Genomic DNA, 72089 nt, shown 5'->3' with positions numbered 1-72089 from the left:
AGAAAAACAAAACCGACAGTATACATCTGATTTCACTTTTTCCAACCGACATTAAAGTCCAAAATTCTTGTAGTGACCATCCGTTAACTGCCAGGCATTCCACTAAAGATCAACAGTTGCACTCTTCTTACCACAGATATATATTTCTGTGTCCATCGGATATAACCAATCAACACTACGATAACCCTTCACAGATGCTCGTAAGTACAACTGGGCCAATTCATCCTTTTGTTCTTGTAGTTACATTTAACTTCTTAAGTACCACTGATCCCTCTAATGAACAATACAACATAGTCCTACTATTTGTGGACACCTTTCGGGCCATGAGAAGGTATGTGGCACCACATCGTTTAAGCCCCAAAATCAGTCCTTAAGGGAGCAATCTATCTACTTACCCCTGCTTCGGGGAAGGAGTGAATTCCATCTTGTGTAACTGAGTTCCCAACTCTTAAATCAGATGAATCCCCAAAGTGGTAGGTTTGAGTCGACAATTTGGCCACTCGCACCCATGCAAATCAAATGACCGCCCTCAAAGGTAAGAGTTCCCAACTCACTAAGAATTGAGGTCATGTTACCTATGGTCATCCTAGTGAAGTAAAGTCTCTGTCATGAACGACGTTATATAACGAGACTATAACACTTCGTAGTCAGGTCTTATACAAACTCTTTTATATAGGATGCATCCCCTCGCATGTCTCCACATGAATGATCAGGATCAGACTATTTGTAGCAAGTCACAACACTTGTAACTGTTCTACAAAGCGAGCGCATCTATAGCGTCACAAGGATAAGGTTTCCCTCCTATATCCATATACTGCAGACCATTTTGGTTATCATTTAAGACATGATCCACCTGTACGTCTCCACATACATGCTTAAGTTACAACGACAACCAGAGATCTTAGTTTATTGGTTTGTGGTAAAGCAATAAAAACATCTAATTTTTCATAGACAATAGCGAATAAAAGTATCATATATTATTACATCACAAACGTTTATTCAATACAGTGTTTACAAACTATAGGATCCAACGAGAGTTTAGAGCATCATCCCCAACAGTTGATTCGTTCATGTATTGACATGAGTAGTAAGGGCGTCCTATGCAATGAGTTCGCGTAAGATCGGATCAAGAAATAAGTCACTCTTACTTTATAACGTTGTTTACTATTTAAGGCTGACTATTTTGCTTAGGTGACCTAGGTAACTCGATCTTAATCTTAAGCTAACTATGAACTCCTGTTTATTCGAGATTACCCTTAGATTTGCATAAGTGAGTGTTGGCTCAATAAGCCTCCCATTTCAGGGGTAAGAAGGGGTAGATAACTGGGGATATAAGGTGCAATAAGGAATTCACGTCTACTCGATTTAGGGATAGAAGAAAGATTGTTCTCTTAAGTACTGAAGCTATGTCTTGAACAAGGGGTCCCACCAACTCATTAGCCTGAGAGGGATCCAGTTTAGTGATTGGATCACAAACCAATTGTTCATTAGAGGATCAGAACTTAAGGAGAAAGATGTAATATCGGGGGTAAAACAGCATACTGACCCAACCATTATTACGAACAACCTATGAAAGGTCGACTTACTGATTATGGTTAAATCAAGTGGACACAAATATATCTACAGTAAGGAGAGTGCAACTATCGAGCTATAGTGGTGTGACTTGATAGTTAACGAATACTGATTAATTTGGTCTAAAGAGTTTTTTTAGCCAATTAATCTTAAATCGTTGGAGCTCATGATTTGTAGGTCCATAAGGTTCCTCTACTAGCTCGTAAAACATGAACTCCTTGAATTAATAAATTGAGTGAATTTGGTATAATATCAATTTGAAATGTTCAAATTAAAATTAGGGTTTGAATTTGAATAAAGTCAAATTCAAATTAGGGTTTGTATAATTATATTTGATATAATTAATTAGCATTTATTTTATCGAAAATAAACTAAATTAGAGAGTTTATAATATTTAAATATTAATTACGTGAATAGGATTTGTGTTTTAAAATTAGATGCGTGATTAATTTAATATTTGATATTAAATTGTTATTTAATTAATTAAAAATAAAATTAATTTTCAATTTCAATTCAATTTGCGAAATTGAATTTTGATGTTTTAAATTTAATTAATTATGAATTAATTAAATTAATTTTTAATTAATTTTTAAAATTAATTAAAATTTGAATTTAAACATAAAAGCATTGGAAATTAGTTTTGAGTGGGATCGTCCCACATTTTCATAAAATGGGGTTTTCATCCATGAAACACACACATTTCTCACTTTCTTCAGCAAATTGAAGTGTCAAGGTTGCTGAACGGACCTGCATGAGGGTAATGTATAAAACACTCCATTTTTGCTGATGAAGGTATGGCTGGCTGCTGGAAATAAGTTTCCTACAGAAAGCTTGTTCATCATCTAAAAACCTATATTTCCCTTCACAAATTCGCTCCAATCTGAGTTCTACTACTCAAATTCAAGGCTGAGAATAGTAGAGAAGATCTCTTAGTGATTCACTGTTGAATTGGAGCTAGAATCACGTGGAGAGCAGCTTGGAATAAGGAGAATTCATCAAAGGTATATAGTTTAGAAACTCTCTTCTGAAGTTTCTATTTGGGAATAATTTTAGCACTCAAATTAAATGTAATTAGAGTACTTATTGTAACGACCCAGATTTGTACGCATACAGGAAATTAAATATCAAATAATAAGCAGGACGAAATTTTATTTAAAGGGGTGGAAATTTAGAAGGAAAAAAAATAAAAAAAAATAAAAAAAATAAATTGGAAATTGGAAATTTATTCATTATCCAAAAGATAATGAATAAGGGAGCGAGCGAGAGCGAGAAAGTGGGAGAGAGCGAGAGCCACACCAGCGGGAAAACTGGAGAAAACGAGATTCTGAGAAGAGAGCTGCGCGATCGAAGAAAGAATTAGAGAGCGAGAAACCTAGCGAGCGATGCTAGCGAGAGTAGAGAGAGCGAGATCCCTGGAGAGAGCGAGATTGAAGGATAAAGTGGAAGAGAGCGAGAATTAATAGCAAGGAAGTTGGGAGAGAGCGAGAGTAAAGAGAGCTATTCTTAGCGAGACAGTAGGAAAGACGGGAGCGAGAGCGCGAGCGGGAACGAGCGAGAGAGCGGGAGCGAGAGCGGGAGCGAGAGCGAGAAAGCTGGAGAGAGCGAGACGGAAGAAGAAAATTTGAGAGCGAGAGTGGAGAGAGTGGGATTTCCAGCAAGAAAGCTGGACAGAGTAAATTCCTAGCGAGAAAACGGGAGAGAGCGAGATTTTAAGAGCAAAGTGAGCGAGATTTGGACAGAAGCGCGAATTATGCGTTGAATTTGGCCACGATCTTATAGATTATATAGGAAAAACCCTAAAATTGAACACAAACAAAGAATGATGACGTAAGGGCAAACGTTAGCCAAGATTAGGTGTCTTATTGAGAGGAATCCATAAACCATAAGTAATTTTAAAGAAGCCACCTGTACGATGATTTGTCACACTGAGAAGAGCTGAAAAACTACTATAAATAGGACCCTTTGCTGAAGATTTAACCCATTCTCAAACAAATCTCAGTAACAAAGAACCGTGTGAGTGAGGAAGTTTTGTGAGATTAAAAGAGAAAAGCTCGGGTAAAGTGCTGTCCAAATCTCTTCTTTTGATTTAAAAAGGGAAAACTCTGCTGATAAAATCATAAAGATAATAAGGAAATAATTAGATCACAGTCAAGGTAAGTAGTTTATCTCACCCTCTCTTTAAATTTCTATGGTAGTGTACCTTTATTATGTTGCATGTTTATGTTAATTGTTATATTGCATTACATGTTTAGAACACGTTTCTCTACAAGGGACCCCATGCATTATGTTTGTTCACGATTACGTTAAAATCAAGTTTTAATTAGGTGTAAGTTATGCTTCCAGTCTAATCTTATGGTTATGCTAATGGCTGATGTTGGATGTGACTCTAACCCTACTGACTGCATGACCCGCTAATCATCAGATGGGTTAGTTTCCACTTAAGTCCTCATCTTTCTATCAGGGCGGAAAAAATTTATGCTTCCAGTGCTGGCAGGGCATGTATGTTTACACCCCTCCAGGCCTAATCTTACGTTATGTTTATGCTAGAGACTAGCAGGGTATGTATGGTTGCACCGTCTAGCCAATATTACGTTTAAATGCTAATGGTTGATGTTAGATGGGACTCTGGCCCTACTGACTGCATGACCCGCTAATCATCAAGATGGGTTAGTTCCGCTTAGGTCCTCATCTTCCTCCTATCAGGGCGGAGAGATTTTATGTTGGAAGCATGACGTTTATGCTAATGGTTGATGTTGATGCGACTCTGGCCCTACTGACTGCATGACCCGCTAATCATCAGATGGGTTAGTTTCCGCTTAAGGTCCTCATCTTCCTAATCAGGGCGGAGAGATTTATGTTTGGAAAGCATAGCGTTTATGCTAATGGTTGATGTTGGATGCGACTCTGGCCTACTGACTGCATGACCCGCTAATCATCAGATGGTTTAGTTTTCCGCTTAGGTCCTCATCTTTCTATCAGGGCGGAGAGATTTATGTTGGAAGCATAACCGACCACCACATGTTATTATACATTTTTCGGTCCCAATCAATATGTTTACATGACATTTTGCTTGTGATTGTGTATTTTGGTCATACCCTACGTGAGAACTACTTACTGGGTATATTATATACTCATCCTATATTTTACAGACTTTGTAGGTAAGGACACAGCGTAGATGGCAGAGTTGGACGTCGCTCAAATGGCCAACCCATCAAACATCACTATTTATAAGGCACATGCATTTTGTACCACCACGCTAATGTTTTATGGATCCTGGTGTTTTGATAAATAAATTTTTATATAGTTTTTCTATCTAATTAATAAAATTTAGATATGTTCTTTGAAATTTCAACCAAAACTCATCTCATGATAGAAAAGTCTAAGTATGCATGTCGTAGCGGTCGGATCATAATGTGTAAGGATCCAGGCGTTAGACTTATTGATTCTGTTTGCTTCCGTTGCATGCTAGTATATCCTAACAGGGCGATCCAGGAGTTCCTTGAAGTTGTTTTTATGTTAATTTTTGTAATAAATTAGATTATTGCTTGCTTAGGATGCCAAAGTTGGTCCATATGAGTGTTGTTTAAATATTTTATGCATGTGATGTATGTTATATTTAAATTAAACATGTTTGTGCATATTGTATACCATGTAGATTTAAAATCCTACCATACGAAAGTATGTCTCATGCATTAATTGAAGGAACTCTTATTTAAGAGTACCTACGAGTGGAAGCGGATCTTTCCAATTTGTTGTGACAGAATTATCGCATATACATTCAAATATACTTTCATAATGCTAAAGGGATCAAGAAATCATACCAGATGAAGATTTCTTCTTCACGGCGAGTCTGAAGCCCAACCGTCTACCTCGAACAGTCATCACTCGAATAGCATAAAATGGAGAAGGCAACACCACTCAGAGCCCTCAGTATTCTTGGAGTGAGAATCCAAAGTGTGGGCTTTGTTCGAATTTGGTAGAGGGAAGAAGGAAGAGAAACCGTATACAACAATTAAGCAAGTGGGAGATGTGGTCGTCTATCGCATAGATAATATGCTTTGATCGTTTAGGTGAAGTATACAATCGTGTAGTAAAAGTAAGTGATCGTCTAAATGATCGTGTAGGAAAAGGGTGAGCGATCGTTCGTAGGAAAAACTAACCGATCGTTTAGTAAATATCAGGAGCTAAACTATCGCTTAGGAAAAAGGTAAACGATCGTTTAGATAATAGCGCACGACGGTGTAATTGGTATACGATCGCTCAGTAATATCGTATATGTAAGCGATCATGCAGTCACTATCGTATAGGCACTGCTTTTTTAAACGATGACTCTATCTTTTTCACAATATCCACGCATACCGAGATCAACACACCGTCTGCTATTTATAATGTACTCATCCATTATTTAGAATAAAAAAGTGTCTTCCCATTTCTTTTATAACCGTCCAATGAATGTGATCTTATCACATTCATAACTTATAAATTAATATCATATATTAATTATAATATTTTTCATCTATTAGATATAAATCATATTTATATCCAATTTCCTCCAAATTAATGTATCTCATACATAAAGTTAACTATATCATATTCAATTAACTCGTTCAATTATATCATATATAATTGAACTCTTTCTTGTTAATTTGAACATTTCAAATTAACCCAAAAACTGACTCTCAACTTGTATCCAAGCTACCAAGGGGACCTTATGGACCTATGGCTCGAAGTTCCAACGGTACGTGAATAGTTGACTAAACTCTTTAGTCACGATATCCACCATCCGTTAACTATCAGACATTCCACTAAAGACCGACAGTTGAACTCTTCTTGTCATAGATATATTTCTATGTCCATTGGATATAACCAATCATCAGTACGATGACCCTTCACAGATGCTCGTAATTACAATAGACCAATTTATCATTTTGCCCCTATAATTACATCTTCCTCCTTAAATACCATTGATCCCTCTAATGAACAATACAACATAGTCCTACTATGTGTTCTCGGGCCATGAGAAGGTGTGTGGCACCACATCGTTCAAGCCCTAAAATAAGCACTTAAGAGAGCTATCTATATACTTACCCCTGCCTCAGGGAAGGAGTGAATTCCATCTTATGAAGCTGAGTTCCCAGCTCCCAAATCAAACGAATCCCCAGAACGGTAGGTTTGAGTCGGCGTTCTAGCCACTCACACCCATGCAAATCAAAGAACTGCCCTCAATGACAGAAGTTCCCAACTCACTCAAGATTGAGGTCATGTTACCTTTGGTCATCCTAGTGAAGTGAAGTCTTGGTCATGAACGGTGTTATATGACAAGATATTAACACTTCGTGGTTAGGTCTTATACAAACTCTTTGTATAGGACGCTCCCGCTTGCATGTCCCCTACACGAATGATCAGAATTAGACCATATATGATAAGTCACAACACTTGTGACCATTCCACAAAGCGGGCCGCATCTGTAGCATTACCAGGATAAAGTTTTCCTCCTATATCCATATAATACAGACCATTTTGGTTATCACTCAAGACATGATCCACTTGTATGTCACCGCATACATGCTTAAGTTACATACAGATAACTTGGGATATTAAGTTTATTGGTTTTTGGTAAAATAAAAATATTTAAATGTGCAAAGTCAAGTAGTGAAGTAAATATCATTTATATTATACATCACAAGTGTTCGTACAAAGTTGTTTACAAACTACTGGACACGAGACTTTAGGGTACAAACCCCAACAATCTCCCACTTGTCTTAAAACGAAGTGGGGAGTATAAGTAAACAGGTACAAAACAATAAACTAGGGCATAAAAACCTAGTGCAATAAAATCTCCCACTTGCCCTAGTCCAGCCGCGAGCGGTCCCGTATACCCATGCTCTGAAGGTGACACTCAAACATTGTAGCCGTGAGAGCCTTCGTAAACGAATCAACAACGTTTTTCTCTGAGACGATCTTCGTGACGATCACGTTACCTCGATACATTATCATGCGAATCAACTTTAACATGTCAACAGGCGAGAAAGTCTCCTCATAGTTGACTCCCTCCACCTGGGTATAACCCTTTGCCAAAAGCCGAGCCTTGAAGGTTTGCACCTTCCCATCAGTACCCCGTTTGTGCTTGTAGATCTATTTACAACTTATAGGTCTTACCCCATCAGGCTGATCTACAAGATCCCATACCGAGTTGAAGTACATCGACTCCATCTCGAGATCCATGGCTTTGACCCATTCATCCCGGTCAACATCCTCCATTGCCTTTTGAAGGAACTCTTACCAAAGAGTTCCAAGAGCACATTCAGATCGCTCCAATTTCACAGTGACCGAATACAACATTATACATTCATACGAACAATTATGCAAACAAACACTAATTATCAGCATACTAAGAACAAGATAAATAACAAAGAAAAGAGTTCCATACCAGTTGAAGACAGTCTTCGACACTTGGGATCTTAACGCAGCGGAACCCTCCATGCGATCTACCCATATCCAGCAGTAGCGTCAACAACAGCAGCACGAACACGAACATCGTGGGGACAACACCACCAGAAAAGAGCCCCGGGTATTCTTGGAGTGAGAACCCAAAGCGTGGTCTTTGGTGAATTTGGTAGAGGAAAGATGAAACACGGATCGTGTAGACGATAAGCAAGTGGGAGGGAAAAAGACGCTTTCGCATAGCAGAATGCTTATCGTTTAGGAAAAGATACACGATCGTGTAGATTTTACTGAACGATCGTTTAGCAAAATCGACACACTATACGATCGTTTAGAGAAGCTATGCGATCGTGTAGGCGACAGTGTGCGATCGTTTAGGCGCGAGGCAACTATCATATAAGCTCTCGATTCTTTAAGCGATCGTTTTCTTTTTCAACAACGCGCTCTTGCAAATTCTTTTGGGCGATTGAACTCCAGGGATTCAAAATGAAAACATTTTTCATTTTAATTCATTGGTTACAATAACCCACATTTCCCTACTAACCCACGTCCGAACGTGAATTTTGGATTAATTATCATATAATTAATCAACTAATTAATTAATAAATATAATCATATTATATTTTTATCCTATAATTTGATACCACATATCTACTAAAGTATTTTCTCCTCTACTTGATATAAATCATATTTATATCTAATTTCCTCCAAAATAATGTATCTCATACATTTAGTCAATTATATCATATATAATTAACCAGTCCAATTATATCATATATAATCGAACTTCCTCTTGCAATTTGAACATTTCAAAGTAACCCAAATACTAATTCTCGACTTTATCCAAGCTACCCAGGGGACCTAATGGGCCTATGGCTCGAATCTCCAATGTTTCATGAATAGCTTACTAAACTCTTTAGCACGAGATCCACCATCTGTTAACTGTCAGGCATTCCACTAAAGACCAACAACTGAACTCTTCTTACCACATATATATTTCTGTGTCCATCAGATATAACCAATCATGAGTACGATGACCCTTCACAGATGGTCTCTTATACACATCTAGATGTGTATAAGAGACAGACTCACTCAAGATTGAGGTCATGTTACCTATGGTCATCCTAGTGAAATGAAGTCTCTGTCATGAACGGTGTTATATAACGAGACGTTAACACTTCGTGGTCAGGTCTTATACAAACTCTTTGTATAGGATACCCCCGCTCGCATGTCCCCAACACGAATGATCAGGATCAGACCATCTGTGACAAATCACAACACTTGTGACCATTCCACAAAGCGGGTCGCATCCGTAGCGTTACCATGTCTCTTATACACATCTAGATGTGTATAAGAGACAGGTCATGAACGGTGTTATATAATGAGACGTTAACACTTCGTGGTCAGGTCTTATACAAACTCTTTGTATAGGATACCCCCGCTCGCATGTCCCCAACACGAATGATCAGGATCAGACCATCTGTGACAAATCACAACACTTGTGACCATTCCACAAAGCGGGTCGCATCCGTAGCGTTACCAGGATAAGGTTTCTCTCCTATGTCCATATACTATAGACCATTTTGGTTATCACTCAAGACATGATCCACTTGTATTTTACCACATACAAGCTTGAGTCACATATAGCTGTCTCTTATACACATCTAGATGTGTATAAGAGACAGGACAACGGCGCTAAAAACTTGGTGATGGAAAATTAGACATCAAACACTCGACAACTAAAATTCCTTGGACGCAATATGCGATGCATGTTCTTAAGGTATGCGTTGATAGTCATGCTCGATGGTCATGCGTTGGAATGACTATGTGTTAACAAATGTATTCGCTGATCATGCGTCCTATCACAAGTTTTCTTGCGTTCACGCCAAGTATAACTCGAACGCAAGTTTCTCGGGTGATCCGAGGTCGAACACAGGACTTGTAGTTGACTGAATGTAGTATTGTGCATGTGGCAGTTATATAAAAGAATGTTGGAGGGGTTGCTAAGCTAATCCTACTCCTACTCCTAACTAACAGACAACACAATGAGAACGAGAATGAGATGTAGAAACATGACAACTCATGACATGAAACAAATGAATGGGAAAATGGATAAAATGCGGAGATGTCTTAATTACAACCCTTAAGAGTGACTGCAAGGGAAACCTTAGTCAACGCAAGCCATGCGATCATGCTGCACACACTAAACGCCTAAGTCTAGGACGTATGCGGTGGTATGCATAAATGTCAAGATGACCGCATAATACCATCATATCCTACTTCCTGGATGCATGCAATATCTCATCCGTAGGGTGCATATGCTGTGTGAAAGCAAACAGAGCTTATCTCTAAGATCCCCATTCTTGCCTATGCGTTCCAATCTGCTCTCTCGAGTCTTAGATTTGGGTTTTGGACTACTCTCCCAAGTATGCCTAAATGATGAATGAAGCGCTCATAGGACAAGGTAACCGCATGAACTTTGTTGACCTAAGATTGTTCCTATCTTTAGTGAACAATGACTTACAATGCTTAATGCGACCAACCACTTACCCTCCCGGGCAGTTGGTTGTTGCTGACTTCACTCATAGACAAGTACTACATTGGCCTATAGACAGGCGTTGCCACAACTTCACACTAAGCAAATAAGGTTTTCTCACATACTCGCACAACGCACACCTCTCGATGGTTTGCTACATGCTTCATATCCCTAATCCACATGACTAAGTATACGATACTCAAGCAATCTCACTAAATGATGCAATGAAGTTAAAGATGCTAAGTAAAGAAGATGGAGATGGAATCGAAGGAAACATAGAAATGTATTGAACACAAATTGTATTAATTCCTTAATCACAAAATGTCATACAATACAATATAAGAAAATAAAAGAAAATCAAATGACCGACTAAAAGCAAAGACTTGCTTCCAGCGAATGTGCGTCAAGGCTGTCCGTGGAGCCATGGATGGACGATAGAGTTGACTCTCTCGAGATCTAGCTCTGGTCGTCACTCGGAATGGATAAAGAAGGTGAAGAACTCTCAAGCGTCTTCTCACATGTTTGTCTGGATCTCAAGGATCTGCCTTAGGCGAACCTCAGGCAAAAACCTTGGATTCAACCTTGGGCGAAAACCCTGGATAACTTGAATTTCTGCTCATCGGCTTCTTTATATAGAGCCTGAATCACCGACAGCATTAATGGACTGCTCTGATTCTGACGTTCGGCGCGTTTAGTCCTTTCTGAACCTCTGCTACCAACGACATGGTAGGTGAAATGTCAACATCATCTTTTGATTTTCTCGAGGTAGATGCGTTGATGCGTTCATTCCACCAACCTTGCGTTGATCCCTTTACAATGCGTTATCGTGTAGCCGCAATCATGTAATGACCGCATTCATTTAATACCGCAACTCTACACGATGACCGCAATCGCTTGACGAGCGCAACTCCCATGCAATGGACGCATGCGGCTGATTACCGCAACATCCATGCGTTGATTGAATGCGTTCGCCTTTGCGATGGAGAGTTTCTCTGCATGCGGTTGTCTATGCGGTGGTCCAGTTTTCACGTTTACATCCATTTCCTGCATTAGCTACAAAAATAGAACATTGAATGCATAATATCGCATAATAATGGGTTAGCCGAGATTCATCATGCTAAACGACGCAAGCTCATTTTCTCATGAATTCCTAGCATAATTGCTGCATATTTTGCTTAACAACCTTCATAATTCTAAGTAAAAAGCCTAAGATGACATGCATTTCTGCATGTCATCACACCCCCAAACTTAAAATCATGCTTGTCCTTAAGCATGCATTAGAAATTCTAACTCACTTTCATGCTTTCCTTTGCGATGACCAGCTTCTCAGAATATAATTTCCCCATACCTCTGACCATCGCCGCAAGGCTCTCCTCTACTTTGGCTGCTTCTTCAAAAAGATCTTTTCTATATTTAGATCCGGCAAGCCTTTGCTCAAAAACTTTTATTCATTCACCGCAATTTTGCGTTTAGCTTTTGAGAATGCATTCGTCAAAATAATTCAAAATTTTGAAATGACTTATTCGAATGCGGCGTTGAACCTAGTTACACTCTTCGTTTTGGATTACCCCCACGTGGGTCATGCGGACATCCAACTTCGAGCAAGTGCCTTTCACAGTTTAACTTTTATCAACATGGGTTTCCCCATTGCGTTGACAGTGGAGTTATTATTCTCAAAAGCTCGCTTCATTTTTTTTTTCAAATGCTCGCAATGCAATGAATGCAATTCTCCGAGACCGCTGCCACNAGTTATTATTCTCAAAAGCTCGCTTCATTTTTTTTTTCAAATGCTCGCAATGCAATGAATGCAATTCTCCGAGACCGCTGCCACACCCAAACTTAGAGGTTGGCAGCATTCTCACCGCAATGCTAAAAACAAAATTACAAGAATGCGGTAATAAGTGTTTGAGTGAAGGTTTGCACAAAATAAAACTTAATACTTTCAAAATTTAAAGAGGCTAATAAAAGTAAAGAGCACCTTGCGATGATTAGTTAAAAGATGCGGTGAATTATACGTACCATCATAGAAACACTGCAAAGCAACGCAATCGGGAAAGAAAGAATTTCAAAAGGATAAGGCATACAAGATAATAGGAAAAGACCTTAGGCGGAACAACACATGCGATCATGCGTTGGAATTCACGCGATTGAAGCCATGCGTTGAACGATGAAAAGAACTCTTTCGTTGTTCTGCGAACCGAGGAGACTTATTGTTGCACCCACAAAGAGCAATCGCACCACAACCAAGGAAGCAACCATATATCCAAAATAACAATAAAAATAAAAATACCCTAAACTAAGAAAGCAAGGTAAAGATAGAGTAGAAGACGTCCTTGGAAAAATAGGAGTGTTGTCACTGCAAGGGGTCTTCCATGCAGGAGATGGTTCTCAACTGCTTGGGTCAAGTTGCTTTGACCATTGGAACTTCTGGCAATTGTTGGGCGCATGCGACCGTCATATGCTTAGAACTGCCTTCTGCTCTTTTGCAACTGATTGCCCTTCTACCTTGGGGTCAATACTGGCTTTCAGCGCATCGCCTACACTTCAATATTGTTTGTAACTTGGTCGCACAAGCTGCAATACTCCCAAGATAAAAAGGTTACCTGCAGAGACACAAAACTCAATAAATAATTAGTTGCCAAGTCCCTGACAACGGCGCTAAAAACTTGGTGATGGAAAATTAGACATCAAACACTCGACAACTAAAATCCCTTGGACGCAGTATGTGATGCATGTTCTTAAGGTATGCGTTGATAGTCATGCGTCGATGGTCATGCGTTGGAATGACTATGCGTTAACGAATGTATGCACTGACCATGCATCCTGTCATAAGTTTTACTTGCGTTCATGCCAAGTATAACGCGAACGCAAGTTTCTCGGGTGATCCAAGGTCGAACACGGGGACTTGTAGCTGACTGAATGCGGTAATGTGCATGCATCGGTTAAATAAAAGAATGTTGGAGGGGTTGCTAAGCTAACCCTACTCCTACTCCTAACTAACAGACAACACAATGAGAATGAGACAACTCATGACATGAAACAAATGAATGGGAAAATGGATAAAATGCAGAGATGTCTTCATTGCAACCCTTAAGAGTGACCGCAAGGGCAACCTTAATCAACGCAAGCCATGCGATCATGCTACACACACTAAAAGCCTAAGTCTAGGATGTATGCAGTGGTATGCATAAATGTCGAGATGACCGCATAATACCACCATATCCTACTTCTTGGATGCATGCAATATCCCATCCGTAGGGTGCATATGCTGTGTGAAAGCAAACAGAGTTTATCTCTAAGATCCCCATTCTTGCCTATGCGTTCCAATCTGCTCTCTCAAGTCTTAGATTTAGGTTTTAGACTACTCTACCAAGTATGCTTAAATGATGAATGAAGCGCTCATAGGATAAGGTAACCGCATGAACTTTGCTGACCTAAAATTGTTCCTATCTCTAGTGAACAATGATTTACAATACTTAATGCGACCAACCACTTACACTCCCAGGCAGTTGGTTGTTGCTGAATTCACTCATAGACAAGTACTACATTGGCCTTTAGACAGGCGTTGCCACAGCTTCACACTAAGCAAATAAGGTTTTCTTACATACTTGCACAACGCACACCTCTCGGTGGTTTGATACATGCTTCATATCCCTAATCCACATGACTAAGTATGCGATACTCAAGCAATCTCACTAAGTGATGCAATGAAGTTAAAGATGCTAAGTAAAGAAGATGGAGATGGAATCGAAGGAAATATAGAAATGTATTGAAAACAAATTGTATTAATTCCTTAATACAATACAATATAAGAAAAGAAAGGAAAATGAAATGACTGGCTGGAAGCAAAGACTTGCTTCCAGCGGATGTGCGTCAAAGTTGCCGATGGTGCCATGGATGGGCGGTGGAGCTGACTCTCTCGAGATCTAGCTCCGATCGTCACTCGGAATGGAAGAAGGAGGTGAAGAACTCTCAAGCGTCTTCTCACGCGTTTGTCTGGATCTCAAGGATCCGCCCTAGGCAAACCTCAGGCGAAAACCTTAGATTCAACCTTGGGCGAAAACCCTGGATATTTGATTTCTACTCATCGCCTTCTTAATATAAAGCCTGGATCACCGATAACATTAATGTACTGCTATGATTTTGACATTCGGCACATTTAGTCCTTTCTGAACCTTCTGCTGTCAACGGCATGGTAGGTGAAATGTCAACATCATCTTTTGATTTTCTCGAGGTAGATGCATTGATGCGTTCATTCCACCAACCTTCCGTTGATCCATTTACCATGCGTTATCGTGTAGAGCAATCATGTAGTGACAGTATTAACTTAATACCGCAACTCTACACGATGACCGCAATTGCTTGACGAACGCAACTCCCATGCAATGGACACATGCGGCTGATCACCGATACATCCATGCGTTGATCGAACCGTTCGCCTTTGTGATGGAGAGTTTCTCTGCATGCGGTGGTCCGATTTCTGTGTTTGTGTCCACTTTCTGTGTTAGCTACAAAAATAGAACATTGAACGCATAATATCGCATAATAATGGGTTAGCCGAGATTCATCATGCTGAACGACGCAAGCTCATTTTCTCATGAATTCCTAGCATAATTTCCGCATATTCTTTTTAATAACCTTCATAATTCTAAGTAAAAGGTTTAAGATAACATGCATTTCTGCATGTCATCAGGCATCAACCCCAACAATCTCCCACTTGTTCTAAAGCGAAGTGGGGTGTACAAAAAACTAGTACAAAACAATAAAATAGGGCATAAAAGCCCAGTATAAGAAAATCTCCCCTTGCTATAGTCCAGCCACGGACAATCCGGTAGACCCATGCTCCGTAGATGACCTTCAAACACTGTAGCCATGAGAGCCATCGTAAACGGGTCAACAACATTAAAATAGCCTGGGTTAGACTGATCTGTCTCACCTTCTCAACCTTTTAAGGCGTCTTAGAACACATGTCCTTAAACAAAGTGATTCCATGCCTGAACAGCAGTAGGCCCCTCCTGGAGTCCTGCATCGAGTACTTAAGCAACATCTTGTCAACGTACGATGCCTTAGACAGTGCTAGCACTTTGTTCTTACGATGTCAAAAGACCTGTATACCTAGAACAAACTGAGCCTCTCCCAAATCTTTCATTTGGAATTAGGTCGCTAGCTAGTTCTTAACCATAGTCAGTAGACCTACATCATTCCCAATGAGTAGGATATCGTCTACGTACAACACTAAGAAGACTACTGAAGCATTGATGATCTTCTTGTAGACACAAGGTTCATCGACGTTTTGGTCAAAGCCATACGACTTGATCGCAGTATCAAACCGTATGTTCCAAGATCGAGACGCCTGTTTTAGTCCATAAATGGACCGATTCAATTGGCTGATCTACAAGATCCCATACTGAGTTGAAGTACATCGACTCCATCTTGAGATCGATAGCCTTGACCCATTCATCCCAGTCAACATCCTCCATTGCCTTCTTCAACAGATCCTCAACATCGCCATATGCTACCATAACAAGGATTTCCGTGTAACCCAGATAGCGAATGGGTGGGTTCGCAACCCTTCCACTACTTCGAGGTTCCCTCAACTCTTGAGGTGGAACCGACTTACTGGATGAACTCCCATCAACAAATCTTGTTGATGTAGAAGGCTCTTTAACAACTCTTGTTAAAGTTTCGGTAGTTTCATTAGAAATCTTACGCAACACGACTTTGCTTCGTATACTATGCTCCCTTATATGATTCTTCTCTAGAAAAGTAGCGTCTGTTGAAATAAACACCTTATTTTTCGTCGGTTCATAAAAATAGCCCCCTCGTGTACCTTTGGGTAGCATACAAAGAGGCATAACCTCGACCATGGTTCCAACTTCTTAGGATTAGCCTCAAGCACATGTGTAGGGCAACCCCAAATGCGAAAGTGACGTAAACTAGCTTTATGCTCGTTCCACAACTCCAAGGTGTTCTTGCAACACTCTTGGAGGGAACACAGTTGAGTATATATACCACAGTCTCCACTGTGAAACCCCAAAACGAGTTCGATAAGGAAGCATAACTCATCATCGATCGAACCATGTCTAACAAGGTCATATTTCTCCTCTCCGCTACACCATTCTGCTGAGGTTTACCCGACGTTGAGAATTGGGAAACAATTCCATGTTCTATCAAATAGTCTTGGAATGCCGAGTCCAAAAACTCTCCACCTCGATCCGATCGAAGTGTTTTAGTCTGTCTATCCAATGCGTTTTCAACTTCAGCCTTAAACTCTTTGAACTTTTCAAATGATTCAGACTTCCGTTGCATAAGATAAACATACACGTACCTGGAGTAATCATCAGTAAAACTGATAAAATACTCATAGCCACCTTAAGCTCGCACATTCATAGAACCACAAAGGTCAGAATGTACTAATTCAATAGGCTCATTGGCTCTATAACCTTTTCTAGCAAAAGGTCGTTTAGTCATCTTACCCTCAAGGCAAGATTCACACATTGGCAAAGAATATTCTTCTAACACACTTAGAAGTCCACTCTTCACCAATCTCTCAATCTTATTCAGTAGTTTCTTTGGAAAGCTTACTTAACAGGACTTTACTACGTCGATTGTGCTCCCTGATGTGATCCTCCTCCAGGAAAGTAGCGTTTGTGGAAATAAACACTTATTTTCGGATGGATCATAAAAGTAACCCCCTCGTGTCCTTTGGGGTAGCCTACAAAGAGGCACAACCTCGATCGTGATTCCAACTTCTTGGGATTTGCCTTAAGCACATGTGCGGAGAAACCTCATATGCGGAAGCGACATAAACTAGCTTTACGTCCTTTCCACAACTCCAGAGGTGTTCTTCCAACATTCTGAGAAGGAATACAGTTGAGAATGTATATCGCAGTCTCCACTGCGAAACCCCAAAGTGAGTCCGGTAAGGAAGCGTAACTCATCATCGAACGAACCATGTCCAACAAGGTTCTGAAGAAATTCATTGGCATTTAGATTGAGTTACGACAAATTTAAACATCTCTATATTATGAAGAGAACTTACGGCTAAAGGTCTTAGCACATACAAGTTACTTTCCAGTTTAGTTGTATAAATTTCAACAACATCCTTACGAATAAACGCTTTATTCAATTTAAAAGAAATAGTGTAATTGTATTGTAACATACACTTTACAAAAATAAGGTTCCTTTATAGTTCAAAAACTACAAAGACATCTTTTAATATAAGAAACCTATTTTGTAAAGTAAATTGGATGTCTACCACTGCCACAGCTAAGATGACGTGCCCGGTACCTACTCACAACGTCATCTCACCAGCCTCCAATTGTCGCTAGGATCTAATCCTCTAAAAAGAATAACATACAAGATTAGTAGCACCCGAATCTAATATCCAAGCAGAATCATCATTCTCCACTAAACAAGTTTCTAATACAAGCAACTCATATTTACCTTTGTTTGTCTTGGCCTTAGTCTTGGCATTCTTCTTTTCCTCTAGATAACGAGGACAATTCTTCTTCCAGTGTCCGTCTTGGTTACAGTGGAAACATTTTCCTTTTCTAACCGACGGTGGACGCTTCTTTTGGGCGACAGATGGCGGGTTAGCAGGCGCATTTCCTTTCCCTTTACCACCATTCTTCTTCTTCCCCTTTTCAGAGTTAGAAGTTGAAGGTACAAACTTTGTTCTTGAGGTCGAACCTCGATAGAACTTTTTAGAGGACGAGACAACATTTGTCTCACCTCTCTTTTTCTCCTTACTTTTCAGCAAGGATTGGTAAGTCTGTAACTTTTTGAAGAGAGTGGTAAGGGAGTAGTCTACTTTGTTAATAATCGTATTGCTAACAAAGTGGATGAAGCTCTCTAGCAATGAATGCATGATAATGCTACCTGACTGCCCTCATTGATTTTAGACCCATTCATCTTCGCCACGTTCAAGTGGACCATCATTTTCAGCACGTGTTCATAAACAGAGGTGTCTTCCTCCATTTTGGAGCTAAAGATGCGTTTCAAAGCCTCATGCTTGAGCTGTCCAAACAGTTGTCCGAACATTCCCCGCAAGGACTCTATGGTCTCTTGGCCAACACGTCACTAAGATTGGCCAGAATATAGGCTCGAGCCTTCTCGTTTGCCCGTGTCCAATGCTCGTACGCCGTCCGAACATTTTGAGTAGCGTCCTGAGTTGGAATAGGAGGACATTCCTCCATAAGGACAAACTTGAGATCCTCGATGATGAGTATCGTTATGAGCATATAATTCCAACTTGAATCATCTAGGCCATTCGGTTTTTCGGCGCTTAGTAAATTGATAGTGGTTGAAGCCATTAAAAACGGTTGCTAAAAAAAACAAATAACCTTTATAAGACTTTGCAAAAACCACATTTTAATTAACCAATTAATTTTTAGCAAAATAGATTCCAAGTACCCTAAGTGAAAAGACTTCTATTTTGCAATGATGCCCCAGTGAGGCAGGACAAACGTCACCGATGGGGTGATCGGATGGCCCTTCACTGGGATGAGACATTCTCAACCATTAGGCAGAACCAACTTTTGGAACTAAACCTAATAGCCATCATTTGTTCGGTCTAGAATAGTTAATCCTTAACAATCCTGCGTAGGTGTAACCCCTCATTTTCGGCCCTAGAGTCCCGCCCTAATGCGTTCATCGTAGGAAAAAGACAGATTAGGACAAGAGACTAAGTAACCTTATCCTCTTGCAGGAGATCAAATAAAGAAAACACGCAAAACAAAACCATTCCTATAGGGGGGACACACCCAGGGTGCCACAAGGGATGCGTAGAAACTTTATTCAATCCAAACGAGGGAGACCAAGGGATATATTGTTTCGCATTTTCTGCTCCCACTTACTATGAACACTCCCTCCTCCATTTCACATTGACCATACCCAAACACCCATCCATTGGAAGGACACGCCAAAGGTGTCTTGAGGCCGAGGTAGATCTCACGATGTGGTGGATTGATGAGGAGAAACGCGAGAGGTGAAAATGAGGCATTAAATGCCCTAAGAACCTCCCACCTAAATGTTCTACCTTAGGGGTTTATTAACTAGACAATCCGGCTTACTGATTATGATCTAAGTCATTTATAAAGTTTGTTTAAAAAAACAACTTGTTCTTTGAAATAAAAAAAAAAAAAAAAAAAAAAAAATCCAAGTAGTCACATTAAACTCTTTAATGAACTGACCTTAGTTTGCATGCATGCATCAAATCTATCTAAATTACCTTTCCAGGTAGGTTCCGAGGTAGGGGTATTCCATTGTTGTCATCTTAAATACCCTAGCCTAGACAGAACCCGCCTTCGACAAAAGGTCTACTATAGACAGACTTGCTACATATTAATCTTTTACTAATTATTTTAGTTCTAATTTTATTTTATAACCATTTATAAAATAAACAACTAAAACACTCATCCCACATAATGAAGTATTTATAATGCTTATAAATATAATGTTAAAAAAATAAAGCATACATAAATATAACCCTTATATTATATGATGCATGGGCATGCATTTATGTAAATTAAAACATGCTTCTTTAAATTATAACACTTATAATAAAGAAAATATGCATGACCTAAGGTGGGGTTTATCTATATGTGCATACCATATGACATATTAAAAACATACATCGCATGTAATAAATAAAGGATTAATGGACCGGGATGAGCCTTTACAAAACCGGAATGAAATAACCCTATCTATTACATTTTTCATCAAGCAAACCGGTTCACAGGCGAACCAGGTCTTGAACCGCCAGGAGGACTCCATCGTGTAGTAAATGTCGTAGGTAGACGATCGTCTAGCGCGAACTAGACGATAGGAGCAAAATTAAACAATCGCATAGACGACAACGAGGCAACGAAGCTTGATCGTCCATGCGGTCACTCAACGCAGTGACAGGTAAACGATTTACCTTGCGTTACTAAGCGATCATTTAGTCAGTTACTAAGCGATGAAGCTTGCTGACCAAAACGATCGTCTATGCGATCACTTAACGTAGTGTCAGGTAAACGATTTACCTTGCGTTACTAAGCGATCGTTTAGTTACTAAGCGATGAAGCTTGCTGACCAAAACAATCGCCTATGCGATCATTTAACGCGGCGTCAGGTAAACGATTTACCTTGCGATACTAAGCAATCGTTTAGTCATTACTAAGCGATAAAGCTTCTGACCAAAACGATCATCCAGTGCGCGCGCGCGTTAAGCGATACGCGGGCATCACATCGTCTATATGACCCGATACTCAGTGATCGCGTAACCGATCTTCGACACGATGCGATCAACCCTTGATCGCTTACCCGATCATCTACACAATGCGATCATCAGCGATCAGGTAGTCCATCGACTGCACGATGCAATCAACACTTGATCACATACCCATCGTTTAACTGACACGATCAACAGCGATCACGTACTCCATCATCTGCATAATATGATCAACCCTTGATCGTCTCCTTCCTCGAAGAACCAAAACGCTTGCTTTGATCTTCTTCACGAATGATTCAAAACTCAAACATACTTTGAATACAGACTCGATAACGATTATTAATGCCCAAAAAAATGCAGGGGCCTTTACAAACAACTGAAAATGTAAAAGCATTAAATAAAACCGAGGCTAACATCCACGAAAACATCCATAAATCCGTACATCCATAACAATTTAACGATTAAACAGTATAGAAATGCACCCACCAAGAACGTATTTGCAATTCTTTTGTAGCAATGAATTGGAATATCAGAAAACCAAGTGCTCTGATACAAATTGAAGGAACTCTTATTCAAGAGTATCTACGAGTGGAAACGGATCTTTCCAATTCATTGTGACAGAATTACCACATATACATTCAAACATACTTTCATAATGCTAAAGGGATCAAGAAATCATACCAGATGAAGATTTCTTCTTCACAGCGAGTCTGAAGTCCAACTGTCTACCTCGAATAGTCACCAGTCGAATAGCAGAAAACGGAGAAGACAACACCACTCAGAGCCCTCAGTATTCTTAGAGTGAGAATCCAAAGTGTGGGCTTTGTTCGGATTTAGTAGAGAGAAAGAGGAAGAAAGACCGTACACAAAAATTAAGCAAGTGGGAGATGCGGTCGTCTATCGTATAGACAATATGCTTGATTGTTTAGGTAAAGTATACGATCGTGTAATAAAAGTAAGCGATTGTCTAAATGATCGTGTAGGAAAAGGGTGAGCGATTGTCCAAACGATCGCGTAAGAAAAACTAAGCGATTTGTCTATACGATTGTTTAGTAAATATTGGGAGCTAAACGATCACTTAGGAAAAAGGTAAACGATCATTTAGATAATAGCACGCGACGGTGTAATCGGTATGCAACCGCTTCGCAATATCGTATATGTAAGCGATCGTGCAATCACTATCGTATAGGCACTNCAACCGCTTCGCAATATCGTATATGTAAGCGATCGTGCAATCACTATCGTATAGGCACTATTTTTCTAAACGATGACACTATCTTTTTCACAATATCCGCACACCGAGATCAACACACCGTCTGTTATTTATAATGCACTCATCCATTATTTAGAACAAAGAGGCGTCTTCCCATTTCCTTTATAATCGTCCAATGAATGTGATCTTATCACATTCATAACTTATAAATTAATATCATATATTAATTATAATATTTTTCCTTTACTAGATATAAATCGTATTTATATCTAATTTTCTCAAAATTAATGGATCTCATACATAAAGTTAACTATATCATATTTAATTAACTCGTTCAATTATATCATATATAATCACACTCCCTCTTGTCAATTTGAACATTTCAAATTAACCCAAAAATTGACTCTCAACTTATATACAAGCTACCAAGGGGACCTTATGGACCTATGGCTTGAAGCTCCAACAGTACGTGAATAGCTGACTAAACTCTTTAGTCACGATATCCACCATTTGTTAACTGTCAGGCATTTCACTAAAAATCGACAGTTGAACTCTTCTTACCATAGATATATTTCTATGTCCATTGGATATAACCAATCATCAGTATGATGACCCTTCACAGATGCTCATAATTACAGTAAGCCAATTTACCATTTTGCCCCTATAATTACATTTTCCTCCTTAAGTACCAGTATTTGATCCCTCTAATGAATAATACAACATAATCCTATTATGTGTGAACACCCCTCGGGCCATGAGAAGGTGTGTGGCGCCACATCATTCAAGTCATGGAATCAACCCTTAAGGAAGCTATCTACCTACTTACCTCTGCCTCGGGGAAGGAGTGAATACCATCTTGTAAAGCTGAGTTCTCAGCTCCCAAATCAGACGAATCCCCAAAATGGTAGGTTTGAGTCGGCGTTCTGGCCACTCGCACCCATGCAAATCAAAGGATCGCCCTCAATGGAAGGAGTTCCCAACTCACTCAAGATTGAGGTCATGTTACCTATGGTCATCCTAGTGAAGTGAAGTCTTAGTCATGAACGGTGTTATATGACAAGACATTAACTCTTCGTGGTCAGGTCTTATACAAACTCTTTGTATAGGATGCCTCTACTCGCATGTCCCCTATACGAATGATCAGGATCAGACCATCCGTGACAAGTCACAACACGTGTGACCATTCCACAAAGCGGGCCGCATCCATAGTGTTACCAGGATAAGGTTTCCCTCCTATATCCATAAACTACAGACCATTTTGGTTATCACTCAAGACATGATCTACTTGTATGTCGCCACATACATGTTTAAGTTACATACAAATAATCAGAGATATTAAGTTTATTGATTTGTGGTAAAATAAAAAACATCTAAATGTGCAAAGTCAAGTAGTGAAGTAAATATCATTTATATTATACATCACAAGTGTTCGTACAAAGTTGTTTACAAGCTACTGGACACGAGACTTTAGGGCACAAACCCCAACATTAATATATGTTATAAATAGTTATAATGTATAGTATGGATGTTTAGGCTTTCATAATTTTAATATAACTATTATATTAAAGTATGGAATGCTCAAGTGTATATTATAACACGTCTATAGTTTTATAAGAGTTATAAAATGAATTAGACGTTTAAAATCTATAACAAAGATAAGATGCATGCTCACTTAGGGTTGTCCTACAACAACCTGTTTTAATAGTTAAAATAGGTCGTTATCTTATAAAACATGGTTACAAACTCAGTCGGTCTATAATTCTGTCTAAGGTTGGAAGTACTTAAGTTGATGGTTTACGTAACACATGCTACCTAGGGATTATAGCCGAGATATTGAGCGTTGTTAACTGGTTTTATGAGCATGCGTAAGCAGTGTGAGGTATTAAAATGGTTTTATCACTTAGATATCATAGGTAAATCCAAAATAAACTTTATACTTGGATAAACCACATAGACTTAGGGTGTTTATTAGCCGAAATATACCTAAGTAAAAGAGATACCTAAACAATTAGAACACTTCAGTGGGAGATTAATAATATATACGATATATTGTTTTTAGCTCTCATGTTTTTAAGATTTCACACCACCATTCAGAAAGTGTTTTCATGGGTCAATAACAAGGTGAATAGGTAAAGTAGTTATAGTAAGTAGGTGCAGGAAATGTGTCAGCATATCTTACGGTCTTTTCCATTAGTTTAAACTATGAGATTCTTATGTTGCGCCTGCTGTGGTTTTTAGGCAGCACTAGCTAGCCATTTTCACGACGATCCCTTTGGAGGGTTGTAACATATGATTCGGAACAACTCAAACTTCAGAAATGAATAGGGTTTCTTAGTTATGTCTTAAACATTGACTTCTATTCGAGGGCATATAAACCATTCTATTAAATCTAAAAATGGAGGGTCACATTTACAAGAGTTACTAAGTGTTAGTAAGTTCTTGATCGAAAACGGTAACTAAATGACTATAGGAATAAGAGTTATTCTGGATATAGTATTTAGTCAAAAATGTCTTGCTTTAGTGAAAGAGTATTTGACTTCCCCTCGGTAGCATCTATTCTGACTCATTAAAGTATCGTTGCAAATAAATAAAGATATATGGGTATTTTATTACTTTTGCTACAATTGAATTTATATGCAATTTTCTCATAGAATTTGTTTATGTTTCAGCATGTCGAACTCGATTATTCAACTCTTAGTCTCCAATAAGTTCAATGGAGAGGATTATTCAAATTGGAAGTTAGACATAAACACAATACTGGTTGTTGATGATACGAGATTCGTTTTAACGGAGGAATGTCCTTCTCTTCCCAGTTCTAATGCAAACCGAATGTTCAGATTGCCTATGACAGATGGGTTAAGGCTAATGAAAAAGCCAGAGCTTATATTTTAGCAAGCATATCTGATGTGCTTACTAAAAATCATGACACCATGGTCACTGTTAGAGAGATCATAGAGTCGTTACAAGGGATGTTTGGACACTCATCCTCATCGGTATGACACGATGCTATAAAATCCATTTACAATTCGCGTATGAAAGAGAGGACCTCTGTTAGATAACACGTCCTGGACATGATGGTCCACTTCACCATAACGGAAACAAATGGTGTTGTCATAGTCGAAAGGAGTCAAGTTAGTATGATAATGGAATCTCTTCCAAAGAGTTTTATGACCTTCTGTACAAACGCAGTAATGAATAAGATTGATTACAACTTGAAAACTCTCCTAAGTGAATTCTAGGCTTATCAATCCTTAATGAAAAATAAAGAAGGGGAAGCAAATGTTGTTTCCCAAAGGAAATTTCATAAAGGTTCAACATCTGATTCAAAACCCAAGAAGTTTGGACCTTTCAAAGGATTAGAGTATCCAAATGAAAAAGATGGGAAAAGGGAAGAAAAATACTTTTGCTACTAAGAGCAAGATGAAAGTTGCAAAAGGAAAATGTTTCCATTGTAACATCGACGGGCATTAGAAACGCAATTGCCCTAAATAACTTACGAAAAAGAAAGCTGAGAAGGCAAATCAAGGAAATCTAATTTACTTGTAATAGAAACATGTTTAGTGGAAAGTTCTCACTTAACCTGAATACTAAATTCATGCGCCACTAATCATATTTGTACTTTCATTCAAGAAACTAGTTCCTGGAAGCAGCTGTCAGAAAACAAAATGACTTTCAAGGTAGGAACAGGTGAAGTCATTTCAGTAGAAGCAGTGGGAGATATCAACTTATGTTTTTGAGATTCTTACATTTTACTAGAAAATGTATATATTGTACCTAAAATGAAAAAAGAACCTAATCTTTGTATCTTGTTTACTGGAACATATGTATAAAGCCACTTTTGATATAAATGAATTGTTCATTAGTTCAAGAGGTGTTCAAATATGTGCAACTAAACTTGAAAATAACTTGTATGTATTAAAACCAACTCAAAATAAAAAAACGAAAGGTTTCTCCTGATGCCTATCTTTGGCACTTAAGACTTGGTCACATAAACCCTAAGAAATTGGAATGACGTTCAAAAGTATGTCTATTTGTGGGATACCCTAAAGAAACAAAAGGTGGTCTATTTTATGTTCCTCAAGAAGATAAAGTATTTGTATCGAAAAATGCTACATTCTTAGAGGAAGATCACATAAGAAATCATCAACCTCGCAGTAAACTAGTATTAGATGAAATGTCTACAGAATCTACAGATAAATCAACAAAAGTTGTTGATCAAGTTGGTCCTTCAACAAAAGTTGTTGGTCCATTACATCATTCTCATGGATTGAGAATGCCTCGATGTAGTGGGAGGGTTTTGTTCAACAGCTTGACTGCTATATGGGTTTAACGAAAACTCAATTCATGATACTTGATGATGGTTTAGGGGATCCATTGACCTTTAAACGGATAATGGAAGATGTAGATAGATATCAATGGATAAAAGCCATAAACCTAAAAATGGAGTCGATATACTTCAATTCTGCCTGGGAACTTGTAGATCAACCAGATGGGGTAAAACCTATTGGTTGCAAGTAGATCTACAAGAAAAAGCAAGATCAAATTGGTAAGGTGCAAACCTACAAAGCCAGACTCATGGCAAAAGGTTTTACCCAAAGAGGGGGGTAGATTATGAAGAAACCTTCTCTCCTACTGTCATGATTAAATTTATTAGAATACTTTTATCCATTTTTGCTTTCTATGATTATGAAATATGACAAATGGATGTTAAGACAATCTTTTTTAATGGTCATCTTGACAAAAGTATTTATATGTCTCAACCAGAAGGGTTCATTGAACATGGTTAGGAGCAAAAAGTTTGCAAGCTTAACAGATCCATTTATGGATTAAAACAAGCATCTCGATCCTGGAATATAGGATTTGGCATTGCGATCAAATCGTATGGTTTTGAACAGAATATTGACGAACCTTGTGTTTACAAGAAAATAGTCAACAAGACTGTAGCTTTCTTGGTACTTTATGTTGATGATATCCTGCTCATTGGGAATGAGACAGGATTCCTTGCTCACGTAAAGAAATGGCTAGCATTGCAATTTCAAATGAAATATTTGGGAGATGCACAATATGTTCTTGGAATCTAAATTGTTCAGAATCGCAAGAACAGAATGCTAGCGCTATCTCAAGCATCTTATATTGACAAAATGTTGTCAATATATAACATACAAAATTCCAAAAAAGGGTATGCTACCTTTTAAACACGAAATTCATTTGTCTAAGAAACAGTGTCCTAAGATACCTAAGAAGGTTGAGGAAATGAAAAGAATTCATTATGCAGTCGGGAGCTTGATGTACGTTATGTTATGTACACGTCTTGACATATACTTTGCATTCGGAATAGTCAACAGGTTTCAGTCCAATCCTGGACATAGCCATTGGACTACAGTTAATAACATCCTTAAGTATCTTCAGAGAACGAAGGACTATATGCTCGTGTATGGTCTTAAGAATTTGATCCTTACGAGATACACTGATTCTAAGTTTCCGACTGATGTAGATTCTAGAAAATCTACATCAGGATCGGTATTCACTCTAAACGGATGGGATATAGTGTGGAGAAGCATCAAACAAAGTTGTATTGATGACTCCACTATGGAAGCTAAATATGTAGCTGCATATGAAGTAGCTAAAGAAGCAGTAACCCACTGGAGTTTTTGTCCAAGTGGGAGATTGTTAGGAATGTCCTAAAACTCGCAGTTCGTAATATATGAAACATATTATATTTTTCTATACAAGTATTATTAAAATTGCACTATGTTATAAAATCCAATAAACAAACTCATGACTATAGTATGAATACTTTAAATGTAGAGACATAAAAGAAAATCAAGTTATAGTATATATAGCCTAAAAGATCTATAAGTATATGACACTATGGATGTTGCCCACTTTGTATACTAATACAAATAATGTGATCCCGAAATTGTTCATGTGGAGACATGCGAGTGGGGCATCCTATGCAAAAGACGTTTGCATAAAACCGAACCACGAAATAGTCACTTTTCTTTATAATGACCGTTTACTGTTAAAACTGACTATTTCAATTCGATGACCTAGGGTAACTCGATCTTAATCCTAAGCTAACTATGAACTCCTGTTTATTCGGGATTATCCTTGATCTGCATATGCGAGAGTAGTTCAACAACATTGCTCAATAAGTCTCCCATTTTGGGATAAAACTGGATAGATAGCTGGGGACATAGTCCTGCAAGATGGAATTTACTCTTACCCAATTTAGGGTTAGCAGATAGGTTGTTCTCTTAAGTAATGATTTCGGGTTTTAAACAAAAGGGCAGATGATAGAGAGAGACATGGTTTATTAGTTGGACTTTAAACCAATTGTTCAATAGAGGATCAGTGGAGACTTAAGAAATGTATTTACAAGGGTAAAACGGTAATTTTGACCTAGCTATATATGAAAGATCTGTGAATGATCGACTTATTAATTATGATTAAATCAAGGAGACAGAAATATATCTACAATGAGGAGAATGTAACTATTAAGCTATAATGGTATGTCTCGGTAGTTAACAAATATTGATTAATTCGAATTAAAGATTTAACCAATTAATTTCAAATCGTTGGAGCGGTCCATAAGGTTCTTCTACTAGCTCGTAAAAGATTAAACCTTGGATTAAAAATAATGGAGGAAATTTGAAATATTTAAATTTAAAATTTAGGGTTTTGGAATTTGAAATGTTCAAACTCAATTTTAGGGTTTTGATAATTATATTCGATATAATTAGCGTTTAAATTTATTGAAATTAAATGTATTTGGAGAGTTCAAATATTTAAATAATGATTTAAATATTGATTATATGAATAGGATTCATGTTTGAATTTGGTGTTTTATTAATTTAATATTTGATATTCAATTATTATTTAATTAATTAAATTAAAATTAATTTTAAGTTTAAAAAGGAAATTCAACTTTATGAAATTTAATTTAATTTTAAATTAAACATAATTAATTAATTTGAAATTGAATTTGTGAGTTTTAGTAAAACTATCCAAGATTGAGAATTGTTTGTGGATTTTTCCACAATTCAACACCGCCGGAGTTCCCGCAGGGACAGGCCAAACCAACCCATCACCAGCATATATCTTACCGCCAACTCGGATGGAGCCGGACGGATGGCCGTCAATCGAAAGCTCAAAAAGGAAGTGAAGGATCAGTTCCTCCCATGCAATGTGGCATGGCTCGAGGGAACTTTCCTTTTCACGGTAGGCGAAGGTAAAGGGGGAGTAGCATATGTCCATGGTGATCAAGGCAGAGCGACTCATGGAGGTGTATCCGTATTTGGAGGAGTAGGTGAACGTACTCGTTCAGGAAATGATCTTTACATGGAAATGAAAGAATCCGGAGTAATTAATGAAGAAAATCTTGCAGAATCAAAAGTGGCACCACTTAGCTAATGCAATTTGATGTCAATTTGCTGAAAGATTAAGTGCTTATATGAATGAAGTGATTAAAAGCTTCACTCTTTCAGAATTCAGTTGAGGAAATCATAATTTTAGAGAAAACTCTGAAGAGAATTATTTTCCTCCTAAACCCTCCTCAATCTTCTTCCAATTCCGTCTCAATTCAAAGTTCCACCACTCAAATTCAATGTTGGGAATAGTAGAGAAGATTCTCTTGGTGGTCTAACCTGGAAATTTGCAAGAAACAAGAGGAATTCTACAAAGATTGTAATTTTTAAAACCCTTTAGTTTGTAACTTGTGTTTTAACATGCTTGTGACTCAAATTAAATGTAATTAAAATGCTTAATGATTCTATGATTCTGTTAGCTTCCGTCTTAGGCATGTTTACTCTATCAATAAAAAACACATGAATTTATGGTGGTCCGATGATAATAAATTTACCTGCCCAATTCCACGTTATTAAGACTAATGTACTGGCTTTTAAAAACGTTTATGATTCAAATAAATTTTAACAAAAGCAAGGTATATTAGAACGATGAGATACAACTATTTCTATGCATTATAGATAGTATCACGAACACAATAAATAAAGTCGTGTCCTTAAAAACTCTGTTTTATTCCTGTCTGTATATTATTTTAATTAGTTTACTAATATTACTTGTCTCCAATCTGAAGTTTCTAAAAGAAATTATCAAACCAGGATCAATAAACAAGTACATACAAATGATATGATCAAATTTGAGCATAAAAATTCCGGGGGCCAACTTGGGAGCACACATATAATAAAGGTTCGAGGGGGTGTTTGACAATCAAGGAAAATTGGGTTGAGTTGGTATTTTTTACCAACTCAATATTTGACAACCAACTTTAAATGTTGGTGGAGTTGGAGTTGATTATTTTACCAACCCACCCCATCTCTCCCCAATTCTCTTTCCCTCCTCATTCTCCGTTGGTGATTATCGCTACCACACTCCGACGATATACTCCGATGACCACCTTCAGGTGGCCAACTCCGGCAACCAACTTCGAGCTCCAACAACCACCTCTGATGACACTTCGGCAACCAACTTCGAGTTCCAGCAACCACCTCCGATGACACTTCGGCAACCCCAACAACCAACTTGGTAATAAATAAAAAAACAAAACAAAACAAAACTTTGACTTCCACATTTGCACGACCAACTTTGACGAAGAACTCCGAGCAACACCAACCATCTCCAACGACAACTCTAGCGACTAACTCCAACGACTACCTTCGCACAAACAACTTCGACAACATACTCTACCTACCACCTTCTTGTGCCCAACTTCGACGAACATTGATAAAATAAAAATGAAGGGTTTAATTACCCACCATTTTATCACTCTCACTCTTACCCGTTTTCCACGCATTTTCATTACTCACCCAACTCCCTCAATTACTTTGTCGTTTCTCTCTCATGCTCTCTTCACATTTACTCCCCTTCTCTCATCTTCTGTCTTCTTTCGTCGTCTAGTTCGTCTTTCTCATTTTCTCTCTTCTTTCTGTCTGGCTCGTACGAGTTTAATTTTCCATTTTGTTTCTCAACTCCTCATTTCTCTCTCTTTTTTTCTTTTAATGGTTGTTCTTTTATATCTAATTATTCTTCTTCTATTTCATTTTTTTCTTAGATCTAAAAAATATTACATACCACGTCCTATTATTGTTTCACTAAACAAAAATTCAACGATATGTTTTAAACAACCTATCGCTTGATGTTTTAAAATATTACATAATTCTAATGAAATAGTGGAATTTAAAATTATGGCTCAAGTTTTTTTTTAAGAAAAAAAAAAAAGAGATTGTACCGTGATGCAACATAATAGTAGAAAAAATAGATATCAATATTTCTAAAATCATTTCACCGATTTTAGAAAAAGGTAAATCCATATTCCACAAATTGGTCAAAAAAGACTATCTAATAATTAGTTTTATGATTTAAATTGTAAGATTTTTTTTTTTTTTAAGATTAACATTTAAGTGTCATCTCTTCTATCTAAAACAATGTCAGTAGTTTTATTTGATGGCACTAATCTTTTTACTTTTTTTTAAAAAAAATTACGGTAATTAATGTTTAAATTGGGTTTTTGAATGGAATAGTCACCTCTATTTGAGTGTTTAAAAAATTGAATTCAAAATTTTGTGTTTTATATATGAATACTTTGTAGAGAATTTGTTATGTTTTGAGAATGAAAAGAATTGGAAGTTTTTTTGTTTTTATCTTAGAAAAGTTAGAAAATATGTGTATAGTTGAAAAATAAAATCAAAAATAGCAAAAAAAAAAAAAAAACAAAAAAACAAAAAAACAAAATCAATTCCATTCAAAAACAGCACCAAATACCCCAACTCAACTCAACTTAACTTAGCATCCAAACACAGACAATAATTACCAACTTAACTCAACTCTGCACACCAAACACAGACAATATAACTCTTTAGATAATTTAATGCTCCGGATAATAATTACCAACTCAACTATTTGCTTTTATCGCACATCAAACACCCCTAACAAATTTTTTTCTTTGTCCTTTTATATCCATAAGTGTCCGAATCACCTCAACTATCCTATCGAAATAGTTGTTTGACTTTCTTACATTTAGTTGCTACGGTACCTGTATAACCATTTATAGAAATTGAAAGTTCAAATTTCAATCTTTATATTGCAACAAATCCAAAAAATCATTGTGAATTTAACTCAAAAGAACCTAGGCAGATGGCATGATACCTTCTACAACACAGTAGAAACGGACAAATTTGAAAACAACTCAGCTTTCTAAAGGACGGGAGCAACAAACAAGAAATTAAGCCAGAAGTTTAATTGAGAGTATAGTCCTAACCTTTTAAAGGAAGTCTTGCTGTATCAGAAACTGACACATGCAGCAGAAGTTCATTCAATGCAAAGGGCTTCAGCTTCACGTTGAGGGCAGAGGGATTCTTCAATTTCAATAGCCCTCTGCCTTTCTGCTCCCTTCCTCCACGTGAGTTCCTTGTGTCGTGTAGCAACTAAAAGCCCCTGCACAACACATTACAACAAATAATATAGTCATTTCCCATTCACTTGGGACTATAATCTTTTCTACCTTCCTTGGTTGAAATTGGACACACAAATCTAGCTCAAGAGGCACCCACTATTCAGAGCTTTTACCTTTCCCTTTTATGGTATTATTCCGAATGGATGAGTGCATTTGGTTGGTAATCCAGAAACAGAAATGCCCCTTTTCTTCTGTAAACCCACAACCAAGACCTATCAACTCTATCAAAAATCTATCAAAAAACAAGAGAATGAAAACAAAGGGGATTTATCCTATAGTTTCTGTTTTAATTAAAATTCTAAGGAACACAAAAGAATCCTAACATAGCTCTAACATTGTTTAAAATTCACTACACCTAGAATTTCGCTTGTGGGAGGATTGTTGAGTGACTTGTAGAAGAATATTTGACCCAAAGAACTGGAAAGACTTGAGTTGTGAATTCCACTCCAAGGAGTTCGTAACCCACAACTAAAAAAACATCAATTTTATGCTTTATTAATTCCTTACAATGTGGACCCATGAGTTCACAACCTCTAGCATTCGCAACTCTCTAAAATTCACAACTCTAACACCCCTAAGTGTTTGGAATTTAACCATTGACAAGCAAACCCAAGATTTTGGATAGTTGTGCTGAGAGCTCTTGTGACATATTGACCGGAAGGAATGAAGATAGGATAAGTTACTTCGTTTTCGTTTTGATTCAATAGAACCTTTTACATAGCATGGTTTCTTAGAGGAGAAAGAGAGATCTGAAGAACCTATCAAGACAGGTCCTAATATTTTATTTTATTTTATTTAGAAAAAAATCCCAATAAATGCACGTCTCAAAAATAAACAGTCAATTAAATAAACGGATACAGAATTTCCCCATCTTATGTTGTCGGCAATAGCCACCTAGAAAATGACCGCTGATTAATAAACTGAAAATGAGTTTCAACCTTCGTCCACCTGTATGGAAAGCAATATTTATCAACACCTGAAAGCACAATGACTATAAATGAATCTAGCTACTAGTGCGATACATGAAGAGGAAAATGTAAAAGTAAAATCCACTAGTCGTCTCGTGACAAGGGACAGTGCCCTTAAATCTCAAAATGTCTCGACTTCATATTTATCCAAAATGCAGCAATTCAAAATTTGATCTATAAGAGTAAAAAATATGTGCCTTCGTACATATAAGATCGAGTGCCACAGTTCATTTAAAGTTTCTGAAGATGTTGAGTTTACTTGCCAAAACATGTGAATCTTCAAAACATGGCCGTGGATCATGTGAAGTGCAACAGACGTACATCTTCCTACATTAAAAACTAACCTTTTTTAGTTTACACTGTATAAAATGCCCACTACATACTAAATCATCTGTCACCAACATTTCCAACAAACTTTGCAATCTATTTTCTCCTCCTTTTGCTTCTACCACTCCTTATATCTTTTTGGCTCTTGCATTATCAAACAAAGATGAAAAGTTTCCCACTCGTGGCTCACACATCTATACTTTTCGGGATTTTCTTCATCATACTAATGAATGGCAGAAGCCTTGATGCAACAACTCGCTGGGATCACAGTAAGAAAAATCATCATCTATGCAGTTTATATTGTCAACTTGCTATTCTAGTGACTGGGAAAATGCATTCATATCCCCATAACGCATACATCAACATTTTACTCTGATATAGATAGCCATGGCATCTGAGCCTTTTGAGTGTGTGATGTTTCAGTGAGCTTTAATGCAGAAGATACTCACAGAGCAGTTGACAATTCAAGGCACGAGCAGGTATTGTGTGTTTTTAAGCTCACATTTCTCCACATAGTTTTAAACATTATGCGAGAAAATAACAAAAGCTCGCCTAATGGGGACAAGAATAGGAAAAATATGAATAATAGATGCTCCTTGTTGAACAAGACAAACCATGGCAACATGCTAACAGAAAAGAAAACTTTTTAAAGAACTTTACTGGAAGGGGAAAAAACAAACAAACAAAAACTTCATTCACTTTCTTTGTCATGTGTGCCTGTGCAGGAAAAAACTGAGGAAGTACTTGGTATGGAGTTATACCCTACAGGATCCAGCCTCCCAGACTGTTCCCATGCATGTGGACCATGTTTTCCGTGCAAAAGGGTGATGGTGAGCTTCAAATGCTCTGTTGCAGAGTCTTGTCCAACTGTCTACAAATGCATGTGTAAAGGGAAATATTATCACGTACCCTCCAATTGAGCTTCAATTCAATCTGGAGGAATATGCACCAAAGAACAAAGCAAATAATGATTTAATTAGCACTTAGCACTGAGGTGACTATTAATATATTGAAGACTGAGACTACATCCTCTGTTGAATTAGGGTTTATTTCCTTGTACTGGGATCATTCTGTATGAGAGTAACTGAGACAACTAATTTTCAAGCACATGAAGTTTAATTAGAAAGTTAGATGTTGGGGTTTTTTTCTACTACAGTCGTGTGCGATAACATTTTCATTGATATATTCTACTTGTAATGAGATCTGATTTATCCTGTTCCCCACCTTTCTAGGTTTTTAAAGTTGAGAATATACAGTTAAATGGACATCAGAAAAACAAACCAGAATAAGAGGATGGGCCAGTAAAGTTTGTGAAAGAGGGATACACTATGTTTTCAATTTCACCCCAAAAAGCATATGCATTCAGTCCAATAGGTAAAGTTTGGAAACTATCCAGCAGCCAGATAATAACCATAATAATAAATCCTTGGTTAATAAAGAAACGAACGGCAGAGTATCCTATCATAGAGCAAACGATATCAGAAATTAATGAAAACCTACTCTGAGGGAATTGTAGAAGAAGAGAAGAAAAGCATAATAAAAAGAAAACGACAATGGTAATTCAAACAGATGTTACACAACTGCACAGGCCTAAGCCATTCTGCACGTTATACATTTCAAAACTATCCAAGACACGTTACATACCAAATGGATTCTACTTCTATACCTCAAGCTCACTATTAGGCATGGAAAAATTGGCAATTGACAGGGGACACATTCAGCAAGAACCATATCTGTCAAAAGGATTGATCTTCGAAGGATATTACATCGAAATCCAATAAAAAATCCAAACTACATGAATCAAAATGATAACAGACAAAAGGATCGATCTTCTAAGTCGATTTATCTAGCCAGATAAGTTGCAGAAAAAGGCAATTCATGTCAACAAATCAATAATTACATATGCAAACAACTATCCAGACGATCGAAATCAAGAAAGGCAAACAGATATTACACAACTGCACAGGCTTAAGCCATTCTGCGTGATATACCTCAAGCTCATTATCGGGCATGGAAAAACTGGCAATTGGCAGGGGAGACATTTAGCAAGAACCATATCTGTCAAAAGGATCGATCTTCTAAGGATATTACATCGAAATCCAAACTACACGAATCAAAATGATAACAGACAAAATGATCGGTCTTCTAAGCCGATTTGTCTAACCAGATAAGTTGCAGAAAAAGGCAATTCATGTCAACAGATCAACAAACGATTATCCATACGATCGAAATCAAGAAAGGCAACACAAACTTTCAATTGGTAAAACGGTGGCCAATATACATCCACCTATAACAATTCGAATTGTAAGGAAAACCCCTTCGATCAGTTGTAACATATCGTTCGTCGAGCAGCAAATGTTGTCAATTACTTCGACACAAAAAACAAAGTATAATTAGATAATCTGACACTCAACCCGATTCTAAGAAAAAAGAAACACACACACGCGAATCCAGTAACCTTTCCAAACATCAGCTTTACATCTGAATCCGGACTATGAACTGACTCTACTGGAACCATCCCCGCCGTTTCCCCTAGAGCAACAAGGGTTTCCATTCCCATGATGGTGATTATCATCATCCTCCTGATCGCTGCCGTCCTCGTCAAAGGGTTTCTGCTTGTGGAATATACAGCACTTCTTCGAGCTCTTTTTCTGCATGAACTCGTTGTCGACGGTCCCTTCCTTCCATGAGACCTTCTTCTTCTTCCGATTGAGACGGAGAACTAGGGTTTCAGGGGGCTGAGAGGAAGAGGATCCGTTGGCCAAGATGACGGTGGTGGTGAGTGAAGGGGAGGAGGACGTTAATGCTCCGGCGGTGGTCATCGGTGCCCTAGCCATCTTTGATCAAGAGAATGAGAATTGGTAAAGACGGAGTCTGGGATGGCTTCTCTTTTTCATTTCCCAGTAGATGGAATAGTCGGTCTGCGCGTATCTCGATCCTTGCCGCCAAATGCCGATGTTTATATTCGAATATTCCATCCCTCGCTTTTTTTATTTTCTAATCAAAATATTTGAAAATCTCGTAATCCTTTTATTTTTTGTTTTTTAAAATTAAACCATGATTTGTCACATATAAATAGCAACATGTGGAGTCAAATTTAGAATAGGACGAGACGAAAATTCATTTAAGAAAAATTCACAGAGATCGGATTTCTCACTGTAAATTTTTCCGTTACTTTTTTTTAAATAATTAATTTAAATAACTAATGGGAATATATTTTAATTAATATTAACTTTATCATTAAATTGTTTATTATAGTTAGTTTTATATGATAATTTGAATTTAAAGATAAATTACTCATTTTTTTTATTCAACTCGTGACCTTTTCATTACTTTATTCGATATATGTTTCCTTATTTACCATTAGAGTAATTCACAATGGTTTTTATTACATTTTGTTTAGATCAACAAAGACTTCTAATTTTCTCAATTTGACCTCTAACATTCATAATCGTATAAACTTAAATTTTTGTTATATTTTCTTATAAAAAAATGTTTGTCAATTTAAATCGTCCATTTTATTAATACGACATTTACAAAGGTCTACACACAATGAAAAAAGTCAACACTAATTCACTTATGATAAACTATGAGCTTAATTGATATTATTATAAGTCTCATTGAGTGTTTTTCAAACGAACCCTAGATAAGTGTATAATTTGATATACTTAGTTCAAGTCAATATGTTGCTAGATCATTTTTTTATTGATACGATTCTTAAGATTTAGAGGCATATATATATGTATATATATATATTAATATAGTAACTTATGGGAGATCAAACTTGTGATGATGGAGTGCATCACAATTACAGTTAAGTTAAATTCGTCTAGATGAATTTATAGATTTTTTCTTAGTGCGATAGTTTTACTTTTAATCTCGTTAACTCACAAATTTAGTTTGGTGTAAAATGCCTCCTACCTCTTAAATTTAAAAAAACTCTAAACAATTTGAATTTTGTGTCTAATTGGGTTTTAACTTAAAGCATGCTTAATGAGTCTTGAACTTTCAATTTAACGTGAAAAAAAGTCCAAATTTGCGTCTATCATGTTTTCCACTATAACATGTGTTTAGTAGACCTTAAATCTTTTTTTTTTCTTTTTTTTTGTAACATATGTAGATGGGATCGAACCTTTAATTTCAAGGTTAATAATATATACTTGATATCAGTTGAGCTATACTCATTTCAACAAATCTTATATTTTATGTCTACTATATCCATACATTTTGAACATTAAAATAATTTTTTAGTATCTATATCGTGAGACTTGTTTTGTTTTATCGAATATTAACCGTAAAATCGTTCATTTAAAAAGAGGGGGGTGGAGTGAGACTTGTTTTATTTTGTACAAATTTAGTCTAAATATTTTTAAAGCATATACGGTATACCATTTTAATATTATTTTGTGTTTTTGGATTCATTCAGACAAATGGATTTGAAGAAGTCAGACATATTTCTCTATTAAATACGTTTTTAGACTATGAAATTAAAATAATTGAAATTTTGAGAACATTTTGAAAAAATATTTCAATGTTGTGTCTATACAATCACATAGAAGGGATCGAATCACATAACCACTTTTACTAACGCACTCATATACTATTTGAACTATTTACTTAACTAAACTCAATATGAGCATTCTCTCTATATCTTTTAAGTACAATAATTATGGGGTGGGAGATTGAAATTCTTGGGAATGACCCACATGCACTTAGATCCAAAGCCCACAAAAACACATGAAAGTAACTATTTTTACTCGTTTCACATACAGAGCATTAAGGAATGGGTAGAGGATATAAATAGAAGACCACTCAGGGAGTAACCGACAACAATCCGAATTTGCTTTCAAAGATAGTTTCCACAACACAACCATTAAATTTTGAATTCATCGATCATTAACAATCCACATTTAAAGATAGAGGTCACGTCAATACCTTGACATCCATATTTTTAAATCCAGAACATTTGAGTATAAATATTAAAATTTTATAAGTATTTAAAGTATTAAACGTTAGAATCAGAACATAAGAACGACAGATAAAAGTCTATTAAATAAATGAACGAATTAAACTTCCAACTTTAGAAAGCGTAAGCATTAAACTTGTGGACGAAAACGAGTCAAGGGCTAGTGGCGGCCGTTTCGCTTCGATAATAGCATCGAGATCGAGGGCGCGGCACTGCGGAGTGAAGCTGCTGCTGCTGCCGCTCTGATTGCCGGAGTTTCCGACGACAGCGGCGGAAGAAGCTAAACCATGGCGCTCCATTCCAGTTTCACAGCGGTTGCATACGCGAATCCAGTTTCTTCGTATAGGCAACCGCAACCAGTTCATTTCCCTTACGTTTTGAATAATTCAATCTCGTTTACTCGTCACTGTCGAGCCCTAAGTCTTCCGTGTTCCGACGTTTCTCCGTCACTGAAGGCTACGTTTTCTCCCGTATTAACTGTATGATCGATCGCATTTCTTTTTGTTTATCTCAACTGGAGCCGTTTGGCGCTTGATTTCGCATGCAGTGAATGTTCTTGATGTTAGTGATGGAATTTAGTCGATTTGGACGAGAACAGGATGCGTATTTTGTCTTTTTATTTTTTGACGAATTCCGGGATAAATAGAAGGAAAACTGGAGTTGCTAGTTTATAGGGAATGGAAGAACGTTCGGTCCGAATTTAGTTTACTATTAAACACGTTTTGGTTGCAGTATTTACAATGTGCCGATTTGATTATGGGGAGTTCACTCCTTTTGATCCCGACTACGTTTTGGAAAACTGTGTGGTTTGTTATTTTGTTGATTGAACTTGGTTGTGTATGTTGGCAGGTCACGGCTCATGCAACACCAGAGCCTCTTAGAATCATGATATCTGGTGCTCCTGCTTCCGGTAAAGGCACACAATGCGAACTTATTACTCAGAAAGTAAGCAATTTCATTAATGATCGAGCCTACGCCAAACACATCTTTTCTCTTGGCCCTTACCAATCTGAAATTTTGTTAGTTACATAAATCAATTTCTCCAGGAGAGAATTTTGGTCACTATTGTTTGTGAACAGGGAGAAATCTAAATTTGGAAACTATCGACTACATATATTTTAAACTCCGTTTATTTGTATAATTTCCTTCTGAGACCTTCATGATCTTCCCCCATAGGACGTACTTTCACGTTTTTTTTTTCTCCTTGGTTGGTGGGAAAAGAATAATTTGTTGAAGTTTATCATAAACATTTCTCTCCGTCGTGTGATTGGAGAGGTACTTTATCTCTGTTTTTAATCACGAAAGATGAAAATTTTTTAGACTTCTGGTGCTTGGGGTCTCCCCATATTTCATTTTTTCAATGAAATGTTTCTTCTCTTTAAAAAAAAGAAAGAAAAAACTTGAGACTTTTACTTGCTTTCATAGAAGAAGCCTAGTCTATTCCAAGTGTAATAAAAGGAAAGATTTTATGAATGTCAAAATGTAAGAAATTTATTTCTAATTTAATATAGTATGCACCTTAAAGTACCAGGCTTACGATTGTCTTCTGATAACAGACTCGGAGCTGTTTATTTTAAGAAACACATGAACAGGAATCCGATTCCCCTGCACAAGAAACAACACAAACGCATGCCAACCAGACACCCAACTCCAAGAATTAGGGTGTGCGATCTCCCCCCTGAGTTATGATATTAACCAGCAAACACAGTGACAATCATCAAGAGTTCCTAACAAGGAAAATACAAGATGAAGATAGCAAAGATAACATAAAGCATAAAAGAAATGATAATCGGCAATTCGAGAGGCTGTCTCTCCCAAGAGCTCACTCCGAAGATATTCCTACCTCTCCCTCTTCCCAAAAACCCTACATATACCCCAAAACCCTGGTCCCCTTCTTCTGTACAATTTTCATATTGCACAGCCACCCTCTAATGGTTTGCTTCTCCCATTTCCATCGTGGTCTCCTCCTACCGGTTCCCACTCTTTGTTTTAGTGTCCATCCTTCCTCTTTTTCCATTCTTCCTCTCGTAAACCTTCATGGTGGGAGGCGTCACAGCTTTAAGTGCATATTCCATATGAGACACCCTGTTCTTTTTTTGCTATTCTGTGTATATATATATATATATATATAGATAGATAGATAGATAGATAGATATTATGTTTCCATTTTCTAGAAAAAAAAACTCATCAGGTAACTGATTCTAAAGATAGACAAGTTGGGGTGTTACCTCACACATAACTCACTTGTGTTAGCCGTCCCCTCTTGTTAAGCCTTCCCCTCTGGAGATAGGAGCATTCTTCCATTTTGAAATTTTTATCGTGCTCAAGTTGACTATAAGACCAGAGGCGTATACAATTCCAAACAAGTTTTTGGTTTTATGTTAATTTTCTAAGAAGAAAAGGAGGGCGTGGTGTTTGAACTCAAGATGGTTGATCCTGAAAGTAGATTCTTGGGCTATTTTCATTTTAAATTTTTTACTATTAAAAAAGGATAAAGATCATAGTTCATTAATCATTATTGAGCATCATTGTGGCTGTTTCTTAGTTTCCAAATTAGTAGGGTAATATTATTTCCATTTTTTATGCCTATATCTCCACTGAAGTCTTATATGTTTTGACTGACCCTATCCCCTTTCTCTGCTCATACTTCAATTTTTGTTATTGCCATTTTCTTAATAATCCAGTCTTTGTTAATGCTCGCTATAAATTTCTCATTTTCTATTGCCTATAGAGAATAGCATATTGAATCAAGTCATTATCGTATGTGCAGTATGGTTTGGTGCACATCGCTGCTGGAGATTTACTTAGGGCAGAAGTCAATAGTGGCAGCAAAAATGGGAAGCTAGCAAAAGAGTACATGGAGAAAGGACAACTAGTCCCTAATGATATAGTCGTGCTGGTAGGAAAGTCTATACTGTTATTTTGGTACGTGGTAACTCTCGTCTGTAACATGTCTATCGGTATCTTGTAGATGGTAAAGGAGCGGCTGTTGCAACCTGATTCTCAGGAGAATGGTTGGCTCTTGGATGGTTATCCTAGGAGTTATTCTCAAGCAATTGCTCTTAAGGAACTTGGCTTTAAGCCTGATCTTTTCATTCTTCTTGAAGTGAGAGTTGTTTATTGATGCTGATTGAAATTTCAATTTCCACATTTACGTTGAATTGCCAAGTCAGGGGATTGATCAGTACTGGTTGTTCTAAAAAAGGAAAAAAGAAATTTAATGTTGACAGGTTGATTTGGATAATTGGATTTGGATAATTGGATTGCATATGCATATATGATCTTGATTTGTGGGATATCTTTTTTATATTTATTTATTTATAATGTTGTCTAATAAATTAGCAGAGCTTTTAGAAAATGTGACTACCTTCAGTGATTTGTAGTGAGTTTGACATTTATTATTGTCCAGTCTTAACAAACAAACATCTAATCAGAGCTTCAAGACCAGAACTTACTAATTTACAATAACCTCCACTTGTTATTGTAGGTCCCTGAAGAAATTCTTGTTGAGAGAGTTGTTGGAAGAAGACTGGATCCCGTTACTGGTAGGATATATCACTTAAAGTATTCTCCTCCTGACACTGAAGAGGTTGCTGCTAGACTTACACAGCGCTTTGATGACACTGAAGAAAAGGTATTTTCTATAATACTATATCTAATTTGGTCTGTCATTTTGAATCATTCTTTATGGTGGTGTATAAATTTCATAAGGGTTTGTTTAGATTGTTTGTGGGCAAGCTTCTTAATCTTCATATTCTGTTTGTGCCTGTTTCTGAGCACTTATGTGGATGAAGTATTGACCATGTTCCCTGCAATTGGGTTTATTCAGGTGAGGTTAAGATTGCAAACTCATCACCAGAATCTGGAGGATGTCCTTTCCATGTATCAAGATGTGACAGTTAAGGTATGTAATCTAGCGGCCATCAACCACCATACCCCTCACTGGGGCGGACAGAAAAAGGAAAGGGGGGAAAAAGAATGTAGCTTTGTATGCAGCCTGTTGTTCACTCTTACTTTTTGAAAGAAGTCTCTGGTAAATGCATTGATTTTACTTAAGAATCTGAATAGCTGAAGACACCATGAATTTGATGAATTTTCACTCATTGCAGTTCCTTTAGACTATTTCATCAATCTAAATCATTCTCAAAATCTATGCCATTGACTTTAGAATTTTAGCACACACAAATCGGCTGATTGGGGGAACTGAGTGGTTATTATAATCTATGTTTGAGGTATGTACTATTTTAGTTTAGGTTATAAATGAGGAGAGAGAATGGTAACAAAATAGTGAACACAGTAGACGTTGAGGGTTTTCAAATAGTTTTATTGTAGCTAAGTGTGAATTATAATAATTGGGAACTTCAACTATTATAATGGGTGAACCAAACATTGGGTGGGCTATACTAGCCCACCAAACCCAAGGCAGGTTGTGGCCCAAACACCCCAAATAGATTCAATTATCTAATTGACTACAGCAAAGACAGGAGGAAAAAGGAGACAAGTATGCCTTGACCAATTGAATAGTTCTCCCAGAACTTCATTTTCTGACCATTCCTCTCTTTGAAATCATCTCATTTGGCTTGATTGTTCTGCATCAGTTCATCATAATACTCGAGGCCCTTTTAGTGGTCTCCCCTTTTGTGTTTTTTTCCCCATCTTCTTACGCCCATGTATTCTTGATTTTTTTTTCTTTTTTTTTTTTTAAATAATGATAATACAGGAGAAATATTTTTCCTCCTTTCAGGTGAATGGAAATGCGCCAAAGACAGATGTATTTGATCAAATAGATAAACTGCTAACAGGACTTCTAGAGCAACGGAAGGCTGCTATAGAATCTCTGGCAGCATAGATAACTGTGCAGCATGGTTAGGTCCCTTTTAAGTATGTGAGATTATATTCTCGTAAAATGGAAATTTTGTTGTTTATCATTTATTCTTTCTTTGGGTGGGTAGGGAAGGTGGCCCCTATCTATTATTTTACATTTTTACTATGGCTCTGTACAGAAGCAATAAACATGTGAAAATATCATTATGTAGTTACGGGGTGGCTTGAGATGAGAAAACTGTCCTGCATTTATTTTCTTCTTACTAGCAATATAGAATGATTGAATGAATTGAAATCCCAAGAAAGAGTGATGCATTCTTAAGGTTTTCTACTTCATTTTCTTATGTAATTTGTATGGTAAGCATAGGATTTTATTTTTTTATATTTTATATTGTTCGATAATTTATATGGTAAGCATTAAATGAAAACTGGTATGACTGTAATGGAGAAAATGATCATTGAAGCAAATGTCATCAGGTGATTGATTACTTCACGTGAACTGTTGATTTGCAATCTTTATATGAATTGAGATTATCAGTTCTTAATAATAATGTAATAGGTTTGATTGAATTACATTGAAAAAATGGTTTGAGAAACCTTTTTACCTTTAGATGTCTTGTCGTACACAATACTAACTTAATGTAGCGTCTTGATAGACTGTAGCATCCCTTTTGTATTAAAATCATGACTTCAAGAACAAACCAAATGAGGGGGAAAAATAACCCTTTTCTCTGTAATTTTCTTGACGCTCCTACTATTTCAGGCAAGTTGAAACAATTTTTGTATTAATTAGGATGAATATGGTATGGGTTGAGAATTTTGGGGAACAAAATAAGGAATGCATAATATTTCAGGGACGAAAACAATAGTTTTAACACAATTGAAGCTGTTTTAAAAAGAAAGTCATTCTTACTTGGTGGTGGGTGCTATCAATAATTTGTGTTTCTAAATATTTTTAGAATCCAATAGGAAGATATTGATGGTATTTTCTACACCATTCTTAATATTGGCATCCAATAAGTACTTTTTCATTCTTTCATCTGTTATCAACGAAAGTTCTTTTCATTAAAAAAAAAAAAAAATGTTTTCAGTATCCGTTTCAGTAAAAGAAAAGGTGATTTTTCATTGGTTTCAAGTTATAGGACTTTTATGGGAGGAGGAATGTGTTCTGGAACCCTCTTCTAAGGGACTCTCCTGCTGTTTGAACTTCCATTTGTTTTGTTCCCCCTCTTCTATCTAGGATGCCTTAGTTTTTCCCTCCATATGGAAGACTTAAAATTCCTAAGAAAGTAAAGCCCTTCGCTTGACAAATCTTGCAAGGGAGTGTGAACACCCAAGATCATACCTAGTGATATTTTATCTTTGTATTATGGTCGCAACGGTGTCCTTTTTTGCAGATGTCATGAGCTGATCATGAGGAGGATCTGGACCATCTCTTATGGAACTATCAGTTTGCTCACTCTCTTTGGAATTGATGCTTTAGTTTGTTTGGGGTGGGCTCACTCTCTTTGGAGTTGATGCTTTAGTTTGTTTGGGGTGGGGTGGGTGCACAAATAAATAGGCACTGTCGCTCTTGGAATGAGGAGATTCTACGCACTCTCCCTTTGATGAGAAGGGAAGAGTGGTAATGACATGTTATTTTGCAATTTCGTGGGGGTGCGGCTGGATAGGAATAGTAGGATTTTTAGAGGGATGAGAGATTTTGGAGTAGGTTTTGTAGGCAAAAAATTTTCATTTTGTCTCCTCTCATCCTCCAATCTCTTGCCCATGTGCTTCTGTCTCTTCTTTTCTTTGCAGGACAGCAAGTGCTCCTCGTGGAGAAAGGAATGGTGTGTAGGGTCTAACACACGTTTCTTGAAGTGTATAACAAACAAAGCAATATGCTGTTTGTAAGGATTGAAACATATATCAAATTTGTTTTAAACATGCCTGTAGATATTCATAATTCACATTGGTGTGGCAGAGAGGTGGTTGGTGGATGGATTGTTGAAAAGCAATATCCGATACTGCTTCTCATATGCAGCATGATCTCTTCCATGTTTTGTCATTACGTTCGGAATGGTCTCATCGAGGATACTCTAAATTTCTCTTACACTCTTGATCGGTAAATTTGAGACTTGAAAATTTTCTGGTGTGACACTTCCAACTTAAAAGTTGGAGGACCGTGTTCTTGACAGCAACATGTAGTTACATATAACAGAAATTTGTATTTAAGATGGGAAGACGACTTTAGCAGTCTTCAGAAAAGAAAATTCTCTTATACACACTTCATTTGATGAGCTCTACAAATATAGTATCCTTAGTTTTATGCTAAGGTCTGAATTCCTGAGAGATCTCCAGAGCTTGCTAATTGGGTACATGCTATTGCTCTTATGTGAGATGGGCAAAGATTCTGATGGCAACCTTAAAAGTCTCGAGTACTTTTGATCATTACGGCGAAGACTTACATTCTCATTGAAGAACTAAACAAAATCCTTAACGTTTTTATTTGAACTGTTGTTCAGGGACATTGAAGAAGAGTAGGGATCAGCGTCTGATAGCATCTTCACTACCTCTCTCATTGAAGGGCGAAGTGATGGAAGCTTTGTTGTGCAAAGTACAGCAATCTTCAGGACCTTAATCATGTCATTTTGGACAGCTTGAGATGCAACTTTGATGTCCAGAAGCTTGAGGACATTATCACGGTCATCTAGGTGTGTTGAGATCCAGTAGACTATATCTTTTCCTTCTCCATATTCATCTTCTATTGGTCTCCTTCCAGTAATCAATTCTAATAGCACCACACCATAACTGTACACATCACTTTTTTCCGAAACTTTCGGAGTATATGCTAGCTCTGTAGAGGAAAGTTGTTACAGGAATTAGCTCATCTTATTTTCGTTTTCAACTTAAATCTGATAATGTTAAACAACAAACACTATACATCTGTATATATAGAGCTTTGGATTGCTCCTTAGAAAGGAAGAAAGATCCCAAGTCGATCAGAATGAAATGAATAATGTATGAATGTTAGCCTATAAATTTGTGTTGCAAGAGAGAGGTTATTTTAATGATCAGTTGCTTCAAGTAAAATCTAATGGTAATAAAAATGGGGAGGTAATTGGAAAGATATAAAACTCACCAGGAGCAATATAACCATGAGTGCCAGCAAGAGAGCTGTGCTCAGAAACACTTTGAAACTGATCAGCAACTTTTGCAACCCCAAAATCAGCAATTTTTGGTTCGTAATCTTCATCAAGAAGTATGTTTGTTGATTTTATATCCCTATGAATTATAGGTGGTGAACAATCATGGTGCAAGTAAGCAATTCCCCTTGCTGCTCCCAATGCAATCCTGTACCTCTGATACCAGTTCAATTCAGGCTGTCCACCTTTGATCGGTCTCTGAAGTGCTTCACACAGGTTGCCATGGGTCATATATTCAAAAACTAGATAACTAGATCCTTCTCTCATTAAGCAGGCATAGAGCTTCAAGATGTTTCTATGCCTTATCTTTCCCAGAATCTCCATTTCTGCAGCCAAAACCTTCATTGCATCTCCTTTCCAGAGCTGCTTAACAGCCACTGTACCACCATTTTTCTTCAGATCCAACCGATAAACTTTTCCCGTTCCTCCACTTCCTATCAAATTGTCTTCTTCAAAGCTGCATATTTCATCTGCATCAATTTCCATTTGATGGAATGATGCAATTTTCCATTTTGGAGCTCCTTGTTGGTCCCCTTCCTGATTGGTCTCTAGGCCAGTCTCACTGAGCTTCAAGTAATTACAACTTACCAACACTAACCCTGCCAATACACAAACCAAGATGGAAACTATGATACTGAAAAATACAAGTTTATCTTTAAGCACCCCTTTCTGACTATGCTTTCCAGTACAAGTAACCAGGCTGGTGTTTATCTTCTCTCTGTAGTTTTCATCAACACAGAGTTCTTTGTTGTCCAAAAATGCTTTGTCTCCACTCATTGCCAGAAGACTGGATGGAACTCTTCCGGACAGCTGATTTCCCGACAAATCGATCGAACTTAGTTTCATCTTCTCCAAGGATTCTGGGATTATGCCTGAAAGTCTGTTGCTTGAGAGGTTCAGGGAGTTTAAGGAGCTGATTGATGAAAATGAAGATGGAATGCTACCACTAAGAGAGTTTTGAGCAAAATTTATGTCGACAAGTCTTTCACAATTACCAATCTCTAATGGGATTGACCCATTCAAAGAATTTACTTCCAGGTGTAATGATGAAAGTTGTCTGAGGAAACCAATTTCAGAAGGTATTTCTCCATCGAAGTCGTTATTACTCAAGTAAAGCCTCTCTAAATTTGTCAACTTGCCAAGCTCTGATGGAAGGTTACCTGAAAACTTATTGTTTGGCAAAACCAACTGGCTCAAGCTGGTAGATAAACCAATGTTTGGGGATATAATTCCAGTGAATTCATTATCACTAAAATCAATCATTTTTGCGTTAGGAAGAGCCCATACCCCATCTGGAATCCTGCCAGACATTTGATTATTATTGATTCTGAATCTTTGCAGTGATTTGCACTCAGCTAAAGAAAGAGGCAGCTCACCTGAAAATCTATTTCCCAGAGCAAGTAAGAATTGCAACTTCCTATTCTCACACAAGAAATTAGGGAAGTTCCCTGAAAATTGGTTCTCAGATATGTCGATGCTGTCGAGCGGAGCGAATCTGCCGAAGTTTACTGGAAATTCTCCAGAAAAATTGTTCCTATAGATTGAGAATGCAATAAGGTTTTGCATATTTCCAAATCCTTCCGGAAGCTTTCCAGAGAAATTGTTTTCATACAACTGAAAAACCACCAAATTCCTCAGGTTCCCAACCTCTTCTGGCAACTGACCATACAAATTATTTGCAGAAATATCAATTTCTTGCAGAAGGGCAAGGTTTGAAATCTCTGGTGGGATCTCTCCAGTCAATTTGTTAACAAAAAGCTCAAGTTTATTCAAATTTTGCAACTTGGATATTGACTTGGAGAGTTTACCAGAAAGCTTGTTCCTTGAAAGATCCAATGTCTCTAATGCCTTCAATTCAAAGAGAGACTCTGGTATTTCCCCTCTCAATTGTGCATTTGCTAGATATAGCCAACTTAAGTTCTTCAAATTTCCAATAGATTCTGGTATCTCACCAGCCTCGAACTCATTTTCACCAAGTCCTAGAGAAACCAATCCAGTTAAATTTCCAACCCAGATTGGGAACTGGCCAGAAAAGAAGTTGATCGATAGATCTAGAACCTCCAATTTTCTCAGCTGAGAAAGATCAGGAATCCTCTTAACCATTTCATTATCAGTGAGATTCAATACTCTAAGATTGCTACAGTTGATCAGTTGGTAGGGAAGCTCCCCAGAAATGTGGTTTGAAGCCAATGAAAGTGTCGTGAGACTTTGCAGAATAGAAATGGAGGGAGAAATCTCACCAGAAAGTGACTTGTTTTCCAAGGAAATTTCTACGACCTTCCCGGAAACTCGATCACAAGTAATCCCAGAGAATCCACAAGGAGATTCAGAATCAATCCAAGAATGAAGAAAACCCGTCGGGTCTTTGAGATTCTCTTTGAAACGAAGCAATGCTCGAGTTTCGGTCGGTAGAGGCAGGCTTGGAACAAATAGACTCAAAATGAATAGAAACATCAACAGGGAATGAGGATAAACAGAACACTTATCCATTAGAATGAGACTAAAATGCCATCTCAAGGAGGTTAGGAATCCTCAGTATATGTATGATCTAATCGACGGATAGCTCCATTCTTGGCAGCGGATTGCTTGCACTACAATCCAAACATCTAAAATCAGAGGAAAGGAAAAACAAATACTCCAAAATCATCAACCTTTTCAAAAGTTTGAAATATTTTGCACAAAATCAGTGCCTGATTTGGATGAAAAGAAACAAATCAAAGAAGGAAAACCAAAAACAGCTGTGTAAGAGAGAGAGAGAGGATTATGTTAGGATGTCATTTTTTCCTGACCAAAGTGGATTTTTCTTGATAATTGGTAAATGATATTCATGATTAGTGGAAAAGAAGAAAGAGATTTACTTCAAAGCCACTCATAGCAAAACTATTGCTCATTATGGAAGGAAAGTGGAAAGAAAAAGTTTGCATATCATTCCATACATTGACATTATCATTTCAAAACTCAAAACTCAAAACTCAAAAACTCAAAATCAAATCCTAAACGCAAATTTCAGATTCTTCCATTACTTTTTGTAGTGCACTTTTGATCTGTAAATCTTACCTGGAGAAAGTTAGTTCATCTTTATCATTTCCTCAGCCAGAAACTCATTATGCTCCATGAAGTCCGCTACTGTTTTTCCATTTCCCCAAACAGAACCATAAATGCTCAAAAATCTTAGTGGGTTTCTCATTTCTTTCAACAACCTTTTACTTGTAGGTCTTTCAAGGAAGAACAGAAAGCTTTCACCATTTTTTGTTTTTTTTTGTTTTTTTTTTTTGTTTTTTTTTCTGTGAGAAGAAGGGAAAGTGATGGGGGTTTCTTGAGAAAGGATTGTGTTTGGTTGTTGAGAAAATTGCAAGAAATTTTGAAGATTATAGAAGACACGAGAGGAAGTTATAAGTAGAAGTGAAGTTCCTTGGATATGCTAATCAATTTGGTGGAATGTTACCATTATGAAAAAGAAGAGAAGCACTTAAGCCCATGAAGAGAGAGAAAGAAGAGACATGCAAAAACTGGTAAGGAAACTTAAGCAAACAGAGAAAGAGAGACTGAGAGAGACCAACTTTGGTGACTTGTGAGAAGTGCTTTTGTATTGGGGAGAGAGAAAAGAGATATTACAAAAAGAAGAGAGAGAAAAAAATAAATCAATCAAACCGCCACAACCCACCACAACATTATTGCTCCAAAATAACCGTTGGAGGTGAATTCCACTCTTGAGAACCACTCGACACAAATTTGAGATACTTGTATCGTTTCTTTTTCATACATCCAACAGTTTAAAAACTGTTAGTATGTCGGTTTCATCGAATAATTTCTCAGAAGAATGAGAGAAAAGGAAGAGAGAGTTTATTTGGTCATAGAAATAAAGAAAAACTCAGCTACAATATATCGGCTTCATTGAATAATTTCTCGAAAGAGGCCGAGGAGAGGGAGAGTGACTTTTATTTGGTCACGGTTTTTGGAGGCTGATGGCTGATGGAGAAGGTGGGAAAGTGAACAAACTTTCCTTGGCCTCCACATATTTATTTTGGATCAAAACTTACCAATTCCACTCTTCTTTTTGCTTCTTCCACCACAGATCCAGAGTCTTTGGATGGGTATAGAGGGAAGTGGAATCATCCATTTTTGGGATAACAAAATAGGCAGCTTTCTCATTTTTCAAAAACGTAGATATATATTTTAATTTAATTTTATTATTATTATTATTTTTTACCCTCTCTTTCAGCCCAATCATTGAAGATTCGAGTTATTCTTATTCTATCTTTCTTTTTCTTTTTCATTATTCATTTTTCATAATTCACATGTGTCAGGCTGGCAGGATTACCAGGATTGGATAAAAATTCTTACAATTGGCAGGTAAGATTATTATTTCCCTTGGGTATACTTCTATGGAAATTTTAAAATTGGAAAATGTTTTTAAAATATTAATTATGAGTTCAAATTTAGGCTTGGATTCTATTTTTTGGTAGTGAATGTTCATGATACTTTTATTCGGTTTTCAGTAATGTATTTTCAAAAAAATATCAATTTATACATCTAAATCGATTAAAATATCAAACTAATAATTGTATCTATTTACCCCCTCTTCTGGATTTTGATTTTGTGTGACCAATATTGTGTGAAACTTATAATTTGAGTTAATCAAACTCTAGAAGTTTTATAAGCCAATCGATTTAGGACTCTTCATTATGATTACCTTTGAAATTTTATCCATGTAATAATTTTCAAACACATGTACAATTCTTCAAATGTCGATTTTACAAAATGAATGATTAGAGTAAATGCAAGAACGATTATCAAAGAAGAATTTAACTGAGCGTTCAAATTGATTCATTTATGAATGTTTATGGATTTTATTGTTATAATTATAAGTTTCACTAGAGATTTTCTAAAACGAAATGTAATAGATGACGTAAATTAATATAATTATTAGTTTAAAGTTAAAATTGATATAACCCCTAAAGTTTAGGGGTATTGATTGATATTTTCCCTATATAATATTTTTTATAAGTTAATCCATGCATATATTTTATTCATTTATCTGGAGAATAAATATTTGAATTTAGTGTTACATGTAATAGTAGGTGAGTTGTTGGGTTTCATAATTGATATTTAAAAAAATTAACTGAAATGAATAGTAGACATGAATTAAAGGGTTAAAGTAAAATGTTTGAAAGTTAGACAAAAAAAAAAAAAAAAAAAAAAGAAAAGAAAAAAAGAACTAAATCAAAATAATTATTTTAAAAAATTTTACTTTAATCCTTTTTTCCCCCTTCCAAAAAAGATACACTCACCAGCCCCAAAAAAGCTGTAGATGGTTAAAAGAAAAAGGCTGAATCCAAGACCTAACAATTAACATACACAAATTTATATCTTCCAGAAAAAGAGCCACATACTCTTGGATTTGAAGCAATCTTTCTTGTCCCAAAAACAAAAACAGGCAACAGAAGTGACAATGCACTACCTCTTTTACCATTTTGTGGAAGTCTTACTTTTTTCAATTTCATGTGGAATAAATACAAAAAACAAAAAATACATATCCATGTGATTGTTTTATCTTTTGAGAGAGAGAGAGAGGGAGGAAAGTATATTAATTTAATGTACAACATTCGAAGCAAAGTGAGTTTAACTCAATGATAATTAACGTGATTTGGCTCCCTAAAAATCAAAGGTTTGATCCCTCCATCATAGAGGTAATTACAATGGATGACACTTTTAGGGTTAATAATCAAGTGTATAACAATATTTTTAAATGATTGCAAATATAACAAAATCTATTTGGGATAGACTCCTGTTATATTGTATTATATTTGCTAATAATACTTTGGGTTTGATTGTAATATTTGCCATCATTCCTAGTAAAATACAGTTAAATTTAAATTTAATTGAAGTTGAATTGACATTTTATTATACGATAATCTCAAAAAGATTTGCATCATAGTATCACTGCTTGATATAAGTTTTACATTGGAGATGATATATTCTATAAGTATTTGAGGACTGAAATTGAGATTTTATACATTAAAGGACCAAAAGAGAGTAAATGATAATAATTTATTTTTAGAAAAAAGATTCAAAATTGATGTGTCTGATAAGTTGTATGCAATCTCATGATATTGATTACATTGAGCCATACATGGTTTTTGAGTTTGAAACCCAAGCCTAAAACAAGGGGCCAAACAGCTGCTAGATTTAAACCCTTTTGTACTTGTTATATTTTTGTTGTTAAAAATTTTAAATAATATTTTGGTTCTTATACTTTATATTAAAAATTATTTTATTTCATTTAATTAATTCTTCCTAATAATTTAACTATCAATCTATATTTGTTTTGAGACCCTCTCTTAAACTCACTATATAGAGAGATTCTTTTTCTTTTCTTGTCCCACTTTGTAGGGTTGAGAGCAAGGTTAGGGAAGGGAGTGGGAGAAAAAAATGCCTTCTCACGAGATCTTCATCATCGTTCCCTTTAAATTATAATTATATGTATAATTTATTATTGTTGTAAATTTGAGGAGCACAATTATAATCAAGTAAATAAATATTAAAATAAATAAAAAATAATATATATATATATATATAATAAAATAAAACAAATTAACAAAATATGAAATAAGGATTTCCTTTAAAATCTCTACTTTCTCCAATTTTTGTAGATTACCCATTGACAAGTAGGAGATGGATTACATGAACACTAATAATATGCAATGTTGAGACACACATCGACAACACTTTGGGAAATGAGGGCATGACATGTGGTCAATGGATACGAAACATGAGCATCTATTGGACATCTATTATCATAATATTTATAATACTCTCCCTTAGAGCCCATTATATTTATAAAATAACCTCGTTAAAACCTTATTAAAAAAATCGATGGGAAAAAAATCCTAGTAGAGGAAAAAAAGTAAATATTTCATATAATTTATACTCCTAAAAAAATATTTACTCCCCCTCATGGAAACATCACTTGAGATCTCTGAGTTGCCGCATTCCAATGTTGTGCATCGATTTTTCAAAGATTGTGGTAGGTAATGTCTTTGTAAATAAGTCTGTTAGGTTATCTTTTGAACAAAATTTTTGTACAGTGGTGTCTTCATTTTCTTCAAAATCATGAGTATAGAAAAGCTTTAGTGAAATATATTTTGTTTTATCTCCTTTAATGTATTCTCCTTCGATTTAGGTGTGCATGTTGTGTTGTTTTCGTATAATATTATTAGAAGATTTTTACTAGAAGATAAACCACATGTTCCACGAATATGCTGAGTCATTGATCTTAGCCATACACATTCCCGACTAGCCTCGTGAATTACAAAAATTCCAGTATGTTTTGAGGAAGCAGCCGTTATGGTCTAATTCACTGACCACCACGATACAACAGTTCCTCCACATGTGAATAGATAACCTGTTTGAGATCTAGCTTTATGTGGATTAAATAAATCCGAAATTTGCATAATCAACCAGATTAAAATTCGATTTATTTGAATAAAACAATTCCATATCAATCGTTCCTCAGAAATAACAGTGTATATGCTTAATTCTATTTCAATGTATTTTTGTTAGAGAATAACTACATCTTGTTAATAAATTTACTGAAAATGCAATATCTGGTATTGTATTATTAGCAAGATACATAAGTGCACTAAGATATGGTACTTCGGGACCAAGAAGTTCTTCATTATCATCTCGAGGTTGAAATATATCTTTCTTCACATCTAGTGAACGAACTCCCATTAGAATGTTCAATGGATGTGCTTTATCCATATAAAATCTTTTTTAAAATTTTTCCTGTATAAGTTGACTGATGAACAAATATCCCATCTATTAAATGTTCAATTTACAAACTAAGGCAGAATTTTATTTCTCTCAACAAATATACCCACTCAGGCGATTGTACCACATTCGTCTTGATTGTTTCAATTCATATAGCGATCTTCGTAACTTTATTGAATACAATTCTCATGAATTTAATTTATGTGTTTCAGGTACTTTAAATCCTATTCGAATTCTCATATAAATATCATTATTAAGAGATCCATATAAGTATGTTGTGACTACATCCATAAGATGCATGTCCAGATTTTCATATACAGTCATACTAATTAAATATCTTTAACATAATCGCATCCACCACCAGCAAATATGTCTCCTCATAATCAATACCAGGTCTTTGTGAAACTAGTCTTGCTTTATATTTTGTGACCTCATTATTTTCATTTCTTTTCTTCACAAATACTCATTTGTATCTCACAGGTTTAACACCTTTTGGTGTTCGGTCTATTGGTCCAAAAACCTGACGTTTTGAAAATGAGTTTAATTATGTATCGATTGTTTCCTTCAACTGAAACCAATCTTTTCTATGTCGACATTCTTCAAAAGATTTTGGTTCAGGATCCTCACTTTCATATACAATATCAAGAGCAACATTAAACGCAAAAGAATATTGTCAATAACCACATTAGTTCGTTTTCATCTTTCTCCCATCATGACATAATTTATTAAAATTTCATTATTATCTTTAGGCATTTCACCTTCCTCACTAGTGATGTTAAGGAATATTACTTCATGAGTATTTATATCCTCAATCAAGTCTTCTTGATTATTTATTAATTTTTTTCCGAGAATTTTTATCTTTGAAACCCACTGGTCTACCATACTTCTGGCGTATTCCAGACCCATTTGTGACAACTTGCTGTGTTGGGATATCAATTTTCAATGGAACATTTGCAGCTGGTATATGTGACTTAGTTACTTTCTTTGCATCTATAAATGTATCTGGTAACTGATTTATTGTATTTTGCAAATGAATTATCTTCTGAATTTCAAGTTCACATTGATTTATAGGGAGATCTAAATAAGACAATAAAGATGCATTCCATATAATTTACCATATAAACTATCATTGTTAGAGATAAAGATTTAAAATTTAAAATATACAAGATAAATGTGTCTATATTAAAACTGATTTTCAACTATCTCACCTTCCAATATAGTAAAGACAAATTAAATTGCAAATTTGATTCCTGATCTTCAATAACATGTCTATATAATTTATTTGGTAAAACGTGTCTCTAAACTTTGAGGATATTTGGAGTACTGGTTATTATAATATGTAGATTATAATAGTCTGTATATTATAAGAGTATGTCTTCAGAATGCAGACTATTCTAATCTTTGTCTTTAGAATATAGATTATTCTAATCTCAGTAGAAGATAGTAAACACTGTAACAAATAAATCAGATTTAGACTAGTAATGTTGTAGTTAATTGTAGATTATAATAGTTGGAAATATCAACCATTATAATTGAAACAAAAACTATATAACGAGTCATAATTGTGCACTTCACCTACTTGAAGTTGGGTGTCCAAACACCCCTACTTAACATATATTTTCTTTAAAAAAAAAAAAAAAAAAAAAAAACTTATGAACTTTTAATTTCCCATTTAATAGATTTTTATCGCCTATTATACTTTTCAATAATAAATGCTATTAATTTAATGCTTAAATATGACATGGATTATATTATTTAGGAGTTACATCAAGTAGTTTTACATAACTTAAGGCATAGTTTTCTTTTAAAAAAAAAAAATCAAAACGAACTTAACTCTACGATAATTGACATGACCTTTCATTTTTAGGTGGAGGTTTGATCCTTCATCCATACAATTATTGTAATAAAAAAATTAAATAAAACTAACGAGTAAATAAATCTATTAAGTACAAGATTTTAAATTATAAAATATTGAACCATTTAAAAGTATAAAATTCAAATAAACTCAAATTTATAGACGATTTAAACTACAAGTACTTGATGAACATTTTAGTCAAAATAATAATAATAATAATAAACATGACCATGATGGTTCAATGACCAAACTTATAGTAAAACCGTAATTAAAGAAATCTAATAGTTTTACTTTTTCACTCTTACATCACGAATAAAGAGTAGAGGTGTGTTCACATCCACAAAGATATTTAAAGCATGTTCGAGAGTAATTTTAAAATGGTTGAAATAACTTTTGTCATTTTTAAGATCACTTCAAAACATGCTTCAATAATATGAAAATTACATTTAAAAGTAATTAGAGACATGCTTAAGAGTGTTTTTAACAATTTCAACATCACTCTTGAACATGCACTTTAATGTTTACAAGAGTTGGCAACTACTCATATTGCCACTTGAACATTCAAATGGTTTAGACATACACTCTCGATGAAGAAGCCAGAAACTTGAATTCCCTCAACCTCGCAAACAATTCAACTAATAAAGATCGACTATTTTCTTCTTTTTTTTTTCTTTGACAATTACAAATATAACAACCAAACCCAAAGTACTTGCAGACATAACATAATGCAAAAGAATTTGTAAATACAATAAAACTTAAATACATTTTTCAGATTTTATCAGTGATAGAACGTATCACTAATAGGAGTCTACCAACGATAGAGTCGATCACCTATAGGTTTTATTATATTTGCAATTCTTTTAAGATGTTGTTATAGACTTAATTTTTAGTCCTAAGAAGATTATGTATCACATCTTTTAAAGGGACAAAACAAGGAGAGGACAATTTAAATGAGGGGCACATGGGTTCCACAAATGACCCATTACCTATTGTCATTAGGTGAAAGGAAAGAGAATGGGCAGCCCATCAACATCCCTTAATTTGCTGAAAATACACACTCTCTCTTTCAAAATGGCCCTATTCTTTTAGGGCAATTGGACCCCATCTTATATATATATATACACATTTCAATTCACAACTCAATTCTATATCTCTTCTTTATCATTTAAACCTTTGGCCGACACAAAACAGCACCTTTCATAACACTTTTTATTTTAATAGGTTTTTTTCTTATTTCTTTTGTGTGTTTGTAAGCTTGTGATTGAAGTAATATGAGAAGGGGATGAAAAGAACCCACTAAAGAAATAAAAAGGGAAAAAATAAAGTGGATTTCGACTCACGAGATGAAGGAAGAAATAGAAGATCTACTTGTTCGTGAACTTTTTCTCTAGAAAAGAAAGTGATTACGGTTTGAAAGGTTAGTTTACACTCACTCGAAAAAAATATGTTTTTCAAAAAATTCGTTTTTATTTAAACACTTTTGATAAAAAAAAAAAAATTGTTAAAAAATATTATTAAAAAATTATTTTGAGTGGTTGCCAAACATTCAATTTTTTTTCTTTCTAAAATGATTTATTTTTTAATGTATTCCAAATAGATCAGAAAAATAAAATATTGATTTAATTATGAGCCAATAATCATGGTTTTGTTGAGGATTTACCAAAAAAATATTCGAAATGGTTGAGTGGATCTAAAGTGAGTTTATTGAGTGTATGGTTGAATTTTTGGCTCGACTTTATATGAATGTGTGAAAAAAGAAAATAGCGAAGAAAATGCATCAAAGGTGAAATGCTATAAAAGGAATGAAATGTTTTGAGTATGCTATTGAACAAATGAAATTCATCCAACTCACAATAGTCCAATAAAAAACAAAGCCTCAATTTACCATAAAAATGTCGCATGTAAAAAAAAAAAAAAAAAGTTTTTAATTAACTAATACCATTATTTACCTTTTAAAAGTAAAAAATAATTATTGCTGGTGAATTTTGACCCGACAGAATAAAAGTCCAAAATCAATATAAGATAAAAGGATAATCAAAATCAATATAAAATTAGATAAGATAATATTTGTTTTAGCAATTTAAATTTATGATTTCTTCTACATTCTACAATTTCTTTACTGGCTTCGACATCAAAGTCTTTTTTTCTTTATTTTACAAATCTCCTTTTCTAGAAAAATTATAAATTTACCATTGATGTCTCCGGTGTATTTTTCTTTCCCCAAATTTAGCATAAACAATAATAATATTAATATTTACCTTTTATTTAAACTTTAAACCAAGAAAAACTGGAATTTTCTTATGAGAGTTTTTTCTTTATAATTTCATGTCTAATATGTAGTCGACACAAATTAAAATTTTTGTGTATTGAGACTTTTTTTTATGGTGTATCATTGAGATTTTAACTTTTCAAATTAATCTCTAGTATTGACTAAATTATTTTATTTAGAACATGAAATTAAAATATTATGTATTTGTTAGACATTAACTAAATTAATAGATTAGACCTAATATATTTTTCTATTATTAAATATGAGAATTTGAACTTAAGAAATTATACAGGTCAATTGTGGTTAAATTATACATGATTTATAGTTGATAAAGTAATAATATACATTTTCAAAAAATAATAATAATAATATACTTTTGAAAGTTCTTAATATAAAAAATTCTAAATCCGTCCTCGAAAATTTAAGCAGAAAAGAAATATTAAAGAAAATAAAAGTATTATAAATTTAAAAAAAAAGTGATCTTCTAGAAGAAATGGATCGGCGGACGTACGGAAGTGGGAAAGAAATAAAAGAAAGAGGAAAAGAAAAAAAAAAACTGACGATAAAGAAAAAGGGATGGGCCCCGCGCGTGAAGAAGGGTCCGACAAAGACCACGCGCGTGTAGCCCACTATCCTGCATAAAACCATAATAATAACGAAGGCTAAGAACATTAATTTGAGCAAGTGGCCATCCTTTTCACATGTAAGCGCGTCGCTTTCATAATCCCACCCAAAATCTCAAAAACCCCGAATTTGCTTTAATTTTGTCACACTCCCCATCACTAAATTTCGAACAATTTTTTCTTCTCTCTCTCTTTTTTTTTTAAGGATTTGGAGCTCAAGATTCGTTTGGGGCAAGGTCTAATATTATAATTGTAGGGATCAAATCCAATTGTGAAAGCGTATCGTGTGAGAATGCCTTGCATCCTGTGATTCGATTTTTACCATAAACAAAATTATTATACTAAACTGAATGAATAAACACGTAAATAACATGTTATTGGGGAAATGATTAAAACGGCTCTTACCTTTGTAGATTTTCCAAGTGTCACGAATGCTCCAAAGTTCCAACAAACGGATCTCCAAATAGTCTTGATCACGAACAACTATTTGAGCAATCTCAAACACTACCACGAGAGTTACCTAGAGAGGCTCAGAGAAAATTATGCACAATAATACTAGGGAGTCGTGTATTGTCAGAGTTTCTCTACAATGAGAATCATGTATTCAGTGTATTCACAAAGGGCCATGGGGAGGTCTTTCCCAATATATTTTCCTTTTATATATTTAATTAAATCATATCTATTTAATTAATTAGCCCATTTAATTAAATAACACTTATTTAATTTTAATTTGCACAATAGTTAAATAACTATTTATACATTAAATCCAATTTAATGTATACATTTAATTATCATATACATCCCATATATATATATGCAAAATCTTTCTATTAATTAATTCTTTGTGAATCTAATTAACTCGAGTTAATTAATTTGAATCTTATTCAAATATTACTCTCCAATTTAATTATAGATCATATTCATAATTAATTATATATTAATCATATTAATATATAATTTCCTCAAATTAATTAGAACAATTCAAATTATCCCTCTTAAGTATCCTCTAGTGAGCTAACGATGGGACCTGTAGATCAGAAGCTCCAATGATATGAGATTAATTGGCTAAACTCCAAATTAATCAATATTCGTTAACTGTAGATATACTCCACTAAAGACTCACAACTACACTATTCTCATTATAGATATATTTCTGTGTCCACGAATATAGATCAGTACTAGCAAGTTAGTCCTTCACGAGTGTTCGTAACTCCAACTTGGTCAAATTATCATTTTACCATTGGGATACCTTTGGCTCCTTAAGTACCAGTGTTTCTCTAATGAATAATCTTTTTATGGTCCAACCAATAAACAAAAACCCCTATTGCAACGAGAGCGTAGGTCCCTCTGTCAAGTCTCAGAGACACCAATTAAGGGAACACTCATCTACTTACCCTTAATGAAGAAATGAATGAATTCTATCTTGTATTATTATGTTTCCAGCTCCCCACTCAGTCTTGTCCCTATAGACATATTGGGTTGGTGATCTAGCCACCCTCATCCATACAACTCAAAGACCAATCCCTCGTGAATACGAGTTCATAATATACTCAAGATTAAGAATAATAAGCTTAGGTCATCCTATTGAAATAGGAACCTAACTAGTCAACAGTGTTACATCTAGTTGTTACTATTTCACTCTACAGGCTTATGCAAACTCATTTCATAGGATACCCTCACTCGCATGTGACCTACACGAACATGTTGGATTATTACGTTTGTATCAAATACAAAGGGAGTTGTATCCATAGTATTACCAGAAATAAGGTACTTATCATTATCTCTATACTATAAACCCTTTAGGTTATATCTCGAACATCGATCCCTATATATCTCCACATACAGTTCAAGACTCATAAGACAACCTTGGATATAAGTTTATTGGATTTAGGGTTATCAAGACAAAATGCACAACAACACGGACAACAACATTTATCGAATTAACATCTGTAACTCTTTATTGATGACAGTCAATTAATAACATTTACTATTTACGAGTTTTAGGGAATAAAACCCAACAAACTCTCACTTGAACTAAAACTCTAGTCATAGGGTTGTACACATCCAAAAGGCAGGATAATGCTAAATACAATAAACTAAGACATCTATATACCCATTATACATCTCCCACTTTCCCTAGATTATACAATGTACATGTCTCATAGACCTAGATTCTTTAGATGACTATCAAACACTTTAGCCGAGAGAGTCTTCGTAAATGGATTAGCAGTGTTGGGCTCTGAGGCAATCTTTGTGAAAATCACATCTCCTCTTTGTATAATCTCCCTTATCAGGTGATACTTTCTTTTAATATGCTTTCCTCATTTATGACTACGAGGTTATTTAGAGTTTGCTATTACTTCGTTGTTGTCACAGTAAAAGGTGATGCGCAAGTTCATATTTGGAACTACTTCCAAATCACTCAAGAAATTCCTTAGCCAAACTGCTTCCTTTGTTGCTTCACAAGCAGCTACGTACTCAGTTCTATAGTGAAATCTGCAATGCATACTTGTTTAATACTATGCCATGCTACAGCTCCCTCGTTTAGGGTAAACACCGATCCTGACATGGATTTCCTATAATCCTTGTCAGTTTAGAAATCAGAGTTGGTGTATCCTGTAAGGATCAAATCCTTAGCTCCATACACCAACTTGTAATCTCTTGTTCTCCTAAGATACTTGAGGATGTTCTTAACGCTATCCAGTGGTTTAACCCTGGATTGGACTGGTATCTGCTGACAATTCCCATTGCATAACAAATGTCTGGCCTAGTATAGAGCATAACATACATTAAGCTGGCCACAGCTGAGGCATAGGGAATATGTCTCATATCATCAACTTTTTGAGTCGTCTTAGGACACTGTTCCTTAGACAAGGTAAGAACCTTACATCATTCTCAATGAGTAGGATATCGTCCACATAAAGTATTACAAAATTTACTTTATCTTTGATGATTTTCTTGTAGATACAAAATGAATAAACCAATGAAAGTCCTTGAGCGGAAACGGGGATTGGACCCAAATCCTAATTTTTACATAATCAAGAATTTTTATAGGAAAGAATAGAACATTATGCATTTAATCACAAAAATACAGCATGCTAAAATAAAATTAAGAGAAATAGATAATTAGGGGAAGAAATACTAACCCTTGAAGAACTTCTCTTCTCGTAAGATTTCTCCTCTGCAAAATGACCACGAACTCAAAACCCTAATTTTAACAGCACCAATTGGTTCTCTGTATTTTCTAAGATGAGAATCACAAGAGTTTTATGGGCTCTATGTTTTTTGGAGAGGGAAAGAATTGAGAAGGAGAAGAAAGATTGGGAAGAGAGATTTCAAAACAATTAGGTGTTCACTTATCTATCACAACGAATGAAGAAGGACAAGATGCAAATCTTCCAATCACCCACACAATACATGGATTGAGAGAGACTAGGGGAGAGAAGTTGTTTCCCTCCCTTAATTTCAAATTTTAAAATTAAATAAATTTAATTTTAATATTATACATACATACATACATACATACATACATACATACATACATACATACATACATATATATATATATATATATATAAAATATAATATAATCTATGGTTTAATATTGTATAACATACAATATAACCTATAGTTTTAATTCTCTCAACAACGATATTTAATATAAATTTCATTTATATTAAATTTAATTATATGAATCCAATTCACATAATTAATATTTGAATTATATTCAAATAATTATTTCCTCTCAAATAAATTTTATATTATAATATGTCAAATAATTATAGTAATTATATCATATATATAATTAAATTAAATTAATTATATTACATGGTAGATCCTGACCATTCATGTAGAGATATGTGAGCAGGGGTGTCCTATACAAAGAGTTTGTATAAGATCAGACCACGAGATGATTCGTCTCTGTATATAATGTTGTTGATACTGGAGACTTACATCTCACCTAAACGACCATAGGTGACATGACCTCAATCCTGAGTGTTTTGGGAACTCTGTCTTTGAGGGCTGTCCTTTGATTAATATGGGTGAGAGTGGCCAGATTACCAACTCAACATGTCTACCTTTTAGGGATTTGTCTAATTTGGGAGTTGGAAACTCAGTTACACAGGATGGAATTCACTTCTTCCCCGAATGGAATTCACTCATTCCCCGAAGCAGGGGTAAGTAGATAGATTCTCCCTTAAGGACTAATTCCGAGTCTTGAACATGGTGGCCACAACTTCTCTTTGGAAGAGATGACTCAGTCATAGTAGGACTATGACTTATGTTCATCAGAAGGATCAGTGGTACTTAAGAAGTTAGATGTAATTACAGGGGCATAACGGTTATTGGCCCAACTGTACTTACGAGCAATATGTGAAGGGTTATCACAGTGTTGATTGGTTGATATGGACACATAATTATACCTAGTAAGGAGAGTTCAGTTGTCGGTCTTTAGTGGAGTGCTTGGCAGTTAACGGATGGTGGATCCCGTGACTAAAGAGTTTAGTCAATTATTCACGTACCGTTGGAGTTTTGAGCTATAGGTCCATAAGGTCCCCTTGGTAGCTCAATGGATTCAAGTTAAGAATCATTCCTGGTGTTGATTTGAAATGTTCAAATTGACAAGAGGAAATTCGATTATATATGATATGATCGGTGTGATGTATGAGATACATCAAGTGGAGGATTAATGTAAATGAGATTTACATTAAGTACCATGAAATAGAAAAAGAACTATGGTTTATATGTTTCATGAGATGAAATATTAAAACTATGGGTTATAAATATAATATGGTAAGTTGGTTATCACATATATTTATAATAATATTAATTATTGAATAATTATATCTTTTTCTCTAATAACCAATTGAGTGAGAGGTTATTGGTAGTTTCATGGTAATCGTGAGATAAAAGAAAAAATGTTTTGCCTAAATTTAGTAGTTGTTGAATTGAGAGTTTCCATTCTTGGCAAGTTACTCATGGAAAGGCTGTCAAGTGGATTAGATTCACTAAACGATAGATGAAGAGAAACTAAACGATCGTGAAGTGACACTACACGATAGTTCACTTAGCTGGCCATTAGCTAAACAATTGCAAAGCTTTTTCTAAACGATTGGATATCGTCTATATGATAGACTTTGTCATCTCCCACTTGCTTAATTGTTTACACGATTGTTACTCCTCCAATCTCTTCCTCTAACCAAGTCCACGGAGCCCACACTTCTGGATTCTCACACTGAGAATACCAAGGTAGCCATTGTGGTGGTGTCGTACTCAACTCGACATAGTTTGAGGTTTGTGGAAGACATTCGTTGAGTTCGCGGTGTTCGTGTAGTGGTCACTGTGATTGTGTTGTGTTGCGGTCGCTGTGTTCGAGTATTCATGTGTTGCAGTCTTGGAGATTGAACGAGTGTTCGTGATCGAGGGTGTTTGAAGATGAGTCTTCAAAGGTATGATAATCTTTCCCTTGATCTTATTGAAAGCATGCTGTAATTTCGTTTTGTACATGATCGGTTAGTTTTCGTTTCTTAACTGTAATTTTGTTTGTTCAAATACGAATGGAATGTGGAACGATCATTCCACTACTCATGAAAATCCTCATATCCGATTTCCTTCACTTAGTTTATTGGTTTGTGGTTAATACACTAAAATATCTCATATTTCATAGACTGAAGTGAATAAAATATCTCATATTATAAATCACAAAACGTTTGTTCATATGTTAAACTACAGGACCCTACGAGATTTAGGGTATCAACCCCAACAAATATATCTACAGTGAGGGAAGTGCAACTATGAGCTTTAGTGAAGTGACCCATTAGTCAATGAATGGGGGTTAATTCTAGCCAATTAATCTCAGATCGTTGGAGCCCATGATCTGTAGGTTCACGAGGTGTCCCTACTAGCTTGTAAATGGATTAACCTTAGAGTAGTGTGATAAGTTAATTTGAAATGTTCAAATTAGAATTAAGGGAACTAGTAATTATATGTGATATAATTACACGTTTAATTTTAAAATTAAACGAAATTGGAGAATTAATTAATATTTAAATATAATTTAAATATTAAAATCATGAATATGGATTCTTATTGATGGAATTTGTGTAAAATTAATTTAAATATTTAATATTATATTTATTAGAATTAATTAAAATTTTTAATTAATTACTTATTATTAATTTCATTAGAAAATTAATTAATGAATTAATTTTGTAAAATTGATAAAGTTTTTTAATTTTAAAAAAAAATTGATTTTAGAAATCAATTTAATAAAGTTTTTTAATTTTGAAAACAAAATTGATTTTAGAAATCAATTTGAAAACACAAAATTTGAAAAAGTGGGAAATCTCCACTTACCTTATTCAAGTAGCTCACTCAACATCTACCATTTCTTGATTCAATCTTCCAAGCATAAGGTGTTCTTCATGCAGCTGTCTTCTTTGCATGATGGTCTTGCAATAAATAGAGAAGATTAGACTGAGAATCGAGCAAGCAAAATCGGATATACATGTTGAGTTTTGCTGAAAACTTGAGAGGTTGAAGAAGGTGTTCTTCAAGTTGCATCAGTAAGCATCTTCTCCAAATTCCCTTCATTCAAGCTTATTTTGAGTCCCACAACTCAATTTAAGGCTCCAAGAGAATGGTAGGGAAGACCTTGAGGTGGTTCACAAGAAGATTTGAAGAAGATTTGCAACTGAATTCGAGTTTCAAGAGGTTCTACAAAGGTATGTCTTGAAACCCTCTTATTATTGTACGAACATGCTTTATTTATAGCCAAAATTAATGAATTAGAATGCTTATTGATCCTTGTTGTTTCCTCTGCATGCTGATATACTCCAACAACCATCACGAAAGATTCCTCTGTATTCTTTGTGAAGGAACTCTTATACAAGAGTACCTCTGAGCGGAAGCGGATCGTTCCAAATTCACTGTGACAGAATTACTGCATTTACATTCTAACAGAATAGATATGCATTTAACAAAAAATTACCGGCATGCTTAGAACAATAAATAACAAGAGAACAAAATACGTACCAGTTGAAGAACTCTTCTTCACTAAAGTCTCGCTCTTGAACAATGGACTGCTTCTTTCGCTCTTGTTGGAACATCCAAGCAATCGTTCACCAAATCATCAGTCATCTACCCACGAACGGCCTCCACACGATCACAGCAATGGGGATGACATCACCACTTAGAACCCTCAGTATTCTCGGTGTGAGAATCTAGGAGGTGTGGGCTCTGTAGGATTTGGTAGAGGGAATGAGGAAAGGAAGATCGTATTCCACGACCAAGCAAGTGAGAGAAGGCTGATCTACCATATAGACGATGCTTGATCGTTTAGAAGAAGGTACACGATCATTTAGTAAATACTCAGGCACGCGATCGTTTTGGAAAAAGCTAGACGATCGTTTAATAAATCCTATGCGATCATTTAGAAGTGTGTGTATATACGATCGTGTAGAAACGTTGAGCTATCGTGTAGTCTCTCAGTTTGCTATGTGATAGGTTATATACAACTCGTAAGCGAATTCTCTGATCTCTTGCAAAATGAAAACAATTTTCATTTTATTCTTCAGTTACGAAAATTGCAAGCAACCTCCCACTATCACACGGTTACGAAGAAAACGCCGGCACAATTATCCCATAATTGTCCAATTAAAAATAATAAATATAATCATATTATATTCATTAACCTATGGTTTAATATCACATATAAACCATAGTGTTTTCTCCTCCATTAGATATAAATCATATTTATATCCATTTTACTCCAAATAATGTATCTCATACATAAAATAAATCATATCAACCAGTTCAATCATTTCATATATAATCGAACTCTCTCTTGTCAATTTGAACACTTCAAATTAACCCAAAAATTGATTCTTCCATTGAGCTACCAAGGGGACCTTATGAACCTATGGCTCGAAGCTCCAATGATATGTGAAGAGCTTACTAAACTCTTTAGCCACGAGATCCACCATCCATTAACTACCAAGCATTCCACTAAAAACCGACAACTGAACTCTTCTTGCCACAGATATATTTCTGTGTCCATCAGATCTAACCAATCAACAATACGATAACCCTTCACAGATGTTCGTAAGTACAGCTGGGCCAATTTACCATTTTGCCCTTGTAGTTACATTTAACTCCTTAAGTACCACTGATCTCTCTAATGAACAATACAACATAGTACTACTATGTGTGGACACCTTTTGAGCCATGAGAAAGTGTGTGGCTCCACATCGTTCAAGCCCTGAAATCAACCCTTAAGGGAGCAATCTATCTACCTACCCCTGCTTTGGGGAATGAGTGAATTCCATCTTGTGTAGCTGAATTCCCAGCTCCTGTCTCTTATACACATCTAGATGTGTATAAGAGACAGACCTACCCCTGCTTTGGGGAATGAGTGAATTCCATCTTGTGTAGCTGAATTCCCACTCTCAAATTAGACAAATCCCCAAAGTGATAGGTTTAAGTTGGCGATCTACACTCGCACCCATGCAAATCAAAGAACCGTCGTCAAAGGCAAGAGTTCCCAACTCACTCAGGATTAAGGTCATGTTACCTATGGTCATCCTGATGAAGTGAAGTCTTTGTCATGAACGACATTATATAACGAGACGTTAACACTTAGTGGTCCGGTCTTATACAAACTCCTTTGTATAGGACGCCCCCGCTCGCATGTCCCCACATGAATGATCAAGATTAGACCATATGTAGCAAGTCATAACACTTGTAACTATTCTACAAAGAGGGCCACATCCATAGCATTACCAGGATAAGGTTTCCCTCTTATATTCATATACTACAGACCATTTTGGTTATCACTTAAGACATGATCCATTTGTAGTCTCCACATACATGCTTAAGTTACAAACGACAACAATGGATTTTAGTTTATTGGTTTATGGTAAAGCAAATAAAACATGCAATGTTCATAGACAATAAGTGAAGAAAATATCATATATTATACATCACAAGCGTTTGTTCAAAACCATGTTTACAAACTACAAGACACAAGAGTTTTGGGCATGTCACACCTCACTCCAGATTACCCTCTTAACCTGGATGGAATGGTGACTGCAACAGTTATCAACCCTTTTGCTGGCACTTACTGCCTATCTAACCTGTTAAATTTTGCTTAACCCTGAATACGTATAAATCATCAATATACAAACATATTAACTCGGAACTTAACACATTTATAGTACAGTGTTTCGCATCATTGTTCATACATGAATATTATCACTTAGTGAGCCCCATCTAGAATACTAGTCACTAAACAGACACATATGTACTAACTAATACAGGTCTTTAATTACGCTTTCTTCAACCTATTTCTTTGAGTGGCAGAGCAGCAGCAGAAAGTCTTTTGGGAACTGACCGCTACCTGAAAGGAAAACATTTGAAAACATGAGCTAGAAGCCCAGTGAGTGACTTAATAAAAACATAAATCTCATGCTTAAACTGGAAGCTCGAAAACATAATACTGGAACTAAAACATGCCAAGCAAACGTGTACATAAAATATTTAAAACCATTGTATCTGAAACCTGAATCTTAGTTGAGAATGAACATTCATTGCTCTAATTCTCAACGCCAAGCCATGGCCAGATGAGACCCCTACTTCGATCTCTTCATACTAAACTATGGCTAGGAGAGACCCCTACGTCGATCTCTTTAAATATACCGATGGGCATCTCAAGCAACTTCCTCTAAACTTAAACATTGATAACTACTCTTAAACACCATTAAACATCATTATTCCTTAGTTGAGAACGAGCATACATCGCTTTAGCTCCCAATGTCCGTTACCGGTCAAGAGACCCATACTTCGGCCTCCCTTTGATGGTTAAGGCCTAGGAGACCCATACTTCGGCCTCTTATTCAGAACTACCTACGTCGACCTCTTTATCATCCTTTACTACATTACTACTTAACTAGGAAGGAACCCTTTTGTTCACTTCCTAAAAACATAATTTGCAACCTTAGTTGAGAGAGAACCTTTACTCAATTCCTCAACGTCAATTCATAGTTAGTGTGGAGTGATCTCTACACAACCAATAACAAATTTTCTTACATTCATGTGATTCTATTTAAAGTACCGTCATACCTTAGGTACTACCACTCCGATACTTTCTCCATGTACGTCAGTATCGAGCTGTTCGGATACCTTCTCCATGTCCTTCAGTATCGAGCTATTCAAATTCTAGGACTAAGCTTCAGTACCTTCTCATCTAGTCCTTCAGTACTGAGCTATTCAAATCTAAGACTGAGCTTCAGTACCTTCTCATTTAGTCATTCAGTACTGAGCTACTCACACTGAACTTGCTTATTCTTATCTCTTAATGACTTAATGGCCCAAAAGCTTTCTATACTAATGCATCCTCATGTTCATTGAAAAACATAGCATAAACATAACATTAATGTGAGATGCGTTGCCTGGCAACTATTTGAGAATAGTTGTCATAAATAGATTTCAGTAAACATAAATTGTTGGACATTCATAAGCATTAGCAATTTATTAAAACATTTAAAGCATTTAGAGACACTCACAGGTCCTTCAAGTTTGCTTCCTTAAGACTTGATAGGCTTTTCCAATGGGAGTTGAACCTACACATATAAGCATACTACTTAGTGTTTACATTAACTTTCCTTTTAGGCCTACTCAATAAATCAAGCTCACATGCCAAACCATCACATTGTGCCTCCTGCCATTCACTTTGAGGGTCGAACATTTAGCCAATTTGGAGGGATTGGGTGTCAAAAGAATGCATCTTTTGGTCGCCCACACTCCCTACACTTAGAAAAATTTTGGAGCATCAAACTGTAGATTTAATTCTAACAATTCATAACTAAATTTACAGAACTGATCTCAAGGAAATTCCTTCTACAAACTTGGCATTACCTTGAAGATTCAAACCTTCATCATTGGCCCCAATTCAAGCAGCTGCCTGCTTGTTCAACAATTTCTAGTTCAAATTTCAAAAATATATAACTCGATTTTCAGGCCTTATCTTAAGAAGTTTCATTCTAAAAAGTTGTTTATAACTGAGTTAAAAATAATACCTCAAAAGTTTAGCTCAAAAATATTTTTGAATCGTCCTGGAGCTTCAATTCTTCACTGATGGCCTATATTCACCCGAGAAACAAACCATTCGTCTTTATTTTACTCCTCAAGCCTTATTCCAGTGAGTTTTCCCTCTAGCAGCACAGCCACAGAAAATAGACACACAGAGCTTTCGAATGCCACTGAAATTACACGAATAGCCTAAGTAATTTGTTCAAACCAATTAAATAAATTCGGCCTTTCTGCTTACCACCGCCCAAAATCCTGCATGAAATCTTCTTGGGTCACTTAGCTCACTAATGAAAATTAATGGCTGAAATTCAACAATTTTTTCCTTTAAATTTTATATCCTAATGTAGTATTTAACAATTTACTTGATAGGTATAACATTTTTCTTTTGAAAGAAAAATTCTTAATTTCCTACTTTCTCTATTTTGGGAATTCTAACAAATTTAGTTCTACATTTTAACTAACCTCTCTACTTAGTATAGTTAACCCACATTTAAAATTCTTCACAACCTCGTGTTTGATTCTTCATCTCCAAGCCCATCACGTGAGCTCCATCCTTAGCCAACATTTAGTGAAATTCAGCCGATCAATTCACCCTTCATTCACTTTGCCACTTAGGTCATCTACCACATCATGGATTTCTTCTTTCTTCCATAATTCCTAAGACATGATTTCATCATAGATCATTAGAAGACATCACATTACCTACTCTTACTTAAAGTAATTAGGGTTCGGGTTTTACAGGGTATCATCCTCAACAATCTCCCACTTGTCCTAAAGCGAGTGGGGTGTATATACAACTAATACAAAACAATAAACTAGGGCACAAAGGCCTAGTATAAAAATATCTCCCACTTGCCCTAGTCCAACCGTGGGCGGTCCCCTAGACCCATGCTTTAAAGGTGACCATCAAACCCTGTAGACGTGAGAGCCTTCGTAAACGGGTCAATAATGTTGTGCTCTGAAGCGATCTTCATGACTATCACGTCCCCTCGATGCACTATCTCGCAAATCATATGATACTTCCTCTCTATGTGTTTGTCGTGCCTGTGACTTCTCGGTTCCTTGGAGTTCATCACAGCACCACTATTGTCACAACAGAGGGTGATGGGCCTAGACATGTCTGGAACAACTTCCAGCTCTGTCAGAAACTTTCTGAGCCAAACGACCTCCTTAGCAACTTTGCACACCGCTACATACTCGGCCTCCATCGTGGAGTCGGTGATGCACCCCTGCTTAGTGCTTCGCTATACTACTACTCCTCCATTAAGAGTAAAAACTAACCCTGAAGTGGACTTCTGATAGTCCTTATCAGTCTAAAAGTCAGAATCTATGTATCCAGTAAGGATCAAATCCTTAGTTCCATACACGAGCATGTAGTCCATCATTCTCCGAAGATACTTGAGGATGTTCTTAACTGCAGTCCAGTGACTCTGACCTAGGTTAGATTGATACCTTTATTCCCACAACATAGCAGATGTCTGGTCGTGTATCACATACATCAAACTGCCAACGGTAGATGCATATGGGACCCGTCTCATCTTCTAAACCTTTTGAGGCGTCTTAGGACACATTTTCTTAGACAAAGTAACTCCAAGCCTGAAGGGCAATAGGCCCTTTTTGGAGTTCTGCATCGAGTACTTGAGCAACATCTTGACCTGAGACAATGCTAGCACTTTGTTCTTACGATCCCGAAAGATCTGTATACCCAGAACAAACTGAGCCTCTTCCAAACTTTCATTTGGAATTGGGTCGCTAGCCA

The 72089-nt window shown here is 35.9% G+C and overlaps 4 protein-coding genes and 1 long non-coding RNA gene across 6 annotated transcripts in view; 2 read left to right on the top strand and 3 right to left on the bottom strand.

The window, feature by feature from the left end:
• Positions 1–8146, bottom strand: part of LOC120075589 — a 13310-nt gene extending 5164 nt beyond the window's left edge. The window contains exon 1 of the long non-coding RNA XR_005481367.1: positions 8003–8146. This is a non-coding gene — a long non-coding RNA (uncharacterized LOC120075589). The remainder of the gene's footprint in view (positions 1–8002) is intronic.
• A 25627-nt stretch (positions 8147–33773) lies between these two features.
• On the top strand, positions 33774–35012 carry LOC120075587 (protein EPIDERMAL PATTERNING FACTOR 2-like). The gene is made up of 3 exons (XM_039029123.1): positions 33774–34016; positions 34171–34226; positions 34473–35012. Exons 1-3 carry the CDS (start codon positions 33911–33913, stop codon positions 34665–34667), a joined length of 357 nt encoding a protein of 118 aa, XP_038885051.1. The 5' UTR covers positions 33774–33910; the 3' UTR covers positions 34668–35012.
• Positions 34544–36693, bottom strand: LOC120075588 (protein phosphatase 1 regulatory subunit INH3). Its single transcript, XM_039029124.1, has 2 exons — positions 36206–36693; positions 34544–34680 (listed from the first exon to the last, which is right to left on the bottom strand). The coding sequence occupies exon 1, from the start codon at positions 36582–36584 to the stop codon at positions 36240–36242; it is 345 nt and encodes a 114-aa protein (XP_038885052.1). The 5' UTR covers positions 36585–36693; the 3' UTR covers positions 34544–34680; positions 36206–36239.
• A 2126-nt stretch (positions 36694–38819) lies between these two features.
• Positions 38820–43842, top strand: LOC120075431 (adenylate kinase, chloroplastic). The gene is made up of 7 exons (XM_039028815.1): positions 38820–39192; positions 39563–39658; positions 41484–41612; positions 41685–41819; positions 42201–42347; positions 42543–42617; positions 43458–43842. The coding sequence occupies exons 1-7, from the start codon at positions 39001–39003 to the stop codon at positions 43560–43562; spliced, it is 879 nt and encodes a 292-aa protein (XP_038884743.1). The 5' UTR covers positions 38820–39000; the 3' UTR covers positions 43563–43842.
• Positions 43843–45634: 1792 nt separating this feature from the next.
• LOC120075430 (receptor protein-tyrosine kinase CEPR2) lies at positions 45635–50733 on the bottom strand. 2 transcript variants are annotated; one of them, XM_039028814.1, is made up of 3 exons: positions 49780–50733; positions 46659–49328; positions 45635–46373 (listed from the first exon to the last, which is right to left on the bottom strand). In XM_039028814.1, the coding sequence occupies exons 2-3, from the start codon at positions 49210–49212 to the stop codon at positions 46000–46002; spliced, it is 2928 nt and encodes a 975-aa protein (XP_038884742.1). In that variant the 5' UTR covers positions 49213–49328; positions 49780–50733; the 3' UTR covers positions 45635–45999. The 2 variants fall into 2 exon arrangements, with proteins under 2 accessions (XP_038884742.1, XP_038884741.1); XM_039028813.1 differs by having other exon boundaries at positions 46659–49313; positions 49780–50732.
• Positions 50734–72089: the final 21356 nt, after the last annotated feature.

The sequence above is a fragment of the Benincasa hispida genome, chromosome 4 (genome assembly GCF_009727055.1).
Source record: "Benincasa hispida cultivar B227 chromosome 4, ASM972705v1, whole genome shotgun sequence".
In the NCBI taxonomy this organism is placed as follows: Eukaryota; Viridiplantae; Streptophyta; class Magnoliopsida; order Cucurbitales; family Cucurbitaceae; genus Benincasa; species Benincasa hispida.
This window is presented reverse-complemented; position numbering and strand designations above follow the sequence as displayed.

Excerpts from the sequence above, each read along its gene's own strand:
- LOC120075587 (XM_039029123.1), top strand. The coding sequence starts at position 33,911 with ATGAAAAGTTTCCCACTCGTGGCTCACACATCTATACTTTTCGGGATT. Across the intron at positions 34,017-34,170 it reads AACAACTCGCTGGGATCACA|TGAGCTTTAATGCAGAAGAT; the intron begins GTAAGAAAAATC and ends GTGATGTTTCAG. Across the intron at positions 34,227-34,472 it reads ACAATTCAAGGCACGAGCAG|GAAAAAACTGAGGAAGTACT; the intron begins GTATTGTGTGTT and ends GTGCCTGTGCAG.
- LOC120075588 (XM_039029124.1), bottom strand. The coding sequence starts at position 36,584 with ATGGCTAGGGCACCGATGACCACCGCCGGAGCATTAACGTCCTCCTCC.
- LOC120075431 (XM_039028815.1), top strand. The coding sequence starts at position 39,001 with ATGGCGCTCCATTCCAGTTTCACAGCGGTTGCATACGCGAATCCAGTT. Across the intron at positions 39,193-39,562 it reads CGTTTTCTCCCGTATTAACT|GTCACGGCTCATGCAACACC; the intron begins GTATGATCGATC and ends GTATGTTGGCAG. Across the intron at positions 39,659-41,483 it reads GCGAACTTATTACTCAGAAA|TATGGTTTGGTGCACATCGC; the intron begins GTAAGCAATTTC and ends TCGTATGTGCAG.
- LOC120075430 (XM_039028814.1), bottom strand. The coding sequence starts at position 49,212 with ATGGATAAGTGTTCTGTTTATCCTCATTCCCTGTTGATGTTTCTATTC. Across the intron at positions 46,374-46,658 it reads TCATGGTTATATTGCTCCTG|AGCTAGCATATACTCCGAAA; the intron begins GTGAGTTTTATA and ends TTTCCTCTACAG.